The following is a 72,089-nucleotide window of genomic DNA, read 5'->3' as shown; positions in this document are numbered from 1 at the left end:
AAAAAAGAGAGGGGAGAATGGCACGAATATCGTAGCAGAATTTCGGTATGTACGTCAGAATATGTGTGGAGGCAAAATAGAACATAAAGGTGCACATTTTGTAAATTTTGACACATATATTACACGGGAAGATAGCCTTGCATAGTAAAGTAATTGAAAACTGTAAATAATTAGTACCCATCAATCAAATTGGGTACGGTATGTGGTACATATATAAACCGAAAGCCTGCAATAGTTAAAATTGGGTGGTGCAGAAATAAGTAATCCAGTAGATTATTACCATGATGCTTTGCGACCAAACATATGAAACAGCTTTTTGGATAAAAATACTGACCGAAAACTATGACGGACTCACCGAATTGAACAGATAACTACGGAAATTAATGAGTTATAGTATCGAAATACAATTTAAAGAATAATATATAAAAACGTGAGTATGTTGCTCTATCATACACGATCATACATTTTTTTGATGTAAGGTAGGGGTATGAAAAGATCATGTAAATACATAAAGTATGTGGGTTGTAGCATCCAAACACGATATAAGGATTAGTATGAAAATATGGAATGCAATTCTTCGTCAAATATGATTATATATGGTTTGAAAATGATAGAGTATAGTTCTGTCGGATAGCCAAGATGAATATGTAATTATATGAATATGAATTATCATATAAATATGATCATACATAACATGAATACTTAACACAGATTTTATCAAAGTGTATGAAGTTCACAGTCTATATGTAAATAGTTCAGAATTGAGTTATCTTCCGTAATTAAAAAGAGTCCATCCAGCTCTGTGAGAATGCTAGCAGAGTGAGACAACTCAGAAGACAGGGCAGATGAGTAGAAAAGCCAAGAACAAACGAAATACCTGAGGTATACACCGAGTCATCTATTCTTGGAACATGTTACTCGAAGCAGTGATGACCGCACCTTCAATTGACTCATTCAAAAAGAAAACTAGACATTCACAGAAGCCCAGTAGAAAAAGAAAAACACAGGCTGTTGGCCTTCTGTCCTTACTACACAAGTCTGAAAACCGAATCTAAGAGCTACTTGCATATTTGAAATGACTTATACTGTTTCTCAAAAGTATTAGAAGTTGTCAACACTTCAGAGAGAGCATATTGAAACTGAATATGTGTACGAATACGTCGCTATTCAGCATCTTCAAAAACTGTCGTTTAATTTTAGAACTTTGTTTAGCTTCATTGTTTGGATATCATCAGGTGCGTAGTCTTAGCGCGACTTTTCAAAACTCTGGGAAATCCGGAAAATGAAGCTGGGTACCATCAGGCGTAAACATATATCATTTTCAATGGCTGTTACCTTTTCCTTTCTTGCTGCTATTTCCAATATTATTGGATTTGTTTCACCCTTCTGGATTGTTTCGAAATCAGAGTCAAATCTCGGTTTTCAAAGGCTTGGTTTGTGGGAAGTTTGCTTTGAGCAGTTTATCTTCCCAGAAGACTATGTATCTAAAGCGTATCAAGGATGTTGGTATATATATTATCCAGAATACAAATATATCAGATTTTGGTTAAATCCACGTAAGTGCTTTCACATATATATTGACCGTAAAGTTCAAATGGTTTATTATTTAACTATTGCATGGTGTGTTACATCACTTTTGATAAAAAAACTAAATAGCTTGCATGTTTTGAACCGGATAATATTGAAACTATTTATTCCACGAATTCCGTTTTCTGGAAAGTAATTCAAAATCTAACAACCCCACGTTTTTGCTTAAAAGGTACACATTTAATTTAGATTAGGATGTTTAACTGTAAAGAAGCTACAGATTATCGACAAAGCAACATTAAAACCCAAGCAAAATTTCGCAATAAATAATGACTGACATATATGTTTGACAAAGTCTAAACAATGGATAGCCTTACAAAATTCATTTACATATTAAAGTTTCCTGACCATCTCAAAAATTAAGTTGAAAATGTTGAAGTTACGTCCGTAATTATCTCACAGGCCTAATTGAATCGCTTGTTTTCAAAGTACTTAACCAGTCGTTTCAATTTATCTTAGAGTATGATAAATTCAATGTTTTAATTTATATTCCACCGATGTTCCTTAAGTTTTCAGTGGCCCCGAGTTCGGGCGTATGTTCAGTAGAAATGGCGTTGATATGTTTAAAATTTGCTATCTTATTGTTTAGTGGTTAGACTTATGTAAGCCTGCTTCATGAAATTTGTACTTACAAACTATTTATGTATTTATCTGAACACATGAAAATTGGTACAAAGGGGCACCGAATATATATGCATCACACAAGTCACTTGATTGGTGAATAGGCTGTAATACTTCACGGATGCTCAAACCGAGGCAGGTGTTTTCCTTAGGGGGCCACACCCGAGCCTTTGACCTAAAGGTCTGATCCACAAGACAGTGGAACAACGTCAGCAGATGTAGTCCCATGGTAGCCGGTCACCGACAATTGGTTCATACGCCATTTGTTCCCTCAGGATCCTGTAGTCCATGTGCACCATTGGTTTGGAATCAGGGTTTTCCAACTCCTCCAGGTGAACTTTCCATATCCACCAACCCGGTTAAAGCGCCGAACATTCGCTTTTCGTCCTCTGAATTTCGTAAGCAACAGTAATACTGCGAGATGATGAGTAGGACTTTCTTGGCAGTGGCTGTATACGCGTGGCCATGTGATAGTATTTCGAGAAGGAGAGTTGACTCTTCCCACCCTCGGCCATACCAGGGCATTTGGAGGCAACATAAAAAACAATATTATCAAATTTGTTGCTAAATATGTGTGTCTTACCTGCCCTTTTAGTTAATAAGGCCTGGTGATACTGTTGCTATACCGAATAACTAATCAGAGAGATATAGAATATCAGATTAGACTTGGTTCACATTACTTGTTTTTAATTGTTTGTAGGAAACTGAGTGTCACTTTGCTTTTGTTGTTTGAAATGTTAAATGACACTCGTAATTTAAAGTACAATCGGTTGTCGACACGCATTTTTACACAGGTGATCTTTATTCTAATGCATTCAGTCTCTGAGGCCATAACGTACGTCAATTCGTTTCGGAGTTGGGTACTTTAGCATTAAACTATGCAATTTGTAACGAGCCCCTTGTAAAAGTAATTTATAAGCATTGTTTGTATGCTAAGCAATGTTGAATTGAATATTATTGTAAAGTAAAATCACAAAATAATGCCTGCTTTTGGTTATTTAATTATTTTACATAATTCCTTACAAAAGACCTTAGATCCAGCATGGAAAGTTATGCAATCAATTGTTTAGCCGATATTATTGAACTAATACATTTTATTTTATTTTAGCATGGTTCTATCTTGTTCAGATATTATCAATCATAAGTTTAATATGCAATTTAGCTGGATTGTTAATGATAATTCTTGTCTTATGTGAAGTTTATGGAACTAAAGAAAGAAAGCCACATTTTGTTGTAATGGGATTACAATCTGTTGCTCGTAAGTATTTTTGCAATTACATTATATCATATAAGCTTATAATTCTCCACTTTATTACACGCCGACTGTATTGAAGAAGATATTTATTGGATCACAGATCTGAGTCACACTAGCCTACATTTTAGTTTCGACAATCATATTTTGAGATTCGCTATGTCGCGAACTGACATAAGCTGAGGGGTCATTGACCACATTACCTGCAGACCACCCTTCTATAATCAATTAGTCTAGATCCTCAACTCTTGTCAAGCTGTTGTGTAAAGTGGTCGTCACTCAATGTCACCGGTGAGTTGCTGTCTCGCTTCTGGCTTGATTGCATTCGCTCATTACAAATCTCTCACTAGAATTTCGTCGTTTAGTAAAACATAACGGTGTTTGACCAACTTTCCAGACAGATGGTTAGCTATCCGGACTTGTAATAGATATTTTTCATATCACCCGCATTTTGCATAATAATATACATGCTGTTCAGGCTGATAACATACTCTTGGTGTGAATTGAGTTGACCTGTGGTAAATTAGCCACTGGATAAGTATCTAATAGAGTCAATGTCAACTGTAAACGAAAGAGTACCGTTCCATTTTTCATCCTGGTAAACCAGGTGTCTCACTGGTGTCCAGGAAAAATCTGAACTTATTTCATATTTTGAGAAAGCCATCTTAGAGGTAGTCATGAGCAAGCCAGTAATCATTAAGTACCTAGATTGAAGAACGGGGATGAGCATTCCTAAATTGTCTGAAATGAAAACAAAAGAGCTGTCCAGTGTTGTGTAGTTTCCAATATTTCTCCTGGTTTTGTCAATTTGTGATAAAATTCATTTTCAAAGTATACAGTTGCTCAATCTAACTGAAGTGATACAGCCATAAACAAAAATACATCAAATAAATAAAATAGTTTACATGTATATATAAATGTCTATTGCTAGATCCAGTTAGGATCGTTGCATATTCTGAGATACAATATTAGGTAACATAAATTTGGGTTGAAGAAACCTACGAGGGAGCATACTAAGGCATGGCTTCAATTCGTGAGGTCAATGGTTGTCATTCTGACCAATGTTGGCGGGTGCAAACATCTTGAATGGGTTTGTTGCAGTACTCCGATCAGTGGTTGTGGATGCTGCATGACATGGGGCAAAATAGACCATTGTGGAGCAGTAATAGTCTTAAATCTTGTTTAATACCATTGCTGATTTTTAATCTTCGATTATATTTGTCTCCTCAGAACCGTATATTTCATGCTAAGATTTCCATTGCTTTCGATGTTATCTCTCATCTTATCCTGATTGTCTTGTTGATTTGTTATAACTTTGTTGAAATGAGATGTAATAACCTAAAGTGATGCACTCTAATGGTAATGCTGTATTGACTTTCATACTGTAGGGGGCAACTGATGTTATATCACTTAAAACGATACTGATAATTCAAAATTACTTTTATATATACATGAAGGTGTTCTAAAATTCTATTCAATTGATCGGCCACAATTCTTGTTATAATAAATATTGTATATATCTCATACTAACTAATTTTCGAACAATTTATTTGAAACACTTCCCGTTTTAAACGGTCTCAGGGGATTGCTCTCGGAAGAAATAATTTGGTGAACAAACCTTTTGGTTTAAATCCGAAATTGATTGATGAGATCAATAATAATTATTGACTTCAGTGATTGAGAAATGTACTACGCTTGCCTAACCCTTCACACACTACGACGTGTAGATGTGATTCAGAAGTTTTGAGTGGCGTAAAGAAGATACGGTACTAGGTTATAAGGTTATTGGCTGTTCAACTGAAATACATCAACTGATACAGACGTTTATGTTTAAATACGCGTGATAACCGTATTTAATGTTCGAACCAGTTTAATTTTCTCTGTATTTCCTTCTAAATCTTCAGTTTAATATCATTATCAACTTCGTATTCACCGGTCTTATTACTTTTTTCAGATCCAAATTTGTCAAATTTAGTTTCTTATTGTATTTGACACCACTTCTTTCTCCTTATGCTTTTTACCTAGTTAAATTTTTTCACTGTGTTACTGTAAGATATGGTAATTTGAAACAATATATATTTGTCTTAAGTTCTATATTATACATGATTAACCAACTAACTGAATGATGGATATTCTGACCTATTAGAATGGTTTCCAACGTAGAGAAAAAATCAACTCTTTAAATAATTTTAATTCAGAACATAAGGGCTTTTGCCTAAGTTCCACTTGACTCCATTTATATATTTTCTGTAGACATGTTGATTGACTTATGTCAAAGTGTCTTTTTTTTCTTTTGGATTCTCAACTAGTTGCTTGTTTTGTTGTCGTTATAATACTCATGGGAGTTATGAGTAAAGATCGCGAATGGCTACCAAGACCCGATTTAAATATGCTATCCTGGAGTTTTGCATTCGCAGTACTAGCTGGATTTTTCACAATATTTTGTATTTTTGGATTAGTGACACATTATTTGTCAGTAGAAAGCAAACGTTTCATGCAAGACCCATTATTAAGACAAAAATTTCTAGGAACTAATCCGTATTATACGTCACAAAGGAACATTTCGTATTATGATGGTAAAGCAGCAGCTACTGAGTCAAAAATTGGAGGTGCCGGAACAGTGCCTTCACTTTTTACAACAATACCTTCTACTTTTGTTAGCTATCAACCTGGATCACAAATTGGTCCCACTAGTACATTAATGGCACCTGGAAAGTCAAGTATTTTAAGTCGTGGTACAATCGCTCCAGGTGCCGTAGGAGGTACTGTAGCTGGAACATCGGGAGCTACAGTATCGGCTAAACTTAGAGAATCACTAGAGGCTCAACGAATTGCTGTTTTAGAAGCGAATTTACGGGCTGCAGAAAGTGAATTATTTCAAAATGCAGAGAATGCTCATGGTCCCACTTCAACACAATCATTGTATAATCCAAATATAAGATCAGAATCAAGATATGAAGGCACAATGACAAGACAAGCAGAACGTTTAGGTTCTACCACACATTTGCAATCAAATGTTGCTATGGATTCGGCTGTATAGTTAAATATTCATTTTACTACGTTGTTAGATTCATTTTTCAACTTTATTTGTGGTTGTTTGTAGTTCTAAAGTAAATTTATTTTATCTCGAGCTGGTTTTGGTTTTCAACGGGGTTTTTAGCCTTTTTTATGGTCTCACAGTCGAATCAGTTATCATTGAAGTTAAGCGCTTATCATCAATCGCCTCAATTACGTAAAACTGTAGTTTTCTGCTTTTACTTGATAAAGTAAATTTCAAGAATTGAGATTATGTAGAACGTAACTAATTAAATGACGTTGATGCTACCTTGACGTGGTGGTCGGGCTTGCCTATCGTGATGAACCAATCGAGCTATACTGGCTGGAACAATCGTTCTTCAAGGTCCTACCATGCCACACAGGTCGGTTGAAGAGCGGTAAGACTAAAAGCAGCAAACCTAAGGTCCAAAGGCGAAGTCGTACTGCCGACTGTACAGAGGTGTGACGGCAGTAAGGTGTTTTCTTCAAACAACCAGCATAACAGCGATGCTGCCTTCCCACAAGGAGGAGTGGGGTTAGAAAAGGTGGACCCTAAAAATGCACACCTCGCCTTATCCCACGGATTTCCGTCTCCAGCGGTAAGGTCCCAACAAGTACGGAGCTAACACAAAAACTACCCACGAAAAGGTCATGTGTGACCGACCTCAAGCAGTTGTCCCTTGAGCACTGCGGTCACGCTCCCAGGTCGTTAAGACCAATACTAATCCAACTTCATTTTCAGGTCCCTCAAGAAATACCCTTCCACGGTGTGGGCAGCCGGGAAGTGACACTAGCCCTCATACCCGTAATTGCACATGAAACCAAGTTGGTCACTTTAAAATCCTTCCTACACCTAATAACTCTCTTATCTCCACGGCCAACCCTTCTCATGTCCTTTTATCACCTCGCACCGCTAGGGCAAACGATTCGAGTACACCGAACGTTATTCCTGGTCTTCTGAATCCACGCTTTAAACTACATGTAGGAACTTTTAACGTCCGAACATTGTGCCAAATAGAACAACAGGCCTCCTTAACTAGGACTTTCGAATCTCGCACCATCGATGTGTGCTGCGTCTCCGAAACGCACATACAAGACCAGAGTAGCGTCATTCATTTGACCTCACCATATCAAAATGAAGAACCATCTCGATACACGCTTGGTGTATCTGGAAGCCCTGATGCTGCTCCCCGTGGCCTCGCTGGACTAGGTATAGCATTAAGTCCTAGGGCAGAACTAGCTCTTTCAGACTGGATCCCAGTAGACAGTCTTTTGTGCGCTGTCCGACTAAACGGATAAGTAAGGACTGGGAAAGATAGGGAAACTCGTTGTTGCTTCTTGATCGTCTCTGTCTACTCTCCCACTGTCTGCAGCTCAGACGATATAAAAGATGAGTTCTACAAGAAACTTTCCGACCTTCTCCGAAAAGCCATGCGTTCTGATGTAGTAATAGTGGCCGGTGACTCTAATTCTCAAGTAGGTAAACTAAGAGAAAGGGAAAGACACCTGGATTGATCTTATGGTGGTGTGGCTAAAAAAACAGATAATGGCGACCATCTGTTGCAGTTAAGCTCAGATAACCGCCTAATTCTTTCAAATACTAATTTTAAGCATAAGGAAAAACATCTTTTGACATGGCGACCCCCGAATTCGTCCCAACGTTGGACCCAATTAGACCACATCGTTATCAGCCACCGATGGAGGGACTCGATAGAAGACTGTCGCTCATTCTGGAGCACATGTTTAGATTCAGATCATTCTCTAGTGCGAGCACGTGCCTGTCTGCGTCTTACTGGACGTAGGAAAGGCACTGCAGGTAGGCCTCTAAGGGTTCTACTTAATGATAGGCAAGCTATGAATATATTTCAGAAACAGCTGGAAAAACAGTCAGGCAGACGTGTAAGTTGTGCCCACCCCGAGGCAGCGTGGAATGACATCCGAAAAGCTGTGGAAACAGCAGTGATATCCGCTAGTAAGGTAAACCATGAGGTTAGGAAGAAACAATGGATCTCGGCAGCATCTATCGCACTGATGGATGCTCGAAAACTCACCCCACCTGGCTCTGAACATAACGAAGAGCGGAGTCAGCTTAAGCGCAGGCTAATAAGCAGCCTACACAATGATCGTGAACAGTGGCGGGTAGCGAAAGCAAGAGAGATGGAAAAGGCAGCGGCAATAGGTAACAGCAGACAGCTATTCAGACTTGTTAAAGAAACCGGTATTAGGAACCCAAATATCAGTGAAACTGTCTCGGAAAAAGATGAACATATCATTCATTCTCAATCCGGGAGATTGGATTGATGGGCAGAACACTTTAGGGATCAGTTCAACTGGCCTTCAGCCACACTTCAGCTACCCACGATCCCCAGTCGTCCTGAATGGCAAATTGATGTAAGTCCTCCAACTCTGTACGAGGTTGAAAAAGTGATGTGTGGGCGAGAATGACAGTGATTAATTGTCTCGATGAGTCAGACATTAGATAGGATGACATGTGTTATGTGTTATATATATTCCCCTATGCTTATTATGTATTAACTGTACCTTGTTGATGGACACTTATTGATTGACTGTTTCTTGTGTCGGATTTTGGTGTGGAAATATATTGACGCTATAGTCATGCTAATCTTGTGTTCTTGATCTGAGTTGTGTTGAAGTCCTGTAGAATAGACGCTGGGTGGGAATATAGTGTAGATATTCGTCTAAGGTAAATTAACGTCCACATACGTGTAAGAAGTGAAAGGACTGTTATAACAAGAACCGCCAGCGCTATAACAAGCATCCTCTTATTGTTTATAACAAAAGCTATAGGAAATCTGAAGCGAGGGAGAGCAGCAGGCCCTGACGGGTTTACTTCTGAGATTTTTAAGGATGATGGTCCAGTACTAGCAGCGAGATTGACTGAGGTCTTAGGTAGAATCTGGGAACTGGATGTAATTCCATATGACTGGTCCCAATCACTGATTGTGCCAGTCTATAAGAAAGGACAAAAGTCCTCCTGTGACAATCACAGAGGGATCAGTTTGACTAATATAGTGTCTAAAATATTAGCTTCAATAATACTTGGACGCCTAACCAAAGCTCGTGAAGAGCAGACTAGAGAAAACCAGGCTGGTTTTCGACCTGAACGTGGTTGTATAGGCCAATATTCACTCTACGTCAGGTCCTAGAACATAGACACACATTCAGACGTCCCACAATCGTAGTATTTCGCGACATTGAGGCGCCATTTGACTCCGTTGATCATGAGGTTCTGTGGCAGTGTTTGTCACTGAAAGGAGTACCAAAGAAGTACATTAATCTTATAAAGGCTTGTAGGGTCGGTGAAATGTCACTGAATATCGAACAGATCATCGATCCCTGTCAAGGTCAAGGATAATCAACGCGCATCAATCAATTATATGCCATGGACTGGCCCACGCGGCAGTGGTTGTTCTTTCACTTCTGTATTTTCGTGGTTGTACCTTAACTAATATATTCTTGTAATAACGTCCTTTGTGTTGTACAGTCTCCATAGCGTCCATGATCCTTTGATGCGTCGATGGTTCAATCCACGTAAGGGCTGGTCGCGAGGTGTGACTTCAGCGTTAGTTGGTTCGTCACCATTCTCGTCTAACTATAGTAGGCCCCCAATCATTTCGACATAGACCACCAACAAAGATGATCTTACAGGCTCTTTACTGGAACACAACTGGTCGAGTTAGAGCCTATGGCGAACTGTCATCAAAATTGGTTGCCTCAAGTGGTGTTCTTCAGAGATTTCTACTGTCGCTATTCTTGTTTAACTTTGTCGTTGACATGCTTTTAGAGATAACACTTTCATCATCCCGATTCAGAGGGGTTGAACTTCTACCATGAGATTCACTTGTTGACTTAGAATACGCCGACGACATAGTTCTATTTGGTGAAGACGCTAACAAAATGCAGAGTCTTCTGACCACTATAAACAACAATGCAGGCATGTTCGGGATGCGATTCTCCCCCTCGAAGTGCAAAATGTTACTTCAGGATTGGGTTGCATCAGCACCTAAACTAATGAAAGGGAGTGAAGTAATTGAGTGTGTTGACCGCTTCACTTATCTTGGGAGTCTCATCAGCCCTTGTGGTCTTGTGCGTGACGAAATCTCAGCATGGATACAGAAGGCTCGTCTTGCTTTCGCCAACTTGCGTCATTTATGGCGTAGGTGAGATATCCATCTACTAACCAAAGGACGAGTTTACTGCGCAGTAGTTCATTTCGTCCTACTTTATGGCAGTGAAACATGGCCGATAAGAGTAGAGGATATTCGTAGACTACTAGTATTCGATCATAGGTGTCTTCGAAGCATTGCACGTATATCCTGGGACCACCGGGTAAGTAATGCAGTTGTTAGGAAACGGGTATTAGGTAAGGATGGCGAATCGATTGATGAAGTAGTGAAACTTCATCAGTTGAGATGGCTGGGACATGTGTTACGTATGCCCGACCACCGACTGCCCCGACGTGCAATGTTTCATGGTGTAGGAGTAGGTTGGAAGAAAGCTAGGGGTGGCCAAACCAAAACGCGGCACAAATCCATGAAGTCACTGACAAGTGGACTGAGCCATGTTGGCAGGTGTAGACTATCTGGTTGGGATTCGCGAGATGATAGTCACCGATGGTTAGAGACCTTGAATGACATGGCTCAAAATCGTTTGTCTTGGCAAAGGTGCATCTACTCTTTGTGTTCTGCCAAATTCTAATCTTCTGAATTCCTTATGTCCCTATCCTTTTCTCTTTCCGAATTTATTTCACTGTATTATACTCCTTCAATATCATCTTTCAACCCTAATCTTTCCATAACTCTTATACTCTTACTACTTCTACCACTATGGAATTTGAATCGACAACTTCATCTCTATGCTGATGTGGTATGGCAACTCGAACTGATGTACATACATACGAAGTTCTACGTTGTGACTGACTGACTGAAATGACGTTAAAAAGACAGTTTAGAATCAATTGCATTTTATTTCCACTGTTATTAAAGTTAGTAAATTAAGTTGTTTATTCCCAATAAGTAAAGTAGCCACGATATGAAAACTATAGATTTATCAGTTTATTTAAGCTCTTTAATTGTTTTTTATATAAAAGCAGGCTATTTTCTTTACGAAGACTGGTTCATTCAAAACGTTCAATTTGTATTGGGTTCTTTATCAGATTATAAACGCACTCGCGCTCATAGTTGTTACGAAATTTGCGTGAAAACTACTGGAATAGTCGACAGACTGACGTTATGAGACGAGCTGAGAACCAAATTAATGAGAATTCTAGTATTTTCAAGCACTTGTACGCTACGAGTCACTTGCCATTATTTGGTGTATCGGTAATGACATGGTTTAAAGTTCAGGTTAAGAACGTTATGAGGAGATTAGTTATTATTAAATTATATCTTGGTTAGTATCTGCGTCAGTGGAAGTAAGCTTCCCACATAGTGTTTCTTTCATAGCTTTTCATCCCCAATGATTTTATCCCAAATATGCATACCATCTTGGGAGCTCTCCATAAGAATAATGCTATATGGAATTACTTTCTAAAATCCACACCAAAAGTCTAGTGTTGCTGTCCTGATCCTGATTAGCTAGTGTGTGTATTGAGAGTTCAAAGATGTTTTACTATCACAGAAAAAGGCTGAAATCTAAATACCATACTTTGTTGGTCAAATATTCCCTCTGTAGTGTGTGCTACTGATATCGATGGATATAAGTAGTATGTATCATCAATCAAAGGTGAGATGCCTGGAGGCAGAAAGTTAAGAAGATCGAAGAGAAGAGAACAAGAATAGAGAATGTTTGATGTGGAAACGAAATAACAATGAAGTCTGAGATAATTGATTGATATTTTGCAAATGAAGTACTTACTGTATGGTTCTCAGATTTGACTAAGATGTTCTGTAATTTTGTGTTAAAATACATTTGATTGTTCCCACTTGTGTTTTCATTCACTACACCTCTGCAGTATAAGCGGAGATTATAAGGGATTTATATTCAAAGTTCTTTATTTGTAGGGTCCCCTAACTTTAACAACAGAAGTGTTTGGACGGCCACATTTTCTTATTAGCGCAAGTAGGTTTTATTTCTCAAACGTGTTTCTGGGTGACTGATCAAACAAACGGAAAATCATTAATCATACTAATGGTATTTAGCCTAAAGTTATACAGGACGAATTGTTAAGAAAATAATTTTCGGAGTCCAGTGAACCTTCCCAGTTTTTAATTGCTTAAGCTGTTTCAAAAGATCCTTTGACTTCAGTTGCGGGGAGAACAGCGAAAACCTATCGAAGTTCAAGTATATAAGGATATCATTTGGCCCTTTTACTATTCTAAAAATTTATGAAAAATTTTCTCACTTAGATCGCGTGTTTCTCTCCATTTACAATCATTCAACTGAATGAATCTGGACTGAAATTATTCCAAGTTCTCACATGGGCACTTCAGCCAGCTGATGATTAAGTTAAGTGGTCAAACAGTTTGCAGAACTCGCTAGACTGTTCTTTTTTGATAGGGCTAATTTACCTCATCAACGACATGTCAAGTTTTATTATCCAGAATATTTTCCTTAATATTAAAGACCATAACAGAGTACATTGACAGATTCTCTAATATGGCATCATGGCACAATCGTTTTGTTATTGAAATACCAAAAAGACTGAGATAATAATTTGCCTTTAGGAACTGAACCTGTGATCCTAAACAAACAAATATCAGAAGATGGAGTCAGTGAATGTGTGCATGAATGCATATTAAATAATTAAAATGGCCAACTACATATAAAGTATTCATTCGATATGTTATGTTTATGAGTTATTTATTTGTTAACAAATAATTAATTATTTAGAAATATTTTACAAGTTGCCTGTAAAAATTATGAAGTTGGTATCAACGTTGGTTTTAACGTATATTCCAGCTAATGACCTGTTTTTTATACATCAATAACACGTCTGCTTTAACTTTATTTCCATTAGTACAGGATGAGTGAATAAATTTTACTAAGTTCTTTCTAATGGAGATACGTCGGGTCATCGAAAGAATTATCTATGGCTTTTAAACATGTCATGAGAACAGTAGTTGACTGTGCTTTATTGCACTAAATTAAATATAAAATTAACAAAAAATGAGATGACACTCTCCCAACAACAGTAATTTCTCAGATCCTTTGGAGCTAAATCCAGGCAATACAAATGGAGAAACTACTTCAGAATGCAAATATGCTTAATGCACTCGGATTTAGAAATTAAACTCAAGGGGAATTTGATCATTCCCACAGTCATTTGTAGCTAGGCTAACATTGCAATTGAACTGATGGTATCTGGAGTTGACATTTAGCATTTTGCTTTCCACTATACGAAGACAAACCTTTTGTGTCATATAACCATTAACCGTGGTTTATATTTTGGAACAAGTGAAATGTTCGTCTTTACATAAATACAAACGTTAACTTCTGCTAAAATTTTTGTAGCTGACTAAGTGTGACATGACTAAGTTATATATTTTTATTTGGTATGATGATAAAATAATTTGTAATTCCAGATGAAAATATTTTAAGACAATGAATTAAGCAAAGGATTAATAATTAGGGATTAGACAGTTAAACAGTGGTCAGTTTGTTGACTCAACGTGCTTTACTGACTTCCCAACCGCTTATTATCACCCCACGCTGCTTCTGTACTAAAGCTAGAACAGAGAATGGCCGCAGTATATGAGTAAATGTCTTACTTCAAAGTTAATGTATGAGTAGAAAACTAAGTGTACTGATTTGTTTAAATAGTGGTTCTTTATTGAGGAATGGAAATAAATTGGCTAGAAACCTCAACTCGTGATGTATATGTGGCGCTTAGCGCATCCGTAAGCCTGGAAAATGGCTTCCAGCAATAATAACATAAAGAATAATTATGACATACGATAGTGCAGACGACAGCTAGTAGCTGTGTCTGATCTTGATAACATTTTGTAGGGTCGGTGAAATGTCACTGAATTCTGTCACTGCCGTCAAATTTTAGTCGAAACTATGTACATTTATGACTCGTAAGTCAACATACTCCGTGAAAACGTATTTCATGTACACGAGCAATCATAGTCTACGTATTAATGAGACACTTCGTCGTACTTGATGTCACTTAACGCTTGATAATAAGCTCTTTTACGAAATGATTACGTTATCTAAACCTAAACTTTAGTTACATCGGTGGTTACCATTTAAATTAATGTTTACTATGAGCTTTGTTTTTGCTGTTATCTCACACGGTAAATTATGGCTCGATTTCCTTATTGCACGAAAGTCACTTCAATTTCGTCTTCCGTTTATTCACATGCAATACGGGTTTGGAAAATATCTAAACGACCTCTGAAATTCTCCACGAACCCCACGATAGTCTTCGTATATGTTTGCTTTTACACATCCAATTGCTACATTAGCAATGCCCAAACGAAGGTTCAGTATAATTTTCAGTATACGAAAGGATGTTACTTCGATGTGACGTTACAATACATCCGAACTATTGTAGTTATTCAGCTTCGAAGTCGTATTTTTTTATCTTATGAAGTATTGTTTCCGCGTGGCTCCTATCTAGCAGATGATTTCGGTACATCAATCGGCTGTTCAACTACTCGACGATCTAAAGCCTGTCCAGTTCAATTGGTGGTTTGACGACACTCATTCACGCGAATCTTCAGTTTACGCAGTCGGGCGCATCTCCTGCAAACTGACAACGATATTGTCGTCTCTACCCCAACACTGACAGCATTTTTCACCGATATCATTGACATGAGTCCAGAGTGACACTCTTGGTTTCTTATGTTCTTTTCGACATTTTTCGGTTCACTCATCAAACACATGTGTAGCACCCACCGTTTATCATTTAGAGATTTCATCGTGCCACCTTTCGCTCTCGACCTGTATTTCTTCGACCCTTATTGATTTTCACAGCAGTTATCAGTTTTTCCAAACTGACTGCAAGTTGATCAGAAGCTTCGCACAAGGAAACCACGACTTATCTTCACGGTTATACTTCTGTACTTACAGTTAGTCTGTTAAATATAGATATGACTAGAAATTGACGCTTACGAACAGTTGAACCGATGAAAGTGCAAACATTGACATCGATAGATAGTACGCTTATCGTACTATCACTGTGACATCACTACTCTTGTGGCAAATTTAACTTTTCTCATCTGAGGAACTCAACCACTTGTCAGAGCTATCTTTTTCAACGCGACTTGATAAAACTCCAAAATGTTTCTTTTTCTATTATTTCTATGGTTGATCGCTTAACATTCAACCAACGTCCTTGTTACATGTTATTACTCGTAGTTTCCCGATCAGTTTCTGCAGCCTCCTTTCCATTTCTCTTACAGCTCGGCAATACCCGGAGGATTCATATTAATCGTCTGGCAACCTCCGGCGCGCGACTACTCCCAACATGTTTGGTATCGATTTAAACGGCCGTTGAATCTGGTGGGGTAGTATTGTAGGGTCGGTGAAATGTCACTGAATATCGATCCCTGTCAAGGTCAATGATAGTCAACGCGCACCAGTCAATCGTACGCCATGGACTTGCCCACGCGGCAGTGGTTGTACCTTAACTAATATATTCTTGTAATAACGTCCTTTGTGTTGTACAGTCTCCATAGCCCCTTGTTACGTCGATGGGGGCAATCCACGTAAGGTGCTGGTCGCGAGGTGAGACTTCAGCGTTAGTTGGTTCGCCACACCGCCCCCGTCTAACTCGAGTAGGCCTCAAATCATTTCGACATAGAACATCAACATTGATGTTCTACAATTTTATCAACAAGCAAAACGGAAACTGAGAGCAATCAAATATGGAAGCTATTGCGTTTAAAGGAAGATTTAGTGATCAAACAAAGTTGAGAATAGCTGATACAGGGGTTGAGAGAGAGTAATTATAATGGTAATTACAATAAATGTCATGAGTATATATAAATATTTTAGGATATTACACGACAAACTTGCGCTACAATATACTCGTAGTTGTTGGGACTACACTGCTTACTGAATACTGATAAGTGGTATAAAACAATACACAAAAACGGATAGATAGGTCAGTCAGCGACAACGTAGGACCAGGCACATATATGCATCGGTCCAAGTTGCCATACCTCGTTAGCACAAGATGAACACCGGATCCATAGAAGTAATTATTTTAGTGGTGGTAGTATATAAAGAAAGGTTGTATATAAGGATAGGGAGAGAACATGAACGTTAACAACCTTGACACATTATCTTTTAGAAATTTCTAGAAACAAACTCATTACAGTAACAACACAAGTAATTATCCTATCAAAACTTGGCATTTAATCCTTCGTTTTTCGAGTTGTTTACGAAGATCTTCTATTTAATACTATTAGAATATAACGTTTTCTTTCTGCTTCTCTTGAGACTTCATTGAAAGAAATTCGTAGACTACCAAGAGCTGATTCCAGATTGCATAAATAAATCTCAGAAATTATCGCAAACTATGTCAATTATCTTAAAGGCTGTGCCACCAACACGAGCTTGTTACTTCTGGTACGTAAAATTAGATTGTAGTGATACTTAACCATGAGCCGACTTCACTTGATATTTGGTTATCATGACTCGTTTAAGATAATTGTCTCTTTTTGTTACTTCCACCTAAATCTTTTTACAGCCAAAATTTTGATTCAGAGTAGGTGTCTGGACGTAGCACATGAATATAATTTTTTCATAAAGCACTATACATGTAGGCTTACTACTACTGTACGTTCAATCTTATACCTAATCCCATAATTACTTTTTACTCATTTAAATATTAAAAATTGGATTCTAAACAAATTTAAACTATGATGAAACAGCAGTCCCATGTTTCTGGCTTTTCAATGCTCCTCCAGCTAATATCCATCTATGATTAATACGTACGCCAAATAGATTTGATAAATTAGCATTGGATAAGGTAGTCTAGGTAAGAGACAATGAACTTTTATCTTAATAGATACTAACTTCTTATACTTTTAAATATATCCGTGTGCTAATTTGTGGTGTTTGAATGAACCAATGATTCTCTTGTATTGATGACTGCTTGATTTCGAATTCCAAATACAATACATTCGTTCGTGCTCATCTAATACTTCTTGAATTAATAACGTTATTGCTGGAATTACTAGTTTATACTATAATTCAAATACTTAAAATTATTATATTGGCGTCGCGATGGAGCCTACGATAGAACAGTTGGACACTCATTCAACTCCTGAAGCTTTTGAGGATTATTTTGAAAGGTTTGAGATATGGAGCATGATCAAGAAAGGTATGAAGGGTGATAAAATTGTGGCACATTTTCTCACATTCATCGATAAAGAAGCTTATAGTTTACTAAAAACTTTGGTATGTCATGAAAAGCCTATCTTACTCTCTTATACAACTCACAAGGAACTACTATTAAATCATGTAAAGTGTACCAGTTTTGAATGTCGTGAGAGAGCGAAATTTCATTAGATGACTCGTCAGGAATAACCAAAAGGTTAGGGAATTCATCCTTGAATTGCAAAGACAAGCTGCCAAATGCAATTTTGATGATCAACTTCATGTGCAGCTGAGAGATCGAATAATTGCAGGAATTAACATACCAGGTCTGGAAAAGGAGCTGTTAAGAATGCCGAACTGTTCCTTTTAAGATGCTAGAACTGTATGCATTCATGTGCATTTCGTAATGCTAAATGTTTTAAATGTGGCAAGATAGAACACATTCAGTCAGTATGCAAAACTACCGTTCACTTTGCTTCAAGTATTACTAAGTCTTGTGACTTAGATTCCAATAATCCGGCTGTTCCTAATGATTATTTGGCTTTATCCACCACTTCGAAAGATAATGTTCATATTCAAAAGCGATTACATACATCCTTTGGTTCATTTCTTGACTTTATTGTGGATACAGGTAGCATGAAGTCCATTATTTCATTCAAGAACTTGAAATCTTTAGATCCTAATGTTGTGGTACGACCAACTGAAGTCTCAATATTGGGGATTACTGGACACAGACTGCCCATACGAGGATGATGTGAATCGCTAATAAGAGATGATAATTGTTCATATATACCTTGCGAAATTTTTGGTTGGTGAAACAGGACTGTCAATACTGGGTTTAAAAAATCTGAAAAGTCGTAAAGTGGAATTGTCTTCACTAGTTTCTACAGAGAATTCTATTACTTTACTTAAAGATTTGGTAGTCGCGTGTGCTAAGTGTAGTGGAGGTATGAAAATACAGCCTACAAAACTTCAAGTCTTTCTTAAAAGTTGAATAATTCCTTATGGTCTTCGAGAAGCAGTACATAAGTCACTGAACGATTTGTGTGCGAAAGGTATAATTGAACCGATTCAGTCCTCAGCATGGGGTACTCCTATTGTTACGCCATTGAAGTCGGATGGCAAGACCCCCAAGAATATGTTGTGATTACAGATTGACACTGAACTCCCGTTTGTTGAAGCAAACATGCACGATGATGGAGGCTGAAGATATTCTAAATCGACTTCATGGTTCTAAAGTGTTCTCGATAGTCGACTTAAAAGATGCTTATCTTCAAATCCCTTTAGATCAATCTTCATCTATCTTGACAACAATTAACACTCCTTTTGGTCTGCTCATATACAACTTTCTTCCATTTGGTCTTAGTTGTTCTCCAACCATATTTCAGTAAGTTATGAATAAGTAGTCAGCGATATTGAAGTTTATCAAGCTGATCTCATTGTTCATGGTGCTGATAAAGTAGTTCATGACCAAAGAATCATTGCTTTATTGAGTCGTTTAATTCAGTAGAATATTACAGTAAATCCGAACAAGTGTTCATTTTGTGTATCTAGTTTTAAATGCCTTGGATACCTAGTTGACGGTAATGGCTTTAGACCAGATATGAAACGACTGGCCCCACTGACAAATGCACCGTCTCCAAAAATATCACAGAATTACGTTCACTAGTGGGTGCTCTTCAGTACTATTCCCGTTTAATTCCTAATTTTTCTTGTCGTGCCAGCTGTTTAATATTTTGACATCCAATTCATTCAAATGGGGTGAATCATGCCTACGAAGTCTGTTAACGTTTCTTCAAAGTGATGCTGTTCTTCGAACTTACTCACCCAGTGTGCCCTTGTACCAGATATTGGCAAGGACTGGCATCACATTCAAATATCGATCTCGGCCTACGAGTTATGGTGATAAGGGTGACTGTATTCATACCGGTCTCAGATTTCGAGGCCGATCCAATATACCAGGGCGCCCACGTGTCCTGGTAGGGTTGAGAGTGGGGAGGACCTGTCCGCTCTCTCATGAAATGCTCCCACACGGCCACGCGTATACAGTCTCTGTCAGGAAAGTCCTAGTCACTACCTTCTTGTGGCGGGAGTGTTGTTTACGAAAGTGAGAGGACAGAAAGCGAATGTCCGGCGCTTTAACCGGGTTGGTGGACACGGAAAGTCCACGTAGAAGAGTTGGAAAACCCTGATTCCAAACCGATGGTGCACATAGGCTCCAGTACCCTAAAGAAACAAATGGCGTATGAATCAATCGTTGGTCACCGGCTACCATGGGACTGCATCTCCTCACGATGCTCTACTGCTTGTGGATCAGACCTCTAGGTCAAAGGCTCCGGGTGTGGCCCCCTAAGAAAACCACCTGTTTCAATTTGAGCATCTGGGCTGTATCACAGCCCTCACACAAATCAAATGAGATTTGTGCGGTGCATATGTATTCGGTGCCCTTTTGTACCAATATTTATGTGTTCAAATAAATAAATAAGATAGCATATCGCCCATAAGTAAAAACACGAAAAGAACGAAAATAGAACTTGATTAACGATTAATAACGAACGTGCAAGAGGCGCATGGACAGGAAAGAGCAAACTAGCAACAGGATGAATAAATCCAATACAATAAAATGAATGAGCAGCGTATTACATTAAAAGGCTACTCATACCACAATGTTTTTTGAAAAAGATTGAAAAGTTTGGAAGACTGACAAGTTGAAGAGTGCTAGTTCCACACACAAGCATGCTTAACACATAGACATGAGTAAAATTTACAAACTAACCACTGTGAAATGACAAAAGCTTTTGTGCTTTCATCAGTTGTTGCATGAGAAATAGCAAATACTTTCAAAAAGTTCAAGTGACTTGAAAAGGCACATTAACAGAGGAAACTATGAAAAAAGGTATGGGGAGAAAATTGTAACGAAGATAAAATGTTTATTCAGACGATGACGTATAGAACAAATTAGATCTAGTTAATACACTTAGATGGGAAAACGCAGTTACGGGTAGATAAGTAATGAGTTCAAAGGTGATTATTCTTAAAAAGTGACAGATCTTTATAGAAATGGAGATACAACAGTTGCTTATGAGTAAACCTGAAGTGGTTGTCCTTTTATTTTTTAAAAATCTTGGTACTAGATGAAAAGACTGGAATCGGTTAAAATGAAGTACTGCTATTTGAGCGTGAACAAACTAGTGAACCACATAAGATATACATGCTAATCACAGGTTTGAGATATCATAAAGTTGTATAAACATGTGTAACGTATTCTTATATACGAAATGAACGAGATGAGACTGGATATTGGTAATAACGTTTGCAGACAACACTGTTGATATAAGACTATATATATATATATATATATAACTTCAGGAAAGTAACAAAAGAAACAATATTCGAACAACAACAAGAAATGAAGACATAAGAATGTAATACACAAGGTTTTTTCGTTAACTCAACTTAAAGAGGTACACACAAACATCCAGTAAAAATGTGCAAGGAACTCTATTCCTGGTATACTACTTGCACCGACTGCTGTCTGGCAGAATAATTACCACCAGCACTACGCAATTTCTGACTACCGAGAGATGAATCGACGTTGTTGAATTGACAATTGGTATCCCATTGGTCGGAATTTTGAGGACGATCTTGATGTGAGCGACGTGGGGGGCGTGATTTACTGTTACGACTAAAAAACAAATAATGGTACCTTTGAGGTCGTACCTCATATGAGTCATAATAAGAAGGCCCCATTCAAAGTACTACTGTAGAAGACAAAGAAACAATTAACTGTGTATTCATACTAACATACTCGGCTGACGGAATGAGAAAATCGCCATCTAACCCCTAGAAAGCTAACATAAACTTGAAGAGTGGAAGTGCAGTAAGGCCTGATATACTGACCTGGGATGCCCTGAAAAATACTGGCTCGAGATAGCGTCAGCTTAGTGGTTTTATCAGCCTTTACAATAATAGAGTGGTTTATACCCAAGTACCTAGCGAACGAGTTTCTTTAAATAGTATATATCTTGGGGATCTTAACAACACTGCTGTGTTGTCAAGAAATTTAGACATGAATACAAAACCTGTTTAGCTTTTCCCAACTGTCCGTGGATATAAGATGGCAGTATCCTATGATTGTCGGTGCTCAATTGCGGAACCTTAGAAGTATCAATAACGTATTGTGACATGACTGAGTAAATGCTACGGTTGACTGGAGTGTTGAAGCGATCGATGAAACGGAACCTCTAAATGTCATAGCACAACCAAGGGTAGAGAGTCCTCGCTTTCTCTTGAATTGCTTTCATATGGCTACGCATTTATAACCACTGACAGAGGACTACAATTTACTGTCTTCTTGCAGTAGGGGTGCGTTTTACGGAAGTGGAATGATGAAAGACCAATATCCAGGGACCGAACCGGGTTAACTGGTACAGGCGGAAGTTGAAAAACCCTGATTCCAAACCAGTGATGCACATCGGTCCTAGGATGTGAAAATAAAGTGCATGAACAGAGATTGGTCACCGGCTTAAATGGCACTGAATTTTCTAACGTTACTCCACTGTGGATTAGATCCTTAAGTCAAGGGCTCGGGTGACCAGTAGGGACTCGTTGATTGCAGAACAAATGATGATGAGTCTCCAGACCACAACCTAGTTCTGACCGTCAACGATTTCCTTGACAATCATCGCTGATGAGCTACCAGGAACTCTACCTCTGCAACCCAGTCGTCGACCCAGATTAACCATATCGTGACCAGCTACTGTTGGCATGGTTATACTGGAGTACTTAGCTAGACTCTGATCAAACATTCGTTTACACTAATCTTATCTTACGTTTCAGCGACCGAAAAGTTCATCGTCCTAGACAGATTGGCGTGAGCGAATTGACTGCAGATTTCGTTGCAACTAAATATCAGACGGAGCCAGGTTCAAGCCTAGCATTCAAGCAGCCGAAAAGCATAGATGAACACCGACCGCGCCTGCATGACACTGAAAATTAAAGGTCGCGTCTCACGTGACTTTTCAAAATGTAGTGCGCTTATAAGCAATGCTTCTCTGAAGGTCCCCTACAGCTGCATGGGAACTTCCAGCGAGTCATGGAGGTTATATTGTCTTACTATGTGATAATACACATACTACGCAAATCGCGTCTAGTCTGTTGGCAATAAATGTTCATAGGTATGACATGCACTTTGCACCATATAAGTGCAAAGTATTTCTACGATTGGCAGCAGCCTGTGCATGCACTCACTTTTAGTGGAGAGCTGTTAAAAGTGGTAGACAAGTTCGTGTATCTGGGTAGTTGTGTGAGTGATGGAGGTGGCGTGAATGATGAGACCTACCTAAATATGTTGGAAGTCAGAACGACTTATGCTAATCTGGACCATCTTCGACGACAGCATGATGATAGTCTGGGTGCAAATGGTCGGATCTACAACGCTTTGGAGGGAGTAGCACTCTAGACTGCTCGTACGGTTTTCGTGTGTCACTGTTCCAATAGATAATTCGCTGCTCTCTGATTGGAGGTCTTATCACGTCATACATTACCTGGGCATCTACTCGGCTACAAGCCATAACACACCAATAACTTCCACACAGTGCACTACTTTTCCACGCTGGGACGAGGTAAGAAAAGTGAACAGGTAGTCAGTTTATGACCTCGTGGTTTGAAAGAAAACTGTATGAGACTACCCAATTATTAGTCCATTACGATTAAATGGACAGCGTCTCAGAGACAGTTCAACTCAGTGGCTTTTAACTTGACTCAGAACAACTGTCCTGTTGAGATTTCCTTTTATAATATAAAAGTGATAGGCACTTCTTTAACCGAAAGAATTCTTTCTGGCTGTATACTTTTTAACTAAACTTCTACTCGCACAACATACTACTCTCGTTAGTTTATTTTTTTGGTTATATTCACCCTTTTTCCTTTATCTGTTTATTGTCACATGTTTTATTTATGTGACACATCTACTTTAGCACCAGTCTATGCTCAAATATATAAAAATACTGCGTTATAAAAGACTGACCTTAGACATAGAAACAATATAATCCTTGTTTTACGCCCACACGGGTGCCGTAAATAATTACCCTCGAAGAGTTTGAACCCAAAATAGAAATGGGTAACATGTGTTTCCCGTATCTCAGACTAATATTTTTTTTATTACGATTTGTGATCTCTCTGTTTTTGTTTAATTGCTTCATAGAATTTTATTTTTGTCAGTAGATCTCACCCATAACACATGTAAGCTTAATTAGTAATTGTAAACTGTTTGCGAATAAAGAAATTTTCTACCATTTTTATACTGATTATTAAACATGATATAACTGGTTTTCAAAATTGTCAAGCCACCTACCGACTATGTACATATTTATTCAGTCTTGAACGCATATTGTCAACTGAACAACCCCCGCCGTCTTCAGAAGACGCATCACCACAAGGGAAATTGTTTTCGTTGTTAGGATTAAGGGTATCCTCACTTTCGTCCCCACGTTCTCTATCAGAATAAAATCCATTTGGAGCTGGAGAATGACGTCCTATCCTGTTATGTTTTCCAGCGTTTGCCCGTTCCGATGATAAACCGTCAGGTAAGTTGTCAGACTCTAAGACATCCGAATCATTCGAGCCTCGACGACGGTCAGCGACATCTCCATTGTTGTTAATGTGGTTATTCCAATTAGGATCGCGACCAGAACCTCCCATTCGCCGACTTCCTCTTCCACTTTGACGTGGGATTCTTCCACCAGAACTGCGGTGACCGTATGCTTCGCGAGGCTGTAATTCAATTAACAAAAGAGATAAACAATTCTGTCAAACTATGTGATTATACTTAATTCATTTGATGTTCATCAAAATTGGATTACATTAATTATTTCATATAAACATAACTGTTTAGCATTCAATGACAAAATTCTCGGGAAAATTTTCTGGTGAAATATATATTACTGAAGGAGAATAATGATTTGAACAAAAGACCCAATTGTGAGTCGGCATAGATTAATCATGAGCTCTACTGACGCATGCCTACTATATATATTACACATGGTCTACAGGTTGAAGTGATTTTAAACACGGATCTCATTACAAGAAAGATTTAGGACCGTTAACGATTTGTTAGCAAATTTTATTAACAGAATAAAAAACCTAATTATTTCAAGCTTGAATTCTGAAGCCTTTTCTTAGTGAAACTTTAAACATACTCTACAGCATCACGATGGACTGGATATTTCCTGTAGACCGCTACTACCAGGAAGGCACACAAAAATTTATCAGAGGTAAACCACACAGCCACCACAAACGCTCTGCCATTAAGTGGTAACAAGTTCAAATAGCTTGAAGTTCTCAGCAAATACATATGAATGCGTACAATATACAACGATTGTCTGGAAGATGACTTAGAATTATACACAAAATATGTCACAACAAATACCGTAAAAACAATAGCCGGGAGTAAACTCAAGGTATATCAATATTTGACTCCAGTTGTGAACACAAGACAATGTAGATCAAATAACATAACTCTCACATCTCGAATAATAGTTCTTAACATGCATTCAAATTTTTTAACCCTCGACAATGAATAATGACAAGTAGCTTGCTGGATGTAAAGATAGACCTTTATGAGATGGTGAAGAATATTTGTAGCTCAGGTGGGTTATTTTGATGGAGTTTTGTTCTCTGAGTTGGATGGTTTGGCCGTGGAGCTTTCATCGTCCTTCTGAATGACATCATCAGCACGAACTTCGGGTAGAAGTGAAGTGTTTGAATTTCTCCACATGGGATTCACAGCTTGTCCTGTGCACCTCGATGTTGATTGGTTCTTGTTGACCTTAAATCCGTCATTGTTTATTTCTTTGTTTTGGTTGTGTCTCCCATTGGTTTGATTTTTGTTCCCATGTCTCTGCATACATTTCCTGATTGGTTGATAAATTGGATTGATTTCAATGTGCTTGTTTATTGCTGATTGACCTGAGTGCCAAGCTTCTAAAAATTCTCTGGTGTTTTTGGAATAGCCTCTGTCCAAAACCAAAAAATTGGGTTCATTATGTAGACGACACATTTGTCATCGTCAAAAAGGATGGGCTAGAAAACATCTACAGGCTGATCACCAACGTCTTCAATGACATCAAGTTCATCATGGAACAAGAGTCGAACAACAAGCTATCATTCTTAGATATATTAATCATCAGAGTCGACACAGGTAAACTGGAGACTCAAGTGTACAGGAAGCCGACCAACACTGATCAAATTATCAACTACAATAGCAACAACCCAAGAGCTCACAAAGTCAACTGTGTACAAACTTTGTTCAAAAGGGCAAGGACACAATGCAACACAATTACAGCACGGAAAAATGAAGAAAAATACCTGAAAACCATCCTCCAAAAGAACGGCTATCCAATCAATTTCATCAAAATATACCAGCCACACCGATCACCAGAAACGAAGTCAAGTATAGAAATCAACAAAAGGATCACCATACCATACATAAAAGGTATATCGGAAACGACAAAGAGACTGCTGAAAGCCTTTGGAATAGGTGTTGTCCACAAACCAACAAAATCCCTCCATTCAATCTTATGCAAACCAAAGGATGAAATGACAAAAGAAAACAAACCAAACATCAGCTACAAAATAAATTGTCCCAACTGCGACAAACACTACATCGAACAAAGCGGACGCCCTCTTCATCTTCGCCTGCATGAACATCAATTAGCAATCAAACGCCACGACATGTCTTCACTCATATCAATACACGTGGACAACTACGGACACGTATTTGACTGGAAAAATGTGGAGATTTTGGACAGAGGCTATTCCAAAAACACCAGAGAATTTTTAGAAGCTTGGCACTCAGGTCAATCAGCAATAAACAAGCACATTGAAATCAATCCAATTTATCAACCAATCAGGAAATGTATGCAGAGACATGGGAACAAAAATCAAACCAATGGGAGACACAACCAAAACAAAGAAATAAACAATGACGGATTTAAGGTCAACAAGAACCAATCAACATCGAGGTGCACAGGACAAGCTGTGAATCCCATGTGGAGAAATTCAAACACTTCACTTCTACCCGAAGTTCGTGCTGATGATGTCATTCAGAAGGACGATGAAAGCTCCACGGCCAAACCATCCAACTCAGAGAACAAAACTCCATCAAAATAGACCTTTATGTTGACGTAGTCAGACGAGCCGAACTGTGATCGACTGGAGAAAGGTCAGTTTTTGTTATCAGCTCATTCTGACAAAATGAACCAGTAAATCAACGCAAATTTATGAATGGTATAGATGTGACTAATAGAGTTTTGATATCCTTCTAACATTTAACCGGAATGGTAATTGAGTCAGTCAAACGGTGTGTTCATTTAATTTTTACTCATTCAGTTCAATCGAGTTCTAAATTATTACATATTATGCGATTAACTGCGTATTACGTCACAAATAAAATAGCTCGAGAAAACCAGTGAACAGATAATTAATTGCATACCATACGTTTTGCGCCTCGATAAGGGATTGGATTTCCAATATTTTCATCATCTGTATAATGTCCATGATTGACAACATCACTAACAGGAGGATGTAACAGACCACTACGACCTGGTCTGCGTCCGCGACCACCACGTCCATAATTCCCAACACCACCGCGGTCACCCCAACGTCCGACTACCGTACCACGAGGTGGGTAGTCTGGACCAGAGTCCACTCCACCATGAGATAAACTACGCATTAACTCCAGCTTTTCGCTCTTATTAATGATGCAATAAAAAGAAAAAAATCTGCTAACTAAAGAGCATAGACTGTAATGAGATAATTATAAAGTAAAAAGTGTATTACATCATAATTCCAATGAAAAGAAAATAATATCTAAATGGCTTAATAAGAAAGTGTAAATTTGAAACCTAGTTCCAACTAGGCTCGGATTGATGAATAACTGTCAGGTAAAAGTGAAGAGACTCGCAAACCCCAGTCGATATCAGAACAAAGCGATTGGGGTAATAACGGTTCTAAAATTCATCATATATACAAATGTACAAATTTACCTAAACAAATATTACCACCCAGTTATTCAACCAACAATTGATACCAAAATATTCAATCTAAATTACAATGAATAGCAAAGTGGTAAGAAATATATGAAAATTACCGAAAACACCAAAAAGTAAGTGTTATTCTATCCTTTCTGGATAGATCAAGTAAGATTCCGTTTGAGCGGCTGTTCTATAACACAAAGTGTTTCAATTTCTGGGAAAGTGCTCCAATTTACAACCGAAATACACGATCCCAGTCAAAATCAAACCGCACAATCAAAAAGCGAGCAGTCAATATGGCAGCCGCCATAATAATATCAATTAAAACAAATTGTATACAGTTCAAGAAGAATACAGAAATCCAATGAAAGCAACAGAAGAAACAGAGAAAACTATCATGAAATGAAACACCACAATACAAAATGGCATCAAAAAATACTAACAATAATGTACAAACAACAAAAACACTGAGAAGAAGCTATGGATGTATGCATGGAGGGATTTTCACACACGAAACGTTCAAATGGATTCTACAGAAATATCAAGTGCATAAAATAAATTTTTTTGGTGCTTATCGTTTAGAGAAACAGAGAAGCAATTTAGACAAATTCTTTAGTGAACAATTCCGCACCAATTGCAAACATGGTCCCATTCCCGGACTATGGAGGGCTGTTCATGGGGTCAGTAATCTCATCAAGTAGAAAAAAACTCGCGAAAGAGAGATCAATCAGAAAAACTATTTAAACTCTGCCTTAAGAGTTGATGGATTCACCGGGCGGCCTGCTTAAACATCTGGGCTACCTGTTTCCCGTCATCTATATATTTCAACAAGTTATCTAATATTGTTTGTTTTAATACATAATTATGGTTATTAAGCACACAATCTATCCCGGTGCGTTTCTGAAAACTGTACAACCTTTCGCTGTAAAAGTTACAAAAGGCCTAATCAGAGATGTCGTGTTTGCTGGGAACATGCAGCCAAAAGAATATACATTATTCATATGTCGATTGACTGAACTGCTGACATCCAACTGGCGATCACTGAATGTTTATCATCAGGAGCAACGAAGAAATAAGAAACGTAAACATGTTGAAATACTTTATGCTGAGAATTCGATTTTCGATTTTGTACCAAATAATATAATATTGAATAAAGCTAATAATAATAATAATTATTATTATTATTATTATTATTTAGAAGAGTTATGACGTTTCATGGTGAAAGCCAAAATTATTCCACAGTCACGAGGCCGATACCCATTCTAATAACCACAGCAAAATCTGTCGTTTGTACATGGGTTGTCCGGAGGATGTGGAAGGATCAGACAAGCAGAGATGGAAATCATAAACAACCTGGGGGTGCTCAGAGTAATTTAAACCCATCGGACCCAAGCTATACGGTAAAAAGTTAGCTTCATGAGAGGTGCTGTTATACACTGATCATGAAGAAGGAAATGTTTCCCACAAACGAGGAGATGCAGTAACTCGCTAAAAAAACGCTAACCAAAAAAATTATTGAAACCTCGACTTCTTTCCTGTAACATACACGACATCCAGGGGACATTACAAGTCAAATGACTTTAAGGTTATGAAGCTATTTACCTTTAATGGATGCTATATAACTGCAAGAGAAAAAGGAACATAACTGGGAATCTTAATCATTTATGAGAGAAATTCATACATCATAACATCTGAATAGTTAGCAGAACTAGTTCGCACTTGGACACTAAATTCGCTGCTTTTAGTAATACAGCTTCAGAACGACTCAGATTCGTCTTTCAAAAACATGCTAAATTTTGAACCTTTCGTTATTCTTCATTTAATACCCCTTCGCTTCCAAATATAACTAATACCTTGACGTGGTGGTCACACTTGGATATCTTGATGACCGAAATCGAGCTATATTCGGTGAGATACTTGTTTCTTGGTGCTCTACCGTGTCAAGCAGATTGGGTGGACAGTAGTTGTAATTCAAGGTCCACGGCGGAAGTTGTACTGCCAACTGCATAGAGGTGTAGTGACAGTTTTGCGTCTAAGACAAACAGAGTATGTACCGATATAGTCTTTTCATAACGGAGTTATAAAAAATTGATCCAAAAGTAGCATAACCTGACTAGCTCGACGGATTTTCGTCGCCAAATAAAGGTTTGCAAAGCACGGATTTAAAACATCTGAAAATACTCACAAGTAGGCTGTGTGTGACCGGACCTAAGCAGTTGAACCCTGTGATCAGTCACAGATAATCAAGATCGCCTCTTTTCAGGTCTCTCAAAAGTGTCCTTGAATGGAGTAAACATCCATGAAACGACAACTGGCGTCTTTTATGCCTCTAGCACTAGTCGATATCATTTGGCTTCCCTTTTCAGGTCCATTGATTTTTTGCCCATGTGTTGTTGTCAAACAAAGGTTTGAGCAGATGCACTTTTGTGTTGATTTTCAACTTAGTACGCCATTTTATTTTACACTGAAGTATAAGTCAATCATTAGTAGCCGAATGAAGTCATTTGAGAGCAAACAGAAATGACCCGAAGGACAACTTCTACTCTTATCTTTCTGCTCAAGTAGTCAGTTTGTTTGCAGGGGTTAGCGCGTAACACGTCGTGTATCAATATCAGATCTCGGATATCGCCCATCATAACAAATTTACACAAAGAAAAACAAACTTTTGAAATGTACACTGCCACAAATACTACGAAGAACCTTGCTAACCTCCATTTTTTCAAGATCGTAGAAGTAATCCATTTGGAAGTTGATCAACAAACGAGCTTTTTCGATAGAGTCCCTTGTGCCAGCTAGTATGAATCCACCGTATTCCTCATCTGTATGTGGTTGCGAGGATGTCTGAGCACTTCCAGCCTATAAAATTTGACAAGATTAAAATTGCCTAAGGACAGATCAATAATTTTAACCTCAGAAAAAAAACACTTGTAAACTTTGGACTAAAGAAATTAAATTTTAATGTATAAACATAAGAGGAAAATTTTTAACTCAAAGTAATATTAATAAAAATTTATTTAGTAATGAGTGTGTAATGATGAGAATCGAAGGACGCTAAACAAATTACTATTTTCTAGTTTTATTCACATTCCAGTCTGTATCCAACTATTGTCAACATTGGTAATTAGCGAGCACGGTTACTATCACATATTCGGCATGCAATAATACCCAAATTAATCAACCAGCCTCTAACTACATGATCAACTAAAGCATTCTAAAAATCTAGTATCTGTGCATGGACAGGAAGCGAAACTCAACTGGAAATATCTAATGATAGTAGCTAGGAAGATATATTTGAGTTGTTAGTGTTTAATGATTATCTTTATTTTAAGAAATTATGAGTTTCTATTTCGATAATCTATATCCACGTTAAAAACGAGATTGTTCACCCAAATAATTACGGAAAATATGCAGTAGACCATTTGGAAAAAAAGAGTAAATGTTTACTAATTTTTAATTAAAATTTCATTTGAAAGTGATTAGAAAAACAGTAAGCTTCCACATCATGTGTCCTTGTAGAAAGGAATGAACGAAAATGATGGTTCAATCAAAGATATTAATATAAGTGACAATTTTCATTTATGGATAATGGAACATTTATTTAAAAATCAATTATTAATTTAGTTAATTCAACTCAGTGACCAAGTAAATGTTCATATTTTGCGTTTTTGATAAAAACAAATGAACTATCTAGTTCCTCAAACTAAAGTACATAGAATAGTTTTTTAAATAACGATGAATACATTATTTGTGAAAATTTTATTTGAAATAATCTCAGCTATTGAAATTTAAATAATTCCAACGTTTCATCCAGCAAACTTCTCTGGACTTCTTCTGAAGAAGTAATATTAAAGTAGTCTAAACAAGTTTGTTGGGAGAAACGTTGAAATTATTTCTATTTCAATCGTTGAGATTATTTTAAATGTAATTTCCATATATAATGTCTTCTTTATACTCGGTGCCCAATTTCTTTCAAACTATTAGTTCTAATATTGACGAATACTGGTGTAAATGATTAATACGTTTGAGAAAGTAACCAATAGAATGAAACAATCAAAGTTCGTAACCCCGAAGAAAAACTGATACGAAACTGAGGAGTGATCAAGGTATAAATAATATGATTATTGTTCCAGGCACTGAATTATATGTTGAGAATGCAATCAGTTGTTGTTTTAAAGGTATTCTGTTCATCCAACGACTTTCTAAGATATTTACAGATGTGACATCACTTCTACTTTTTAGAACAATGCTAATCATCACATAAACTTTATGAGTGAAAGACCATATAAAAATTATTATCATTATCTAAAATCAAATGACCAGGTTTGATGGGCATTGTAGATCAACGTATAAGTTCTCTTAAAAGTTGACCAGATAGTCAGTCCACTGGAGAAGCTAAAGATATATTGAGCCGCTCACACATGAAAAACTGTAAAAAGAACCTAGAATACTCAGTTTGCCAAATTAATAGGTTTACGTATATAAACGTACTGTGATTGCATTGATATATACACGGAATGTTAGGTTGACAAAAAGAAAGATAGATATGTAATCATTACCTTCAAAAAGACTCGTCGCATTGTGCTTGCTAAAGGACGCCCTGGATGGGAATACTTGATAACATCAGTTTGGTTATTATCATCGCTGAGAGATACAGGGCCTTCGATATGATCATCGAAATGAATGTGAACAACACCAGATTTACGAATAATGGACATAATATTTGAGGTTCTTTTCCCGATCAAACGGCCTACATAACGACGTGGAACACCTAAATACAGCTCAGAGTATTCCAGTTTAGCTCGAGCTTGTTTTGCAGCTTCCGGAGTCTAGAAATTTAAACCATTAATAACCATAAAATAATAACATTTTAATTAGAGTTCATTTCCAGCAATAAAAATAAACCAATTAAGTGTTAGTCACTTTACTCTATAAAACTAAAACATAACATAGATGTTAATTTTGCCAACCAGACAAAACAGAATGCTTCTATTTTTCAGACATACAAAAGACACAACTTTTACACTAAGAGCTGTATCATCAGTGAAAAAACTAGGAGTTAATATTTACATGAGAAAAGTAAATGTTCGCTAACCAATTATCTGACAAAAGGAAATTTATTAAAAATAAATACTGAGACGAAAGAAACCTGAAGATAGCCATTTTTAATAAATACTTGCAAAGCATATCCAATCTGTTTTTGAATGTATTACTTAAGTACATTCGCTTGAACCTCGAGAATGGATAGTCAAGTAACCATTGTTTTCTGTTCAATGGTACTCAACCTTTTACTACACACTACGCCAAATAGTTGCATATTTAATGAGTTAACAGAAACATGAAACGATATACAGCGAAATATCGTATATTTCGTTTTTTTATAGATGAATGGTGGTTGACTAATATTTCAAAACAAATATTTTCGTATCCATAGAATATACCAGATACTTGGAATATACGTTGAATCATTTACATTACACGTAATGGTGCACGAATTCTAGGAACAACGATTAGTCTTCAAAATTATTTTATATCCCTGTTGATGAACTTTTCAGCAGACCACTTACCCCCTCTACTCAAATTATTATTGTACAATCAACCGGATATTATGTTCTAATTTTATGATAAATTCGTTCATATAGTTTAACAATACCTGTATAATAATTATGTGGACTAAGTAAAGTTACATAATTAGGTTTAAGAGTATTCCGCAGTCAATAGGTTTGGACGCTATTTAAATTACCATCTCTTCATATGGGTTTGCCGAACGGGACTCGAACTTTGTGGAGCATTTCGGCCCAGTGTGGTAGCTCAGTGGTTAAGATAATCAACTCTTAACCAGCAGGTTGTGTGCGTGAGCCCCCGAACGCCTTGTTACGGTTGAAGGTGAGAAGAATCCATTCTCCCTCGAAATGCTCTCATATAGTCACATGCATATGACCATTAGCAGGGAAGTCTTACTCACTGTCTTCTCGCGGTGAGGGTTTTGTTTACGAAGTCGAGAGGACAAAAGGCGAACGCTTCACGCTTCAATCAAGCTATCGGGTTCTGGGAATTCACCTAGGGAAGTTGGAAAATCTTGATTCCAAACCAATAGTGCACGGGGACTCCTGAACCCTAAGGAAACAAATGGTCGTGAACCTATTATTAGTCACCGGTTATCATGGGACTGTCTCCTAACGTTGCTCTACTGCCTTTTGGACCAGACCTATAGGTCAAAGGCTAGGGGAGTGGCCCCCTAACAGAATCACCTGCTCCGATCTGGTAACCTGGTCAGTATTTCGGCCAAGACACAAACTAACTGATTTTTTTGTGTGGCGCATATACGTTTAGTGCTCCCTTTTATAAATGTTCATGTATTTAAATAATAATAAGGTTGTGTCTATGAAATCCGTTTCATGCACATTAGTCTTGGCGATCTTAAAATATGCTAACCTTTTTGCTTACAATTTTGGGCTCGCACATCCTTCAGACCATAAATTACCTGTTTTACATTTATTTCAGTTAATTGATTATATCTATCAATTATACTTACGCGCCATCGTGAAATTTTCACAACCTTCGCGAGTCTAATTACTGAGAAACTGAAGAATAACCATTATAGTGATTAAAAAATTTTCCTATGCATAGAAAAAAACAAGGGGGATTACCATAGAATTTATAAATTCAGTATAATGGACTAACTCCGCCTGTAGCTCTTCTAGAGTTACTGCCGGTCCCAAGCTCAGGTGAAGGAGGAGGGTTGGCCATGGGATTAGCGACCCCATCCCTTAGGAAAACTAACTCGCTAAAAAAACGCTAACCAGAAAAAATAATTCAAACCATTTAAACTCTGCCCTGGGAGTTGAAGGAATAATTATGACGCCTCAAAATGAAAGCCGAAATTTTTCGGAAGTCACGAGGCCAATGCACCTTCTAACAACCAGAGCAATACTCTTTATAGGTACATAGAACGTCCGGACAATGTGGGAGACAGGGAAGACCAGTCAAATAGCATCGGAAATGATGAGATACAACTTGGCAGTACTCGGAATCAGCGAAACCCATTGGACACGAGCTGGACAACAAAGGCTAGGTACGGGAGAGATGCATCCCATCAGGCTCTGAACATGACGAAGAGCATAAAGAAATTAGATCTAGGTTAACTAAAAGTCTAAGGAACGATCGTGAGCAGTGATGGGCAACGAAAGCAAAAGAGATGGAAAAGGCAGCGGCTGTAGGCAACACCAGGCAACTATTCAGACTAATAAAAGAAACCGGAATTAAGAAGTCAAGTGTAAGTGAGACAATCTCCGAAAAAGACGGAACCCTTATCTGCTCTCAACCTAAACGTTTAGAACGATGGGCGGAACACTTTAAGGAGCAGTTCAGCTGGCCTTCAGCTACTGCACAACTACCCACTATTCCCAGAAAACCTGAATGGAACATTGAAGTAGCCCCCCGACCCTACTTGAAGTTCAAAAGGCTATAAGTAATCTGAAACGAGGAAGAGCAGCTGGTCCAGATGGATTGGCTCCAAAGGTCTTTAAATATGGTGGTCCAATTTTAGCGATTAGGTTGACTAATATTCTGGCTGAAATCTGGGAGACGGATGTAATCCCATCTGACTGGTCACAATCTCATTGTCCCAATATATAAGAAGGGGCCAAAATCATCCTGTGATAACCATAGAGGGATTAGTCTGACTAACATAGCATCTAAAATACTAGCCTCAATAATTATCGGTCGCCTAACTAAGACTCGTGAACTGCAAACACGAGAAAATCAGGCTGGCTTCAGACCTGGTCGTGGCTGCATCGACCACATATTCACCATTCGTCAAGTTTTAGAGCACAGACATGTTTATCGGCGTCCGACAATGATAGTTTTTCTTGACTTGAAAGCAGCATTTGACTGTAGACCGAGAGGTTCTGTGGCAGTGTCTGTCATTAAAAGGTGTACCTGAGAAGTACATAAACCTTGTGAAAGCTCTTTACTCGAACACTACCAGTCGAGTGAGAGCTTATGGCGAACTGTCATATGATTTTACAACCTCAAGTGGTGTCCGTCAAGGCTGTCCACTATCCCCATTTTTGTTTAACTTCATTATAGACCTGTTGCTGGAAATAACACTCTCTTCGACTGAATTTTCAGGAATTGATCTCCTGCCAGGGGCTCCACTAAGCGACTTAGAATACGCAGATGACATAGTCCTGTTTGGTGAAGATGCTGACAAAATGCAGAGTCTTCTGTTAGAACTGAGTAATAATGCCAGGATGTTTGGGATGCGTTTCTCCCCATCCAAATGTAAATTGTTACTCCAGGACTGGCCTGTGTCAACACCTGAACTGACGATAGGGAGTGAAGTAGTCGAACGCGTGGACAACTTCACTTATCTTGGAAGTCTGATCAGTCCTAATGGGTTGGTGTCTGACGAAATCTCAGCACGGATTCAAAAAGCTCGTTTGGCTTTTGCCAACTTACGTCACCTATGGCGAAGACGAGATGTCCGTCTATGAATAAAGGGACGAGTATACTGCGCAGCAGTTCGCTCTGTTCTACTTTACGGCTGTGAAACATGGCCATTAAGAGTAGAAGATATTCGTAGGTTACTAGTATTTGACCACAGATGCCTTAGAAATATTGCTCGCATCTGCTGGGATAACCGGGTAAGTAATAGTGAGGTTAGACGCAGGGTATTAGGGAATGATGGTAAATCAGTTGATGAGGTGATGTATCTTCATCGACTGAGATGGTTGGGCCATGTGTTACGTATGCCTGAACACCGATTACCACGACGCGCTATGATGACTTGTATTGGGGATGGTTGGAAGAGAGTTAGGGGCCGCCAAACCAAAACATGGCATCAGTGTTTGAAGTCACTAACTTCTAGTCTGAGCCATGTTGGCAGATGCAGACTACTTGGTTGGGGTCCGCGTGACTATCGTAACCAATGGTTGGAGACTCTAGGTGACATGGCTCAGAATCGATCACAATGGCGTAGGTGTATACACTCTTTATCTTCCCTTAAACCTTGAGATTAAGATTGCTTCATATCTCTCTTCCTTCCTGTACTATATCCTTATATACAACCTATAATTTATATACTACTACCAACACTAAATTAACTACCATGAATCCGGTATTGATCTTGTTGTGCTAACGAGGTATGGCAACTTGGACCGATGCATATATGTGCCTGGTCCTACGTTGTAGCTGACTGACTGGGAGAGATGCTTTTGTACTCCGGTCACGAAGGGGAAAATGCTCCACACACTTAGGGAATTGCCAAGATGAAACTGAAGCTAAAGAAGAATCGGACAAACAACATTACAAAGGTTCAATACAGACTTCCTTTGAGATACTGACAAGCTCAATGAATTCAAGATAACTCTAAACAACAGGTTCCAAGCTTTACAGGATCTACTGAAAGAACACACTGCGATGGAGGATAACTGGAAAGGGACAAAAGAAGCACTAACTTCAACGTGTCAAGAGGTTCTGGGTCCTAAGAAACATCATCACAAGGAATGAATCTCTTTGGGAACCCTGGACAAGATTCAAGAAAGGAAGAACAAGAAACTAGCAATTACAAACAGTCGAACACGTGCGGAGAAAGTCAAAGAACAAGCAGACTACGCAGAAGCAAACAGGGAAGTGAAGAAAAGCATTAAAGCCGACAAGCAGAAATACATGGGAGAATTAGCAACGACAGCGGAAAAAGCTGCAAGAGAAGGGAATATGAAACAACTATTCGATACAACGAAGAAATTGGCATGAATATACAGCAAACCGGAGAGACCAGTCAAGGACAAAGAAGGAAAGACAATCACTGAGATTCAAGAACAGAGGAAAAGATGGGCAGAATACTTCGAGGAACTGCTGAATAGACCAGCCCCATTGAATCCACCGGAAATCAAAACAGCACACACTGACCTTCCCATAGATGTCACTCCACCAACGATCGAAGAAGTCAAGACGGCCATCAGAAAAATCAAAAGTGGGAAGGCGGCAGGACATGACAATATACCAGCTGAAGCACTGAAGTCAGACATTGAAATAACTGCAAACATGCTTCACCTTCTATTCAAGAAGATTTGGGAAGAGGAACAAGTGCCAATGGACTAGAAAGAAGGATATCTCATCAAGATGTAGAAACATTCACGTACCTGGGAAGCATCATTGATAAACAAGGAGGATCGGATGAAGAGGTAAAGGCGAGGATTGGCAAAGCAAGGTCAGCATTTCTACAGTTGAAGAACATATGGAACTCAAAACAACTCTCAACTAATTTCAAAGTGAGAATCTTCAATACGAACGTCAAGATAGTCGGAGCTGAAACGTGGAGAACTACTACGTTCATCGTCAAGAAAGTACAAGTATTTATAAACAGTTGTCTACGCAAAATACTCAACATTCACTGGCCGGATACTATCAGCAACAGCGTTTTATGGGAGAGGACAAACCAGCTTCTAGATGAAGAGGAAATTGGAAGTGGATCGGACATACATTAGGGAAATCACCAAACTGCATCACGAAGCAAGCCCTAACTTGGAATCTGGAAGGAAAGCGGAAAAGAGGAAGGCCAAAGAACACATTACGCCAGGAAATAGAAGCAGATATGAAAAGGATGAATAGCAACTGGAAAGAACTGGAAAGGAAGGCTCAGGACAGAGTTGGATGGAGAATGCTGGTGAGCGGCCTATGCTCCTCGACGAGAGGTAACAGGCGTAAGTACAATGGACTACAGATGATAAATGAGCTGAATGACCGTCAACAATTATGGATAAATATGAACAGCTGCTAGTACCTATTTAAAATTTTACTAGTCACCACGTACAACCTGGTACGTATGCACATCGACTAAAGTTGCCACACCCCATTAGAACAGAAAGACGACATTATCATGGCAAATCCCAGAATAGTAGAGGTAGTAACAGAATCAGTGGTAATTGAAAAGATTAGACATCAAAGATTTGATAAGTATGAATTAGTGGAATAAAAATCATGAAGACTTCAGCTTATAATTTGGGTAATCGCAAAGGATGGATGCACCTGTGCTGTTGTCATTCAAAGTCTTCAACCATTGGTTACAATAACTACGCGGACCCCAATTAGGTAGTCTGCACCTACCTACATGACTTAACCCAGTTGCCGATAACTTTATGGAATGATGCCACGTTTTGGTTTGGTCGCCCTTCACTTCCTTCCAATCTATTCCTACACCATGCAACATTTCCCATCGAGGTAGTAGGTGGTTTGATAAACGCAATACAAGCCCCAACTACATCAATTGAAGATTTACTAACTCAACAATCGAGTTCCCATCCTTAACTAGTATCTTATTCCTAACCCAGGGATTGCTTACTCCGTGAAAAAGTTTTACACATTTTTTTAGTATTCATAAGGCAAATGATTATAAGACGGGGATTTTGTGAATTCTCTACTCTAGCCAGACATAGGAAATCAAGTAGAGCAAGAATCATAATTTTTATCAAATATTTAAAAGTGGAATTAAAAGATTGTTGAGTTTAAAGCACATTGTCGCTCATAGGATGGACTATAGTCAAACTGGATAGTTATGACTTTATTTATTGGAGAGTAAACAACGTACAATATTGACACGACATTTGGTAATTTCATTCTCCTGATGATTATTTGCATTTAAGCACGTTACTTTGTTGTAAGAAACTATTTCTCTTAGTCATGCCGGTATATGTTGTCATACCTCATTAGCACAACGAGATAAAATTGTCCGGGTGAATCCCAGAGTAGTACAGGTAGTAAAAGTATTAATCGAAATGGAAAAGGTTAGGCATCGAAGATACAATTCCAGACGAAAATATCAATTAGTGAAATAAGAGTTCTTAAGGAAATTGGAAATTTATGATCTAAGGAGCGACAAAAAATGAGCGCACTTGAGTCATTATGAACGATTTTGAGTCATGTTACCCATTCTCTAACCATTCGTTACAATAATTGCGTGCACCTCAACCAGATAGTGCACCCACCCACATGGCTCAGTTCAACAGTTAGTGTCTTCATGGATTGATGTCATGTCTTGGTTTGGCCGCCCTAGCTTTCGTCCAACCTATTCCTACACCATACATCATCGCACGTCGAGGAAGTCAGAGGATGGGCATATGTAATATGTGTTCCAATTGTCTCAGTCGATAAATATTCATCATATCTTCAGTTGATTTGCCATCGTTACCTAGTACTCTGCGTCTAACATCAGAATCCCCAACTCAATTGTACTAAAGCACACGAAGACACCTATGACCGAATAATAGTAACCTACGAATATCCTCTACTCATAATGGCCATCCTTCGCAGACTTAAAGTAGGATGTACAGAACCACTACGCAGTCAACTCATCCCTTAGTTGTAGATGGATATCTCACCTACGCCTCAAGCGACGTAAATTGACATTAGCTAACAGTGTTTTCTGAATTCATGTCGAGATTTCGTCAAACACCAACCCACCAGGGCTTATCAGACTAGGTCTTGCTTTTTATCTCAAGTTATACAGAGACTTATGTTAATAATTCGATCTTGAGTAGCCATCATTCGGCCACATAGTATCATTGGATACCATCCATTGATCAGAATATTTTCATTTTAACAGCTGAAAATTCGTCCATCAAACCACGAAGATACCAACTCATGAGTCAACTTGAAGTGACCCCGAGGATGCCCTACGTTTTCAATAATTTCTCGTAGGACTTAATATTGTCGTTCGATATAAAAAATAAGGGGAGTGGTGAGATGGTTTAAATTAAATACGCAAGGTCACTATGTGAACAAAAGGAAAATACGGATGCGTGCATGAAAATGACAGTAGACTTAGTAATGTGATTTCTCATACAGACGGATGAGCTACCAAGTAAAGTACATGACACTAATCATACGAAAACTCATCCCTTGTTTACAGAAAACACTGGATCATCATTCTGGAAAAAGTTATACCTTGGCTTCTATAACAAACATCGCAGCTTCACCATAATCTCCAGAATTATCGATAGGGTCATTGTTTCTTGCACTGTATTCGGACGGTTCCCACGACTCGATACGGATTACATCGGGAATCTCTCTTGCAGCACGAATATTTACACCACGAGCACCTATAGCTAAACCCATGAGATGTTGAGGAACAAAAAACTTCTCAACAAATAGACTAGGATCACTGTTCCAGTCACTGCAGTTCTTTGACCCACCTGGTCGTGATACATCTGGTCCTCGGTTGACCTGAAAAATATTTGCGGTAAGATCATAAAAATAAAGTTTTTTTTCAAGAATATAATGTATTTTTTGAATAATTCTATCAACCTAATAAACTTATCTAAAACGCAAATGCGCTATTTAGCATACAACAGATCTCATACAAAATGGTCAACGTTTGTATGGAAGTTACGACATCAAGTCTGTGAAGGCTTTTGATTTTCTGACATACATGTAGTCGATAAAACTCCGCCTGTAGCTCTTCTAGAGTTACTACCGGTCCCAAGCCCAGGTAAAGAGAGTTATGCGTGGGGTCGGCAACCAGATCCTGTGGAAAACAATCTTCCTAAAAAGAACACCAACCACATAAAACTCTGCTATGGGAGATGAAGGAACAATTATGACGCCTTATAGAGAAACCCGAGATTCTTCGGAAGTCACGATGCACACGCCCCTCCTAACAACCAGACCAGAAATTTGTATAGGTACATGGAACGTTCGGAAAATGTGAGAGACGGGGAGAACCAGTCAAATAGCAACGGAAATGAGAAGATACAACTTGGCGGTTCTCGGAATCAGTGAAACCCATTGAACCCAAGCTGGATAGCAAGGGCTAGATACGGAAGATGCTGCTGTACTCCGTTCATGAAGAGTAAAATGCCCCACGAACTCAGGGATTTACTCTGATGCTGTTCAAAGAAGCACAAAATGTACTAATGGAATGGGAATCTTATGGATCGAAAATCACCAAAGCATCATTCAAAACAATGGAGGGGATCACAATGAATACTATCCAACGTTATGCACCCACCAATGATAGCGATGACGACGAGGTCGCAATCGATCACATAGAAGTGTCCAGGAAAGCACCTGACAATCCTGATAAGAGATCTAAACGCCAAGGTTGGAATGAACAAAAACGATAATCATGGGACAACATGGACTGGTAGAGAGAAACGAAAATGGTGAGAGATTCGCAAACCCATATGCATTCAACAAAATGGTTATAGAAGGCACAATATTCCCCCACAAACTCATAAACAAAGCTACGTGGGTCTCACCGGATCACGCTACATAGAACCATACCGGGAGTATGAAACAACTATATGACACAATGGATAAACTAGAAGGGAAATATATTAAACAAGAGAGACCAGTCAGGGACAAACAAGGCAAACCAATCACTGAGATTTAAGAACAGCAGAACAGGTGGGTAGACCACTACGAAGAACTCCTGAATATAGACCAGCCCTACTGGACATCGAAGCAGCATACATAGATTTTCCTATAGCTGTCACTTCACCAACGATCGAAGAAATCAGCATGAAGATCAGACAGATCAAGAGTGGGAAAGCAGAAGGACCAGACAACATAGCAGCTGAAGCACTGAAGTCAGATATAGAGGTAACAATGAAGATGTTCCACATCCTATTCAGAAAGATTTCGGAGAAACAAGTGCCGATAGACTGTAGAGAAGAACAGTTTATCAAGATGCCAAAGAAAGACTTTAGCAAGTGTGAGGAATCATACTGTCAGTACGAGGAAAACTTTCTCTCAACCATCTCAGTCGATGAAGACTGACAACTTCATCAAATGATTTACCGTCATTCTATGATACACTGCATCTAACTTGACTATTACTTACTCGGTGATCTCAGCCGACACAAATAATATTTCTAAGATATCTGTGATCAGATACTAGTAACTGACGAGTATCTTCTACTTTTAATAGCCACGTTACGCAGCCGTAAAGTAGGAGAGAACGAACTGCCGCGCAGTATACTTGTTCCTTAATTAATGGACGGATATCTCGCCTTCGCCATAGGTGACGTGAGTTGTCAGAATTCGAACGAGTCTCCTGAATCCATGCTGAGATTTCGTCAGACACCAACCCATCGTCGACGCGTTCGACTACTTTACTCCTTATTCTTAGTTCAGGTGTTGACGCAAGTCAGTCTTGAAGCAACAATTTGCATTAAGAGGGGAAGAAATGCATTGAAGAGTAGACGGACGACTACATAACAAAATAACCTTGCCAAAATTAACCTATTTTAGATTATTTCGACCACACAATGGCCCTGATATGGTCGAGGGTGGGGAGAGTTCGCTTTTTCTCTCAAAATACTCTCACATGGCCACGCGTATACAGCCACTGCCAGGGAAGTCCTACTCACTGCCTTTTCGTGTAGGAGGTTGTTGTCTACAAGATTGAGAGGACGAAATTGATAAGCTTGCCTGAATCTACAGTGCTGTTTTTGTAACACTTCAAATCACAATAGATTACACGTCCTCATGAAGAGAGATAAAACCTGTCCGTTATTTACAGTTAGTCACATGGCGGATATGAAATCAATACAATGCAATATATTAATCCACGGATTATCCTTCGAGTCACACACTTGTTTGTTACAGAAAGTGGGATTATCTGATAGCACAAGTCTTGTTAGGTTAACGGATATACCATTGAATGGATGAAATCAAAGTAACCCGAACAATTGACTAACAATCTCATATTGAAAATAACATTACCTCAAGACTGTAAACATTCATGTCTTCTGAGGCATGTTGCAACCCTGCATTGATTTTTATTTAATCAAATGGAAGTGGGAGATCTGTCAACTAAAGAGGAAGTGTATGAATATTTAGCTGAAACCATTGTCTTGCGTGAAGATTTTCAGTATACTGAATGTAGTATTAACAGTGCGCAGGCAAACTGGTTACATGATGATAGAAATAACTTGCACACCCAAAACCCCGCGCACAACAATAACCTGGATTACAAATGCAATTCCAGAGAGCTAAGATGAGTGAAACTATTAAACTAACGGCGTTGAAAGTGGTACCTTTTTTAATTGGAAACCATTTTATCAGGCGTTGACATCGTAAAAAGTACTTCGAATTCTTATAAGACATCTACAAACTAAATTATGTCTCTGTTGCGTACGGTATGGAGAATTTCGCACCATTAGTAAGCTTCCATTGGTATAATAAAATCCCCGAGGTTAGGAAGCCCTGATAAGTGAAATTCAATAGATCCTCAACAGAAACAATGGACTGTATCTTACGGTGTGAGATGAATAAACACTTACCTCAAGATTTCGAATAGTTTGCCGAAGACTTCGAGTTAGGGCCCATTTTTGGCGCAACATCCTTAAATGAGTATCTTCCAACAAGGCAACATTCTTTGCTGTTACAGGGTCTGTCGTTAACACGACCAAACAGGAAGACTCATTGTCGTAGTACAGGCTTACAGGGCCACCACAATGGCGCAAAAAGTCATGGTGGACAGAAGGATCAGAAGCACTAAAAACAGAAAATTAATAATGAGCTCTGCGGCAAAGACTGATAAACTGTAAGAAAAACAGAATAGTTGATTTGAGAATGGAGTAGGAATGATACAATCACCTTAGTTATCCATTTGCATCCTGGTGACATAACATTGTTTGGGTTTGATTTTGTAGGGATCGAAGTATATAAACGATTTGAAAAGTTACTCCCCAGGTAAGAAAAGCTGTCAGATAAGCGGATCTCAAGTTTTGAAACTAGGGAGTATTATATTTTGACGACGGCGATCGTATAGAGTAGTGTGTCGTTATAATGCAACTTATAATGTAAGAGAAAACAAAACAAGACCCCTAAAGTAGCTAGCCCCGGGATGTTTTCGTACGGTTGAAGGTGAGAAGAATCCATTCTCCCTCGAAATGCTCTCATATAGTCACATGCATATGACCATTAGCAGGGAAGTCTTACTCACTGTCTTCTCGCGGTGAGGGTTTTGTTTACGAAGTCGAGAGGACAAAAGGCGAACGCTTCACGCTTCAATCAAGCTATCGGGTTCTGGAAATTCACCTAGGGAAGTTGGAAAATCTTGATTCCAAACCAATAGTGCACGGGGGCTCCTGAACCCTAAGGAAACAAATGGTCGTGAACCTATTATTAGTCACCGGTTATCATGGGACTGTCTCCTAACGTTGCTCTACTGCCTTTTGGACCAGACCTATAGGTCAAAGGCTAGGGGAGTGGCCCCCTAACAGAATCACCTGCTCCGATCTGGTAACCTGGTCAGTATTTCAACCAAAACAAAAATCAAATAAAATGTGGTGTAAAAATATCTGATACCCCTTTGACCATTGTTTATAAATAAAAAGTGGCCAAGATATAATCGGATTCAAGGATATCGTGAACTGAGCTGATAGTAACTCAAAACGTTTTTTCGGTGATTTCAGTAAAGAAACTCCCCAAGGACGCTACGAGAAGTAATGATTATAATCCCGTCTAGGAATTTTATTTCCAAGAAATTATTATGAAAAGTTTCACATAACATAGCTATCTAGCCAATACAATCAATCTACTAATGGCCACGCCACTAAATTTTGTAGGCAAAACTAGTGGACCTGCGTCACTTTTTTCAATATTAATGAAGTTAAATACTTTGTCTTTACCTGGTTACCTTATATCAAGATCCCAGCGGACACATCTTAGCGATCAAAAGTTGTTACGAATTGGAGTTTTGAGAGATAGCACGTGATAACCAGATTGAGTGCAGCTAACTTATAAATTTTAATAACCTGATTTGTGAGTTCTTTTCATTACAAAATGGTATGGAGTAAGATTCAACGTTTTCATAAAAAAGGCAAGTGCAGCAATCAAATGCAAAAAAAAGACAGAAAAACAACAGAACTGTCCTCTACCTCCATTGCTCAAAATAGACTTACAAATCTGCCAATTCTTTTGGAATTTCGATACGATGCCGGTGGATGATATCAGGTGACAGACACGGGCAATCATCACTGGGCTGACGTAGGGACTTACGACTTACGATCTCGGTGACGGTAGAAAGCTGTGTACAAAGTGAAATCTCTGAGGGCGTTGCATCGGCCGGTGGGGTTACATTTAACTTCACCACCGCGACATCATCTCGAATCTTGACAACGCGGCAAGGCCACCAAGATGGAATAGGGAGATAATTTAGCTGATCATCCAGTATGAGTTCGACTTCCGGTTTACTATTAGTTTCATCTCCCCAACGACCAGGCAGTGTAATTGTATTACTAGAGGAACTTGGAGTCTGATCAGTCGCGATAGAAAATAGGGCTTCCCCGCTTTGTCCAGGATGAACATCCCTAGAAATGCAAAAAAGAAACATACTCGACTTCCGAAAAAGCTTTTAGGACAAAGGACTATTTATTTTATTTCGTACTAGTTTAAGGTCATGTAGAACTTCTTGGATCAGCCGTTTACGCAGTTGTCTCAGTAAGCAGATAAATAAATACTAATACGCGATGGTATTTAAAACTAAAATGAACTTTGAGTACCATAAAATACATACACAAATTTTTACCTCAAACACGATTGTTTAGTAAGTCCACTATAAATCTCGACTACAGACTACGTAGAACTTATTACCTACATTCCAGTTTTTAAAATAAGACACAGAATTAGGCTGACAGTGGACAGATATCAATTGAGAAGTGTGAAAAACAACTAGCTGTTTAGGAATAGACCGGGTGATGATGTCTAATTTTAAATATGCTTACCTACTAGGAGTATCCTGTTTTCAAAAAAATTGAGTAGCCAGGTCTCCAGATCTTCATGCCATATCTTTGTTACTAGAACAAGCATTGCTCCCAAATGCCCTGGTACGGCCGAGGGTCGAGAGGGCCCCCCTCTCGAAATGCTCTCACACGGCCACGCGTATACAGCCTCCGTCAGGGAAGTCCTACTCATTGCCTTCTCGTGACAAGGATGTTGTTTACGAAATTGAGAGGACGAAAAGCGAATGTCCGGTGCCTTCACCGCGTTGGTGGACACGGAAAGTCCACCTAGGGGAGTTGGAAAACCCTGATTCCAAACCTATAGTCCACATGGGCTTCAGTATGCTAAGGGAACAAATGGCGTATGAACCAATTGTCGGTGACCGGCTGCCATGGGACTGCATCTTCTCACGATGCTCCACTGTCTTGTGGGTTACACCTTTAGATCAAAGGCTCGGGTTGTAGCCCCCTAAGAAAACCACCTGCTTCGGTTTGGGCACCTGGTCAGTCAGTCAGCTACAACGTAGGACCAGGCACATATATGCATCGGTCCAAGTTGCCATACCTCGTTAGCACAACAAGATGAACACCGGATTCATAGAAGTAATTAATTTAGTGGTGGTAGGATATAAAGAAAGGTTGTATATAAGAATATAGTATAGGAAGGAAAAATGTTATGAAGCAACTTTAATCTCAAGGTTTAAGGGAAGATAAAGAGTGTATACACCTACGCCATTGAGATCGATTTTAAGCCATGTCACCTAGAGTCTCCAACCATTGGTTACGATAGTCACGCGGACCCCAACCAAGTAGTCTGCACCTACCAACATGGCTCAGACTAGAAGTTAGTGACCTCAAGCATTGATGCCACGTTTTGGTTTGGCGGCCCCTAACTCTTTCCAACAATCGACGCGTTCCACTACTTCGCTCCCTATCCTTAGTTCAGGTGTTGACATAGGCCAGTCCTGGAGTAACAATTTACATTTGGATGGGGAGAAACGCATCCCAAACATCCTGGCATTATTACTCAGTTCTAACAGAAGACTCTGCATTTTGTCAGCATCTTCACCAAACAGGACTATGTCATCTGCGTATTCTAAGTCGCTTAGTGGAGCCCCTGGCAGGAGATCAATTCCTGAAAATTCAGTCGAAGAGAGTGTTATTTCCAGCAACAGGTCTATAATGAAGTTAAACAAAAATGGGGATAGTGGACAGCCTTGACGGACACCACTTGAGGTTGTAAAATCATATGACAGTTCGCCATAAGCTCTCACTCGACTGGTAGTGTTCGAGTAAAGAGCTTTCACAAGGTTTATGTACTTCTCAGGTACACCTTTTAATGACAGACACTGCCACAGAACCTCTCGGTCTACAGTCAAATGCTGCTTTCAAGTCAAGAAAAACTATCATTGTCGGACGCCGATAAACATGTCTGTGCTCTAAAACTTGACGAATGGTGAATATGTGGTCGATGCAGCCACGACCAGGTCTGAAGCCAGCCTGATTTTCTCGTGTTTGCAGTTCACGAGTCTTAGTTAGGCGACCGATAATTATTGAGGCTAGTATTTTAGATGCTATGTTAGTCAGACTAATCCCTCTATGGTTATCACAGGATGATTTTGGCCCCTTCTTATATATTGGGACAATGAGATTGTGACCAGTCAGATGGGATTACATCCGTCTCCCAGATTTCAGCCAGAATATTAGTCAACCTAATCGCTAAAATTGGACCACCATATTTAAAGACCTTTGGAGCCAATCCATCTGGACCAGCTGCTCTTCCTCGTTTCAGATTACTTATAGCCTTTTGAACTTCAAGTAGGGTCTGGGGGCTACTTCAATGTTCCATTCAGGTTTTCTGGGAATAGTGGGTAGTTGTGCAGTAGCTGAAGGCCAGCTGAACTGCTCCTTAAAGTGTTCCGCCCATCGTTCTAAACGTTTAGGTTGAGAGCAGATAAGGGTTCCGTCTTTTTCGGAGATTGTCTCACTTACACTTGACTTCTTAATTCCGGTTTCTTTTATTAGTCTGAATAGTTGCCTGGTGTTGCCTACAGCCGCTGCCTTTTCCATCTCTTTTGCTTTCGTTGCCCATCACTGCTCACGATCGTTCCTTAGACTTTTAGTTAACCTAGATCTAATTTCTTTATGCTCTTCGTCATGTTCAGAGCCTGATGGGATGAGTTTACGCGAATCCATCAGTGAAATAGACTTGGAAGAAATCCATTGGTTTTTCGGAACCCTATGGTTTAAATAACTAATAGATGTTACTGCTGTTTCAACAGCTGTTCGTATGTCTTTCCAAGCAGCATCTGGGTCAGTCTCGTTTACAGAACTGCCTAGATGTGAACTCAGTTGTTTCTGGAATTCGCATTTGGCTTTCTCGTCCTCCAGTTCAATCCTAATGGGTCTTCTTAGTGTAGTTTTCCTGCGTCCAGTGAGGCGCAGACAAATGCGTGCTCGTACTAAAGCGCGATCAGAGTCTAAACAGGTATTCCAGTACGAACGACAATTTTCTATCGAGCCTCTCAAACGATGACTGATGGCAATATGGTCTATTTGAGTCCATCGTTGGTTTGTAGCAGGTGGTCGCCATGTTAGACAATGTCTCTCCATATGCTTAAAATTAGTGCTTGCTAAAATTAAACGATTGTCTGAGCATAGTTGCAACAGATGACCACTATTATCTGTTCGCTGAGCCGGAATACTAAAATACCCACCTAAATGTCTTACTGTTTGATTTAAGCTGCCTAATTGTGCATTAGTCACTCGCTACGACTACTATGTCTGAGTGTTTGGCTTTTTGAAGAAGCTCAGAGAGCTTTCTGTAAAAGTCATCTTTCACTTCATTCGGACTGCAGTCAGTTGGAGCGTAGGCAGAAACGACGTGTGTCCCTATCCTTCCGAGTTCTTATGGAGCTATTTAGCCGGACAGCACACAGGCGACTGTTAACGGGGATCCATTCTAATAGTGCTTGTTCTGCCCTTGTACTAAGTGCTAAGCCTACACCTGCAAGTCATCGAGAACTAATCATAGGGTCGCCAGATACACGGAGAGTATATTTCGTAGGCTGTCCATTTTGGCGAGGTGAGGTCAAGTGAATGACCACACTGGGATCCTGTATGCGTGTTTCGGAGACACAGCATACATCGATGGTATGAGATTCTAGGGTCTTAGCCAAGAAGGCCTGTTGACCGATTTGGCATAGGGTACGTACGTTGGAGGCTCCAATGTGTAGTTTGGAGCGAGGTTTTAGTAGAATTGGAAGTGTTTCGCGCACTAGAACCGTTGGCCATGGTGACACTTGAGGAGGAAACCGAAAGAGGAAGTTTAGTACTGAAAGTCGAGGTATAAGGAATATTAGGAATCTAAGAAGGAGATTGATTATGAATACAGTAATCTTGAGTGCTACTATAGGTATGAAGGCAGTTATCACTCCCCGGTTGCCCACACCGTGGAAGGGTTCTTCTAGAGGTACCTGAAAATGAAGTTGGATTAGAAGTGATCTTAATGACCTGAGAGCGTGACCGCAGTGTTTAAGGGACAACTGCTTGAGGTCGGTCACACATGACCTTTTCGTGGGTAGTTTTTGTGTTAGCTTCGTACTTGTTGGGACCTTACCGCTGGAGACGGAAATCCGTGGGTTAAGGCGAGGTGTGCATTTTTAGGGTTGACCTTTTCTAACCCCACCCCTCCTTGTGGGAAGGCAGCATCGCTGTTGTGTTGGTTGTCTGAAGGTAACACCTTACACATCTGTGCAGTCAGCAGTACGACTTCACCTTCGGTTTGCTGCTTTTAGTCTTACCGCTCTTCACCCGCCCTGTCTGGCATGGTAGGACCTTGAGGAACGATTGTTCCAGCCAGTATAGCTTGATTGGTTTATCACGATAGGCAAGCCCCACCACCACGTCAATGTCGCAGCAACGGCCGGTCACTGGCTACCATGGGACTACATCTCTTCACGATGCTCCACTGCCTTGTGGATCAGACCTTTAGGTCGAAGGTTGCGGGTGTGACCCCTTAAGAAAATCACCTGTTTCAGTCTGGGCACCCGGGCAGTAATATAGCCCTCACACTTAAACGAAAGTACGTGATCTCTATTCACTAGTGGGGGAAAGTGACGAATAGCGACAACATCTTCACAGTGGTGTGCGAAGACAAGGTCCGGAAATGATGGGTCATAGTCCAAGTCAATATGTCGGTTTTACGATACATTGTACAAGTGCACACTAAATAATTGTTGGTAATAGGTCGCTATCAAACCCCCCACCTGAAGCTGTGAGCTCTATCCGGTTGATATCTGGTGCGTTGAAGTATCCAATGATGAGACAACATTCTGCCTTACTTCAAGAACAGACATGTCTGAAAATAGTCGTCAGCAAGACAACACAGACTACGATATATTCCTCCTATAGTCACTAACCCGTTTCTAGACATAATTGTACATGCTACCTCACATGTACCACTAACATGCGCCTCCGAATGATCGGTTGTACGCGAAAGTTATCCCTAACACATAACATGCCTCCTCTCTCGCGACTTATAACTTTATCACTTCTGATACAGATGTAACCTGCAATGATAAGAGAACAGTCCATATATACAGTGAGCCAAGTTTCTGTGACGATTATATCGGGAGTTAATTCATCCACCATCAAGCTTAGCTCGGACATTTTACTTCGAAGACTGCGGGAATTCATGTAGCACACATTCAAGGTGTTTTGGGAACCGTACGATCTACCCATACAGGTTTTGGAAGCATCGGCTTTCAAGACCAGACTACCCGAAAACGCTTAATCATAAGGTTCGTTTCGCCATTTAGCTTTCGAGTTCTTAATTCTGTAAGAGCTTTTTTCCACTTGATTCGATTCTTAAGCGGCCAATCTGGTCGAATACGGATGTTTGAATCACGAGTTTTGTGTGCGTTATTCAATGTTACGTCTCTTCCTTCAAAATTCCCGAGTACTAACTCCAAGACCCCTCTTTGTTGAGTCTCGCCTCCAACCCATTTACCGAGTCTTATTACTTTCGTGATATGTACCCCTGAAACCTCTTCAGGCAGTACATTTCTGATGACAGATTTTACTAACAGCAGACCGTGTGCGTGTCTTTTAGCAGGGTTATTGCCTTTCGACTCCTTTAGATTACAAATAATTAAACTAGGACCGTGTTTAACTTCTTTAAAAGTCGTGTTCACGGCTTTCAATCGTGATGTTAGATCCTGCCTGTTAACTGCTGGCATCTTACCGTTAGCTTTCCTTGTAACATTGTCGTGAGTCGAGAATGACTTACGGCAACGTTTGATGAGGCCAAAATTTCCCCATCCACGACAGGGCTAAATATTGTCTTACTTTCGGACTTTTCAACTAAACGGGTGCTTTCTTTGGCTATTTTTTGTTCTCTCTTAGGTTTTCGCGTTATCCATTTCCCATCAGTCGCAGCGTCCAAATTAGAACTGCTCGGGACGATAATGGTTCTAGCCGGATCATCAGCTGCTGCTATAGCAACTTAGCTACCAATATCTAATAGTGTATCACCCACTAATCGTTTCGGAGTAGAAGCTTTATTTCGTGTTGCACAGTTGGGTGTCTGGCAGGTGCCGTGACAGCACTTACGACACTGACACATTCTTCGTCATCAGTACCAATGTTACCGGTACAGCCATCGTCAATCTTTTTGTTAGCTAATACCAGAAGGCTAATTGCTTCCTGAATGAGCAATGCTTTGTTCGAACAACAAAACATACAGAGCCTATGACAGGTTTTGAGAACCTTTTTTAGGCAGTGGGACTTAAGCGGGTGAATATTTTATGGAACCACTTCTTATATTCATCACATTGCATCCCTTCTAGAGAGAATGAGCAATATGGCTGCCCACACTTGTGAGCAGAGCTGACTATCTTAAAAACTAACTAAAATGGTAGACAAAATGGGTGTGTAAGACAAATCTCAAACCTTGATCAAATAAATCAGGCCTAAGTCGACCAAGAATGATTTGGTGCTGTAAATACACAAAAGAACGATGAAAACACACAAGTACAATATTAAGTTAACTGAAATAAACTCAATTAAAGTGTGAACAGGAGTTCTGATGTGTAATTTACTATCAAAACAGTGAATTTGACTCAAAGACAAACAATACCACTGTCCTTTTTAAATAGAGATACTAATACTGCTTGAAAACTAACCTTTCAGAAGTTGGGGGTAGTCGCACATTTTTGATCGGAACCTGTTCCTCTTCATTCCTAAAGAGAGGAATGGAAAACAAATGACTTAAACTGACTTTTCCGGGTAGAAGACAATCACATTTTCGTCAACTACGTTGCGCAGGACAGCCTAAAAATGTTATAGATGTGTAAAAACACTACTCACTTTTATGTATTGATTTAAACGTCCCTTTACTTCTATCCCAATCATTTTAGGAATGAATGCACAGACCCCAAAAGTAGTTCCTCCTTCAAATTATACCGAGGCTATCTATGAAAACAAATAGTGCACTCAGTTGCAATTTCAATATACAATGTATCAGTTTCAGTTTGGAGAGGACAGGAGGCTTGATGACCTGTGTTAGTCCTGGCAATGGTGATCTCTCAGTTGATCCAACTTTCTTTTGCAAGAGTCGACGGATGGAGCCTCAACCACGTGCTGAGGTAATGGATTCCACTCGTTGATGATTCGATGGGAAAGTCAAATGGTTCAAATGGTTGTGAACGGAATAGAAGAAGCTTTCGCTTAACGGGCTTCCGTGTCTAGTAGCAGTGGATCACCAATACCTCCAGGCAAGGGCCTAGGTATATTAACGATAATAGAGAAAAAAAGAATTTGGTAAATCATAATAAGATGTTATCCTTAGTCCTTAAGAATAAGTCAAGTTTCCTCTTAAAGGACTCCTGGAAAGTCGCTTGGACTAGCTCAGTTGGCAGCGAATTCCAGCATTTGACAACTCTTACAGAGTAGAAGTTGTGTCCGCAGTCTGTTCTGCTATGTTGGGTCTCCAATTTCTGGGTGTTACCTCTTAGGTTAGTGTTGTGACTAAGAAGATGTTTAAGGGGATGACCAGAAGTGTTAAGTATACTGTAAGTCATAAGAAGGCCACCTCTAAGACGCCTGTACTCCAACGGGTAAAGGTTAAGTGTTTGGAGGCGCTCTTCATAAGGTTTGAATTTGAGTCCCCGAAATGATTTCGTGGCTCGACGTTGGATACGTTCCAGAGTGTCCTTATCCTTTTGGAGGGAGGGAGAAAATACTATGTTTCCGTACTCTAAATGGGGAAGAATAAAACTGCTGAAGATTATGTGGAAGGTTCTACCGTCAAACTGGCCTAAAATGCGCTTCAATGTTACCAGTGCATGGCTTGCTTGAAAGGCGTTTTTGTCACAGTTAGCGTACGACTTCAGGTCGTAGGGTACCAACACTCCTAAATCTTTTTCGACTTGAGAAACTTCTAGAGAGGAGTTTCCTAAGTTGTAACTATAGTCTGCAGCATGTCGCAGATGGACTACTTTACACTTTGAAGTGTTGAAGGTAAGTCCGTTGTCGTCTGCCCAACTTTGAAGTCGAGTCAGATCCTCCTGAAGTGCTAGTATATCTTTTTGGTCACGTATCTCTCTCCAAAGTTTCACATCATCAGTAAAAGGCAATAAGTCAGATGAAACCTGTTGTGGAAGATCTTTAATGTAAATCAAGAAGAGAAGAGGTCCTAGTTTTGAGCCCTGGGGGACCCCACTAGGACATTACATAGCCTGAGAGAGAATGAAGTTAACCCTGACCTTAAAATGTCGGTTTTCTAGATATGAAGCGAGCCATTCAATCAGAGGGGGTTTTATACCCAATCGTCCAAGCTTCTTGATAAGACATGCGTGGTTAACCCTATCAAAAGCTTTTGAGAAATCCAGGTAAATGACGTCAACCTTCCCCTTGCGATCAAGGATGGTTGTCCATCTGTCCACCACAGTCAGCAGGTTCGTCATGCAAGAATGACCCTTTCTGAAGCCGTGCTGTTGGGGTGAGAAGAACTTTAAGAATAATAATCGTGTATACCGTCGTATATTAGAGACTCCATAATTTTAGAAGGCATGGAGAGAAGGGCTACTGGTCGGTAGCTTGAGGGTTCACTGTGTCGACCTCATTTGAAAATTGGTGTGATGTGCTCCAGATTCCAAATTTCCGGCAGTTTGCCTCGGCTTAGCGAGTGTGAAAACATCACGCTAAGTGGTGACGCCAGAATTGAAGCTGCTCCCCTCAGTATAGCAGAATGAACTGTATTCGGACCAGGAGAAGTGCCTTTTCTTTTGTGCTGCAGTTTACGGATCACCAGGTCAGCACTCGAGTCCACTTCGGAAAGTCTTGTGCAGGTGGAGCTTTCGTCAGCATAGTCGATTTGGGTCGGCTGGAATGTCTGAGAGTATCGTTCAGCCAAAAGATTCGCGGCATCACCATCGTTATTGATCGGACCATTGGGACCTAGCAGTTGGGTTAGCGACCCCATCCCGTAGAAAAGCTAACTCGCTAAAGAAACGCTAACCAGAAAAAATAATTCAAACCATTTAAACTCTGCCCTGGGAGTTGAAGGAATAATTATGACGCCTCAAAATGAAAGCCGAAATTTTTCGGAAGTCACGAGGCCAATGCACCTTCTAACAACCAGAGCAATACTCTTTATAGGTACATAGAACGTCCGGACAATGTGGGAGACAGGGAAGACCAGTCAAATAGCATCGGAAATGAGGAGATACAACTTGGCAGTACTCGGAATCAGCGAAACCCATTGGACACGAGCTGGACAACAAAGGCTAGGTACGGGAGAGATGCTGCTGTACTCCGGTCACGAAGGGGAAAATGCTCCACACACTCAGGGAGTTGCTCTAATACTGTCCAAAGAAGCACGAAATGCACTTGTGGGATGGGAATCTCATGGACCCAGGATAATCAAAGCATCATTCAGAACAAAGAAGCAAGGGATCACAATGAACGTTATCCAATGTTATGCACCCACCAATGATAGCAACGACGATGATAAAGATCAGTTCTATGAAAGGCTGCAATCAATTATAGCGAAGTGCTCACAAAAGGACCTCACCATTCTGATGGGAGATCTAAATGCTAAAGTTGGAGTGGACAACACAGGATATGAAGATATAATTGGACGACATGGACTAGGAGAGAGAAATGAAAATGGGGAGAGACTTGCATACCTATGTGCATTCAACAAATTGGTTATAGGCGGCACAAATTTTTCCACACAAGCGCATACACAAAGCTACATGGATCTCACCGGACCAAACCACAGAGAACCAGATAGATCACATCTGTATCAACAAAAAATTCCGAAGATCAATGGAAGATGTGAGAACCCGGAGAGGAGCTGACATAGCTTCAGATCACCACCTGGTTGTGGCCAAGATGAGACTGAAGCTAAAGAAACACTGGACAACTGGACAAACAGCGCTACAAAGGTTCAATACAGCCTTCCTTCGAGATATTGACAAGCTCCATGAATTCATGATAACTCTCAACAACAGGTTTCAAGCTCTACAGGATCTACTGAAAGAACAACAAACTACTTTGGAGGACAACTGGAAAGTGATAAAAGAAGCACTAACTTCAACGTGTCAGAAGGTTCTTGGTCCTATGAAGCATCATCACAAGGAATGGATCTCTATGGGAACCCTGGACAAAATTCAAGAAAGGAAGAATAAGAAACTAGCAATTAACAACAGCCGAACACGAGCAGAGAAAGTCAAAGCACAATCACACTTGATGGCGAAACTCTGGAAGATGTAGAAACATTCACGTACCTGGGAAGCATCATTGGTAAACAAGGAGGATCGGATGAAGAGGTAGAGGCGAGGATTGGCAAAGCAAGGTCAGCATTTCTACAGTTGAAGAACATATGGAACTCAAAACAACTCTCAACTAATTTCAAAGTGAGAATCTTCAATACGAACGTCAAGATAGTCGGAGCTGAAACGTGGAGAACTACTACGTTCATCGTCAAGAAAGTACAAGTATTTATAAACAGTTGTCTACGCAAAATACTCAACATTCACTGGCCGGATACTATCAGCAACAGCGTTTTATGGGAGAGGACAAACCAGCTTCCAGCTGAAGAGGAAATTAGGAAAAGACGTTGGAAGTGGATCGGACATACATTAAGGAAATCACCAATGTGCATCACGAAGCAAGCCCTAACTTGGAATCTGGAAGGAAAGCGGAAAAGAGGAAGGCCAAAGAACACATTACGCCAGGAAATAGAAGCAGATATGAAAAGGATGAATAGCAACTGGAAAGAACTGGAAAGGAAGGCTCAGGACAGAGTTGGATGGAGAATGCTGGTGAGCGGCCTATGCTCCTCGACGAGAGGTAACAGGCGTAAGTAAGTAAGTAAGTTAGGAAACTCCAGTTTTGCTTTGTCCAGGAGAAGCTGCGTAACGGAATAAGCTTTTCGGATTGGAGACAAATTTGTCGATAAGCTTGGTCTGGTACTGAAGTCTGTCTTCTCTTATTACCTTTGTGCATATGTTCCTTATATGTTTGTATTGTCTGTACGCGCCATTGTTATCAGTTCGTTTATGTTCAGCTCAACAGTGCTTTTTGCGGCTTAGCAAACGAAGAGTGCGGCTCTTGATGATTGGAGGTTGTTTGTAACTTTTTGGGACCATTTGAGGAACTGAATGCTCAGTGGCACATGAGAGCGTGTGCAGTAATAAATCCTAATGAGCATCCACTTCAAGTTGAGGGTGAGCATCCCAATCCACCTGTTGTAGATAGTCATGTAAAGCTATTACATTCAACCATCGATAGTCAGCTGACAAGTAATTTGACCGGGGCTTGTGAAATTTTTCGGAGTGTCCTCGTGAATTTTCTGTTTTGGAAGACGAGAAAAATGATAGTATATCAGGTGCAAATTTATCACTAAGCAATTTGAAAACTTTAATCAAGTCTCCTCTAGTTCTTCGATATGACAACGGGAATAGGTCTAGCTTGGCCAGTCGAGCACCATACGAGAGCCTCACTATTCTAGGAATCAGCTTAGTTACTGTTCTCTGAACTTTCTCTAAAAGCTCACTGTCCCTTTTTAAGCAGGTGCTAGCTGCTTGTATGCAGTACTCAAGCTTAGGACGTACGAACTCTGTATACAAAATTAAAAACATTTTAGCGTCGATATGACTAAAAGCCCTACGTATTGACCATAAAGTTCTAAAACCTTTGGCGGCTATTGCGCGGCAGTGTGCAGTAGTCTTAAAGTCTTGGCTAACGATGAATCTTAAGTCATCGTGTATCTGGACAACAGGTAGCTCAGTGTTATTCATTGTGTATGTAACTGTACCTTCATGATCGATATGCATCACAATACACTTGGAAGTATTTATCGGCAACTGCCAGATTTGTGACCATTCAGATAATTTCTCCAGGTCATTTTGTAGTTCCAAGCTATCACCCTTATTTCGTATCGCCCTCCATAACTTGACATAGTCAGCAATATAGCGAGATTGGTGATGATAGTAGATGAGGAAGGTCATTCACATACAAAAGGAATAATACTGGACCCCAAACTGTACCTTGGGGCAGTTCACTAGGCACCAGCTCCTTCCGAATAACCCTTCCTAAGACTTTAACAACCACACTAGTTAGGCTAACGAGTAGGTAATTCTCAGGTTTATGTTTCGTACCTGTTTTGAAGACAGGACTTACTATGGCTTTCCTCCGGTCTTTTTTTGTAAACGACTTTGGTTACGGATAGATTAAAGCATATACTTCAGTAACATAAATCTATACCACACTTTTCCTCTCTTACAGAGGATGCGGACCTCCCTACTGAACCATGATGGAGAGTTTCTCAGCCCTCTTGGTGTAGTCCAAGCGGTGTGGGGTGCCGTAACTTTTAAGTATAAATTTCGAAAGACGACCCAAGCCGTTTCGACTGAGGACTCTGGGTCTATTGCCCAATCTACTAATGATTCTGAGTGCACGACAACTTGTGTGTTTGTTTTCCAGACGTTAGGTCTGGATTGAGCTGACCCGTGCTCGTGATTGACAGTTATATGGATGTCGGAAGTTAAAACTATATGATCACTTTTACTTAGGGGCGAGATGTAATCGAGGTTCGCAACGTCATCCTCATTGTAAGTCAATATAAGACCTAGCAAGGATGATACAGAGTCCGAGTCGTACATAGTAGCTTCTTTTACATGCTGCACTAAGGCACATGTGGTAACTGTATCAACTAGTTCCTGCTCGAAGGAATTATCTGACGGTTCAGTTCGCAGATTTTCCCACTCTAACATGGGTGCATTAAAGTCCACTAGGATTAGGCATCGATCACTTTGTGACCAAGTATTGAGACTACTTAGCAGGACCTCATTTACCTCACAGTTTGGACTGCGATAGGGCAAACCAGTCAGCAGCTCTCGTCCCTTGCATTTCAAGCAACAACTAACTAATTCACACTTCACACTCTCATGGGATACACTGTCCATAATGGCATATGGGATAGCATTCCTAATGAATAGAGCTACTCCCCCTCCTTTACGCTCTTGTATTCTATCGGCCCTTACTAATATAAAACACTCGAGATCAACTTCCCTACTATCTATAGACTGTGTCAGCCGAGTTTCCGTGACTGAGATTACACGCGGCTTTGAAGAGTCAATCTGCATTTGTTCAACCACCTCTTTTTGAATTAATCAGATGAATTGATTATATCCATAACCTCAAGTAAGCAGGTATAAAAGTTTTACTAAATCAACTTTAAATGAAATTGCCTAAAGTATTTCGACTACTGTTAAGGAGAAAATTTCACTCCTGTAAAATAACCACTCAGTTCTTCCTTGGCTTGATATTAGTACTGTGGAAGCCTACGACAGATATCACTGGTGTCGAAATCCATTAAAAATCTGTTTCAAAGTAATGTGTACTCTAAGAAACGTAATGCTAGTATATTCACACAATTTAAACCTGAGATCACAAATTGTCTTTGTGGTTCATTTTAGGATACACTATAAAATGTTGTCAAAATCTGTCACTTAAGGATAGCGTGAAAGATAGGCTAAAAAAGAACTCAGACTAAGATTAGATATCGAGGCCACTTTGAGTGCGACACGAATTCATGTAAATGATCTTCGGATCTGTTACGTATATTCTCGGAGCCTACTCAACAGGTGGTCGGATCTAGGTGTATAGATTGACTGTACTAAATCGAATGTGACCCCCGTCACGGAAACTTGGCTGACTCTGTAGATACTTGAACTTGAATTTGAAAATCTCGCAGGCGGAACTCGGAAACGTGAAGGATGAGAAGAGATTTATACATTAGAAATACTCCCCCTACCGTTATTGATGACATTTCCCACGAAAGTGGAACGTGAAAATTACTCAGTTATCTCATAAAATGCAAGTGTCATGAGCTGCTGACTGCTTTGGTTTATCGCAATCCAAACTGTTAGGTGAATTAGGTCTTACTGAAAGAACTGAACAGCAGGCCTTTTGCGGATGATATATGATCCTGGAAGACTTTAATTCAAACTGTGAGGTGAATGAGGTGTTACTAGATGAATTCAATACTTGGTCTTCAAGTGATCGATATTTGGAGATTTTAATACTCTCACGGTAGGCTAGAAAAATCTGAGGACCATGATGTCTAAAAATTCTTCCCAGCAGAAGCTAGCTGACGTGGCTATTATATAAACCTTAGTGAAAAACACCTGAAAGAAGCTACTAGGTATGACCTGAACTCTGAATCATATTTACTAGATCATATGTTGACGCATCATGAGGATGAAGTAACAAACGTCAGTCATAATCAACCCCTCGACACTACGCCAGTCTGTCATAATACCCAATGCACTTATACTAGTACATGAACCAAAAGGATAAAGGGAACGGAAGTATCCCAGAACTATGTGAACAAAGTGGTACTAGATCATAAGTAAATGATTACGATAAGGCTTAGGTATTCTCTAGTCACTTCGGCAATGCATGTAACGAAAATAACATGTTGGAATTCCCTCCAAAGCACTTCATTAGGCATTATCGTCACTTCTTTTTTTAACTCGGCCTTGTATTATAAACTTTATTCAGGTCTCTAATAACCACACTTTATATTTCTAAATCTTCCTTGTTGGAGCTTTTGTTATTTTATCTTTGTTAAAGATTTACATTTTTTATTTCTTAGATTTACTGTTGCATGTTGTCAAACCATTGCCAATAAGTTTGTGTTTGATCAAACTCAAGATCAAGCCATGGTTCAATGTATGACTAGGCCATCGACTGTCCGCCTGGGAAGGTTGCTGGAGTTTTTGCATATAGATATCTGATCCCGTCTTCTTTGGAATACTTTTATTAATTCCTAGATACTGAACATGTCGTGCCGTTGGATCCTCACTGTAATCCCCAAAGACCAACACCAGATAACCTCGAAAATAGACACTCAGCATGTATCGCAAAGAGGTTAACACTATTAGACGCGCTAACATTCACAGAAAATTGGATTGGAATAAGGACAAAACAAATATTGGTGCAGGATAATATGAATTCATTATATTTCGTGTTTTCTCGTCACCCGCTTGCAACCAAATGTGTATTAGAATTTTAGCATTGAGATATTAAATTGTGTGAAACAATTGACAGATGTGATAGTAAAGGGTTGTAGTGACAAAAGGTTATCAATGACAACCATATATGTATATGTGCAAGAAAAGGTCAGAGGTTATTAGATGTTAGAATCAAGGGAACATAAAGGGTGGGTGGTGTAATAATTGAGTGAAGTTCAGAGACAGAGAAGAGAAATTTTGGGATAATTCTAGAGGTAATAAAGGATTCATGGAATTTGTTATAACGTGTTTAAGTGCCAAATTTTATATCGATTGCCTGCGTGCCCTATTAATATATGAACGTGCTGATTCCCGCCAGTGAGAGAGGAGCGAATTATCGATTGGAGCTTTGATACACAAAAGCCGTACGAGCAGTATTGATTACTTGTCACTCCTCCTTTCTGCCTAGCCCAGCCAGTTAAGTCCAGAACACCAATAGCAGCCTCGGCAATAAGACTCATTATTCACAAACATACTGGGTTTATATACAAACCAAACAGACCACATCGTACCAAAAAATAGAAAATAAAATCTGTACAATAATTTGCCAAATGTGGCTGTTAATAGGGGGAAAGTAATCAATAAACTGATGATAACTCAAGAATCATATGATAATAGGTCAAAGGTCAAAATAAAGCTAATGATACAACAATTATACAATAGGAAATATACATATTGCATTGTTCCATAAATAGTCCTCAAAAGTTATCATTCATAATTCACCAGGGGATATAACAGAATTAAAAACAAGTAAGATGGATTGAGTAATAATTGAATAGAATTTTAAAAGTTCACATAACTTAAGAGAATCAAGTGAGCGGAAATGTGTGAGTGAAAGGGTGGTTTAAGAACTGGGTAATGGAAGAGGAATATAATACAAAACCAAATATTAACCAAAATAAAACTAATGACCAAGAAAAAAGAACACAAATTATTTGGATTACCAGGGTAGTAATAAGTTTATTAATGTTTCTTTTTGAATACATAGATCCGGTTTAGGTTTTTCATCGCGATTGCCTCAGCAAATCGGAGAGCAGCCGTACTTCTTCGTCTGCTAATAATTTTAAAAGCATGAGAGATTTCAATGGTATGCACGGTGTAAAGTAAATGCCGAGTTATCTCACTGTTGAGAGCCCTGGTCCCCCGCAGCCTCATTTTCTTTGGAACATGCTCAGAAATGCGAACACGTACTCTTCTCTAGGTTCTTCCAATTAATTTACTTCGGCATGTACATGTAAATTGGTAAAAGCAGTTGGAGCTACTGAGGAAAGAGGACTTGTCGATTTTAGTTTGTCTGAGTGAGCAGTTCGTTTCCCACACCATCGTCAGTTTTGCTGGTGAGTAGGTCACTTTCAATGCGAACTTAATTCTGTGATTAATTATTCCAGTAATTTCATCTCCTTTGAAGTGTAAGTATAAGAAACAAGTTTCCTTTTTCACACTGTCATGCTTTAGCTGAGGGTTGGTGTTTGCATATTTATGGATGAATTTCGTCGGATATGCATTTTTACGTAGGCACTTAGTGACTAGAGCAATTTCTTCTTCCAGAAATTCATTTGAGATTTCACGTGCGTGGTCAAAAAGGGTTCGTACAATACCCTTTTTGTAACTCATTGGATAGAAACTGTAATAATTGAGATATAATCTACTCCAGGTGTTTTTGCGATGAATGTGTCTTTGCAATGTACTGGCAGATGTTAGTCTGATTCCGATATCTACGAAGTGGAATTTACCTTCAACTTCATGTTCCTTAGTAAATTCTATATCCTTGTGTGCTTCATTAAACAAACTGAGTAGGTTCATGGAGTGCTTGTGATTGTTGCAAACAAGAAATGTGTCCTCAATGTATCTACAGTAGAGTGTGGTACCATCGATTGAGTGCTTAAGCTTCTTCTGTTCAAGGTTTCCCACAAATGTGTAGGCCAGAATTAGGCCCAAAGGGCTGCCTATGGCTACTCCACGAGTTTGACGGTACAATACATTGTTGAATTTAAATTGTATGTTCTTTGTACGCAAAAACAGGAGCTGTTTAAATTCATGGATTGGTAAGGGTAGAAGTTCAGAATACTCACATATAATCACCGCCTTTCCATCCGAGGGGATACTTGTGAATAGCGATGAGACGTCAAATGAGACCATGAATTTATCAGAAAAATTTATATTATCAAGTTTTTGTACAAATTCAAAACTATCTTTCAGACTTTTGGGTGCTAGTTTCTTGCGGATTGGTTCCAAGCACCTTGTCAGTCAGCGGGTGAGTTTATGAAAGGGTGACTGGGTCAAAGATATTATTGGTGTTATCGGAATATCGGTTTTGTTTATTTTGGGTAGGCCGCATAGGTATGATAATTGTGATCCTTTTGGTTTGAGTTCGTTTTGGTATGACCTTGCACTGTAGTCCATCGTATGAGTTCTGGATAATGTTCACAATCTTCTTAGGAACTCCATAATGTTCTCCTGTCCACGCTGTCAAACGCCTTCTCATATTCAATGAAGTTGACGTATAGTGATGAGTTCAACTCAACTGATTGTTCAACGATGATCCGTAGTGTCACAATTTGGTCTGTGCACGACCGATCCTTACGGAATCCAGCCTGTTGACCTCGAAGTTGGGCGTCTACTGCGTCTTTCATCCGGTTCTGCAACACTCTTAAAAACTTTTCCTCGTACTGACAACAAATGGATGCCTCTGCAGCTTTCACATTTGCTCAGATCTTTCTTTGGTATCTTGATGAGGTATCCTTCTTTCCAGTCTGTTGGCATTTGTTTCTCTAACCAAATCCTCTTAAATAGAAGGTGAAGCATGTTTGCAGTTACTTCAATGTCTGACTTCAGTGCTTCATCCGGTATACTTTCAGGTTCTGCCGCCTTCCCACATACTGCAATAGTATAATAACTAGAGTATCAGATAGTTGTTGGTCAAACAAACTTTTGAAATCAAAACTCCAGAGACTACTATTACAATTAACACCATGTAGGAATATATATTTGAATAGGGATTTATAATATAATCAGCAGCTCTGATTCGTTAACGGTACAAACTGATGCTATTTCAGAAGCACCTTATACAATAAGTATGAATATAAACAATTTGTCCGTTGCAAATGAGAACATTGAGTCTGTACAATTGTGATCAATTTCGTTATTAAGATGGCTCCAATAATAAACCTAATCCTAAGATTCTAGACTTCTCATGATGTAGCTGCCTAATCTGTAAGATCCTGCGTTTCAGTCAGTCATTCACAACGTAGGACTTCGTACATACGTACATCAGTTCGAGTTGCCATACCACATTAACACAGAGATGCAGTTGTCGATTCAAATCCCATAGTGGTAGAAGTAGTAAGATTATAAGAATTTGAAGATGTTATTCAAGGAGTATAATACGGTGAAATAAATTTGAAAAGAGAGAAAGGATAGGGACATGAGGAATTCAAAAGATTAGAATTTGGCAGAACACAAAGAGTAGATGCACCTTCGCCATTGCAAACAATTTTGAGCCATGTCATTCAAGATCTCTATCGATTAATATCATCTCGCGGATCCCAACCAGCTAATCTACACCTACGAACATGGCTCGATCCACTCGTCAGTGACTTCATGGATTTGTGCCATGTTTTGGTCTGGCCGCCCCTAGCTTTCTTCCAACCTACTCCTACAACGTAAAACAGCACGGCGGAGTAGTCGGTGTTTGTGCGTACGTACCACGTGTCCCAGCCATCTCAACCGATCAACTTCCATTACTTCATCAAACGACTTGCCATACTACCCTATTACCCGTTTCCTAACAACTGCATTACTTACCCGGTGGTCCCAGGATATACGAGCAATGCTTCGAAGACACCTATGATCGAATACTAGTAGCCTACGAATATCATCTACTCTTATCGGCCATGTTTCACAGCCATAAAATAGGACGGAATGAACTACTGCGCAGTAAACTCGTCCTTTGGTTGGTAGACGGATATCTCGCCTACGCCATAAATGACGCAAGTTGGCGAAAGCTAGACGAGCCTTCTGTATCCATGCTGAGATTTCGTCACGCACAAGACCACAAGAGCTGATGAGACTCTAAGATAAGTGAAGCGGTCAACACACTCAATTACTTCACTCCCTTTCATTAGTTTAGATGCTGATGCAACCCAATCCTGAAGTAACATTTTGCACTTCGAGGGGGAGAATCGCATCCCGAACATGCCTGCATTGTTGTTTATAGTGGTCAGAAGACTCTGCATCTTGTTAGCGTCTTCACCAAATAGAACTATGTCGTCGGCGTATTCTAAGTCAACAAGTGAATCTCATGGTAGAAGTTCAACCCCTCTGAATCGGGATGATGAAAGTGTTATCTCCAAAAGCATGTCAACGACAAAGTTAAACAAGAATGGGGAGAGTAGACAGCCCTGACAAACACCACTTGAGGTAACCAATTCTGATGACAGTTCGCCATAGGCTCTAACTCGACCAGTTGTGTTCCAGTAGAGAGCCTTTATAAGATTAATGTACTGTAAGATCCAAACCTAAATTCCAATAGGTCTGGATGTGGTCGAATAACCGTTAGATAGCTTTAGACACTCGTGTCTCAGTTCAAATCAAAACAAGGTATATATTTGACACGGTTCCGTAATTCGTTATATATACAAATGTACAAATTTACCTAAACGAATATTATCACCCAGTTATTCAACCAACAATTGATACCAAAATATTCAATCTAAATTACGATAAATAGCAAGGTGATAAGAAATATATGAAAAATTACCAAAAACACCAAAGAATAAGCGTTATTCTATCCTTTCTGGATAGATCAAGGGAGATTCCGTTTGAGCGGTTATTTTATAACACCAAGTGTTTCAATTTCTGGAAAAGTGCTCCAAATACAACCAAAAATGCACGATCCCAGTCAAGTTCAAACCGCACAATCAAAAAGCGAGCAGCCAATATGGCAGATACCAGAATAATAGCAATTAAAACAAACTATATACAGCTCAGTAAAGAACATGGAGACTCAATAAAAAACGATAGTAAAACCAAGAAAATTGAACGTTACAGTCTTAATTAGCATAATAAATGTTAACAGCATATACAAATAAAGAAAACGTAAGGAAGAAATCACAAGTGTATGCATGGAGGGATTTTCACTTGCAAAATGGATCCAACACCGGCCCCCAAAATCCCTCCATACTGCACAAGCTATTCTGATGTCTTTTTTGCCATGGTTCACCTAATCGCTTTCCTGGGGATCGTGGGTAACTGAAGTGTGGCTGAAGGCCAGTTGAACTGATCCCTAAAGTGTTCTGCCCATCAATCCAATCTCCCGGATTGAGAATGAATGATATGTTCATCTTTTTCCGAGACAGTTTCACTGATATTTGGGTTCCTAATACCGGTTTCTTTAACAAGTCTGAATAGCTGTCTGCTGTTACCTATTGCCGCTGCCTTTTCCATCTCTCTTGCTTTCGCTACCCGCCACTGTTCACGATCATTGTGTAGGCTGCTTATTAGCCTGCGCTTAAGCTGACTCCGCTCTTCGTTATGTTCAGAGCCAGGTGGGGTGAGTTTTCGAGCATCCATCAGTGCGATAGATGCTGCCGAGATCCATTGTTTCTTCCTAACCTCATGGTTTACCTTACTAGCGGATATCACTGCTGTTTCCACAGCTTTTCGGATGTCATTCCACGCTGCCTCGGGGTGGGCACAACTTACACGTCTGCCTGACTGTTTTTCCAGCTGTTTCTGAAATATATTCATAGCTTGCCTATCATTAAGTAGAACCCTTAGAGGCCTACCTGCAGTGCCTTTCCTACGTCCAGTAAGACGCAGACAGGCACGTGCTCGCACTAGAGAATGATCTGAATCTAAACATGTGCTCCAGAATGAGCGACAGTCTTCTATCGAGTCCCTCCATCGGTGGCTGATAACGATGTGGTCTAATTGGGTCCAACGTTGGGACGAATTCGGGGGTCGCCATGTCAAAAGATGTTTTTCCTTATGCTTAAAATTAGTATTTGAAAGAATTAGGCGGTTATCTGAGCTTAACTGCAACAGATGGTCGCCATTATCTGTTTTTTTAGCCACACCACCATAAGATCAATCCAGGTGTCTTTCCCTTTCTCTTAGTTTACCTACTTGAGAATTAGAGTCACCGGCCACTATTACTACATCAGAACGCATGGCTTTTCGGAGAAGGTCGGAAAGTTTCTTGTAGAACTCATCTTTTATATCGTCTGAGCTGCAGACAGTGGGAGAGTAGACAGAGACGATCAAGAAGCAACAACGAGTTTCCCTATCTTTCCCAGTCCTTACTTATCCGTTTAGTCGGACAGCGCACAAAAGACTGTCTACTGGGATCCAGTCTGAAAGAGCTAGTTCTGCCCTAGGACTTAATGCTATACCTAGTCCAGCGAGGCCACGGGGAGCAGCATCAGGGTTTCCAGATACACCAAGCGTGTATCGAGATGGTTCTTCATTTTGATATGGTGAGGTCAAATGAATGACGCTACTCTGGTCTTGTATGTGCGTTTCGGAGACGCAGCACACATCGATGGTGCGAGATTCGAAAGTCCTAGTTAAGGAGGCCTGTTGTTCTATTTGGCACAATGTTCGGACGTTAAAAGTTCCTACATGTAGTTTAAAGCGTGGATTCAGAAGACCAGGAATAACGTTCGGTGTACTCGAATCGTTTGCCCTAGCGGTGCGAGGTGATAAAAGGACATGAGAAGGGTTGGCCGTGGAGATAAGAGAGTTATTAGGTGTAGGAAGGATTTTAAAGTGACCAACTTGGTTTCATGTGCAATTACGGGTATGAGGGCTAGTGTCACTTCCCGGCTGCCCACACCGTGGAAGGGTATTTCTTGAGGTACCTGAAAATGAAGTTGGATTAGTATTGGTCTTAACGACCTGGGAGCGTGACCGCAGTGTTCAAGGGACAACTGCTTGAGGTCGGTCACACATGACCTTTTCGTGGGTAGTTTTTGTGTTAGCTTCGTACTTGTTGGGACCTTACCGCTGGAGACGGAAATCCGTGGGTTAAGGCGAGGTGTGCATTTTTAGGGTTGACCTTTTCTAACCCCACCCCTCCTTGTGGGAAGGCAGCATCGCTGTTGTGTTGGTTGTCTGAAGGTAACACCTTACACATCTGTGCAGTCAGCAGTACGACTTCACCTTCGGTTTGCTGCTTTTAGTCTTACCGCTCTTCACCCGCCCTGTCTGGCATGGTAGGACCTTGAGGAACGATTGTTCCAGCCAGTATAGCTCGATTGGTTCATCACGATAGGCAAGCCCGACCACCACATCAAGGTAGCAGCAACGCTCATATATTTCCTCACATATAATTCCTTGATAAAGCTTGGACCAGATTGCCAGGCGAAACGTTGGATTTACTACAAATTCATTCACTGAAATTTTACGAATATATTATTCCTAATTAATGTCTTACATCAAGTCGGCGCTCAAATACTGTGAAACTATTCGGTCTATTTTAGACGAAAGTTCTTATATATTATTCTGCTCATATATTTATTTGTCCCCAAAAGCTAAAACAAAATTTTTCTCTTTTTATTTGCTAACATGCTCGCTGATATGGATGTATTAAAATCTTTTTGGATAAAAACAAACGAAATTTAAATTCTCCGAAAATAGACTTTACTATGTCGCATATGTATGAGTTCAGTTTCCTTCTTTTCATCCACTTTGTTTCTACGCTCGTACGAGTGTGGTCCGATATACACCTACACATCCACTTTTTCCTTTCCAGGTTGGCTGAGAAAGATAAGAAAAGAAGGACGAAGTTCATGATGAACCGGAATTTCAATTGTACCTTGTTTTTTTATTACTACATCGCACAACATGGCCTCTTATAGTAGGGAAAGACGACCAGACGCTGCTGAACATAGCAAGCTATCAGAAGAGTGTTTACTAACGACAAACTCGTTGGGTATAAGTTTCTGGCTGGTCACGTTTTAGGGTCATCACTACCCAACTAGAGGGTGGTAGAATGACCAGTAGCGGTAAATAAATCCCCCAAATCAATAGCTTCGTAAGTCTTCGACATTGGATACTGACTATATTAGTCTTAACGGACTCACCTAGCTGATGTCGCTCGGTCATGCATCCGCACTAGATCACGAGTGGGAATGCCGTACTCAACATCCCCTGCAATCACTAGCCAGTCTATATCATTCGATCCTCGATATATTGATAGCCTATCAAACATATCTTCGAACCCCCCTTGATTCTGACTTTTGATTTCACTAGATGGGTAAGATTCATAGTAGGTGTTACTAGTTAAAGCGTTGTCAAACTCCAAACACTTGTGGCATCTTGATTGGTGAGTCCGACGTGATCTGATACACTAACTTGCGAACTGCGAGTCTGTTTCGTTTTGGAATTTTATAAATCATTGCTTTATTTTAATTTTTATTTATTTTGATATTTTTTTGTTTTTGGATGCTTTTTGCTTTTTCATTACTGCTTTTCATATTTGTCATGACGGGATGGGTACCTAAAGTACTCAAGTTAAAGACTATGACTCCACCTTCATTTCAACCAATACCCTTTTGGCCAGACAACATCGAGACCTGGTTCTGCTACGCAGAAACCGACTCCCATGAGCTCGGCGTGAACGACACACGTGCACAATTTTTCGCAGTAGTAGAGGCACTACCTCGCGAACTTTTGTTCATTAGTGATGTTTCGGAACCTTATGAAACCCTTAAACGATATAATCTTAGACGTGGAGACCTAACCGATACATAAAGGTGAGATCAACGCCTTAATAATATTGACCTGTAACACGATTCAGGGACAGATATGTTGTCAATAATGAGAGATGTGATTGGCCAAAGAACTGTAGTGGATGTCGAGTCGTGGACGGACTATGATCACCACTACTATTCGATTACGCGTCCAAAAACGACTTGGTTCCCTTGATAGCCCGTAAATCAGAAGGCTTTACTAGTCCAGATCAAGTATATTTATTGGCGATCTCGTGGTATCGAAATAATACCGAGACGTGCCAAAGAGTACAAGCGAATAAGCAGTGCGTGAGCAAGCTCGAACCAAACAAGGCGGATAGCGGAACAAGAAGTGAAACTGATACAGTTAAACAAATACAGTAAAACAATCTCTGGTACAATTGGTTACAATAATAATAATTGTTTCCGTTATTCCAATCGTGTTCTTATCGAGACTGGCCGGTCACTACAGGAGCCCCCCGCTAGAAAGGGTTTACACTTTCGATACGTAGCGGTTTCGTTCGTGGGACTGATCGCGAAACGTGCAATTGTAGGACGAAGGCGTTGGCAGAACAGGAAGTGATCGTTGATCCTCGAGTTGCCACCAAAAGTCTTTGACGTAGAACGGTACCAGAAGGAACGTACTGTGTTGATTGTTTGGATTAGCATGCTACACCAGAGTGGTTTGTATCCAGAATCTGAAGGTTGCGTTCGTAGAGGTCCGGACCAGAAACGCTGCAGACGTAGGACGAAACCAGATTGAGCCAAGGAACCAGATGCGACCAGGATAACCATGTTCGGGACCAAATGTATATCATACGTATTTGGAGTCAGAGAGATCGACTGAGTGCGTTGACTATAGCGTGGGTGATCAGGCCAGCTTTCGCCAAGATTGACTAAAGTCGACGATACCAGAACAGCGATGGTCAGAGGCGTAGGCTCGGGGTAAACAAAAAAATGAAAGAAAAAGAGAAAAGTGTAGCTTTCGTGTAGTATAGGGGTAGATTCCTATACTGTATCCGTAGTTGGTTATGAGGTTAGTCGAGAAAGCGTACGGGTAAGCGTACTCGGCCACCGGAACGTGAGACGGTAGTCTCGTTCGAACCTCGTGAGCCTGCAATCTCATCCGCAGTCAAGGGCAGTGTGGTCTGCAGGTCTGGACGTGAGACGGAAGTCTCGTCCGTAGACGGGGCAGATGACACGTGCTGTTGACTGGGACGTGAGAATGAGGTCTCAGGTGCATCTAGCGTGGGATCCGAAGTAGATGTAGAAATCCCGCTAGAAGCTCTGATGGGTCTAACATTGGGTCTCGGCTTATCAGGTATAGCATTGTCATCGACGTGTGCTGGCTTGAGACGATCAATGCTGACTGTTTCGATGCGGCCACGTCGATCAACCTTGAAGGTCTTTTCGTGACGGGAAATCACGTGAAAAGGTCCTTCGTAAGGCTGTTGTAGAGGTTTGCGTACCGAATCTACTCGTATGAAAACATGTGAACAGGTAGATAACTCTCGAGGGAGAGCGACCTGTCGATGTTGTATACGAGGTGACACCGGAGTCAGTGTTCGCATGAATGCAGACAGTCGTTGGACGTAGTCTGATTCGCCGAACTTAGTGCTGCTCCGTGGTGTGAAAAATTCCCCAGGCAGACGCAATGTCGTGCCGTAAACAAGTTCAGCGGCGGAACATTGAATATCTGCCTTTAGACTCGTTCTGATTCCCAGGAGGACGAGCGGTAGGGTTTCGTACCAATTGTTGTTTTCGTGTGCTCGAAGAGCACTTTTAAGTTGGCGATGAAACCGTTCAACTAAACCGTTTGATGCTGGATGGTAGGCGGTAGTGCGTATGCGTTCCGTACCAAGCAGCCGTGTTAGTGAGGAGAATAATGCGGACTCAAATTGTTGTCCTCGGTCAGTCGTGACAGTCGAGGGACAACCGTACATAGCTATCCATCGTTCTACGAAGCGGTGAGCGACTGTCTCCGCCGTAATAGACGTGATGGGAATAGCTTCGGGCCATCTTGTGAAACGATCAATGCATGTGAGTATGTGATCATACCCGTGCGATGGTGGTAATGGTCCTACAATGTCTATGTGAACGTGATCGAAGCGAGCATCAGGCGTAGCGAAAGTGCCAATAGGGGCAGCTACGTGCCTGTGCACTTTTGATCGTTGACATTGTAAACATTGTTTTACCCACATACGGACATCTTTATT

The 72,089-nt window shown here is 39.8% G+C and overlaps 3 protein-coding genes across 3 annotated transcripts; 2 read left to right on the top strand and 1 right to left on the bottom strand.

The window, feature by feature from the left end:
• Window positions 1-1,324: 1,324 nt before the first annotated feature.
• Smp_130910 (hypothetical protein) lies at window positions 1,325-6,500 on the top strand (the record flags this gene model as incomplete). Its single annotated transcript, XM_018792947.1, has 3 exons — window positions 1,325-1,556; window positions 3,317-3,466; window positions 5,770-6,500. 3 exons carry the CDS (start codon window positions 1,325-1,327, stop codon window positions 6,498-6,500), a joined length of 1,113 nt encoding a protein of 370 aa, XP_018647508.1.
• A 13,807-nt stretch (window positions 6,501-20,307) lies between these two features.
• On the bottom strand, window positions 20,308-52,967 carry Smp_016050 (fragile X related 2, frx2; the record flags this gene model as incomplete). Its single annotated transcript, XM_018792946.1, has 11 exons — window positions 20,308-21,473; window positions 24,144-24,562; window positions 27,282-27,539; window positions 30,532-30,678; window positions 32,379-32,648; window positions 40,768-41,046; window positions 44,109-44,322; window positions 45,735-46,142; window positions 52,739-52,795; window positions 52,834-52,886; window positions 52,923-52,967. The coding sequence occupies 11 exons, from the start codon at window positions 52,965-52,967 to the stop codon at window positions 21,290-21,292; spliced, it is 2,334 nt and encodes a 777-aa protein (XP_018647507.1). The 3' UTR covers window positions 20,308-21,289.
• Window positions 52,968-65,750: 12,783 nt separating this feature from the next.
• Window positions 65,751-66,238, top strand: Smp_178010 (hypothetical protein). Its single transcript, XM_018792945.1, has one exon. The coding sequence runs from the start codon at window positions 65,889-65,891 to the stop codon at window positions 66,198-66,200; it is 312 nt and encodes a 103-aa protein (XP_018647506.1). The 5' UTR covers window positions 65,751-65,888; the 3' UTR covers window positions 66,201-66,238.
• Window positions 66,239-72,089: the final 5,851 nt, after the last annotated feature.

The sequence above is a fragment of the Schistosoma mansoni genome, chromosome 1, assembly GCF_000237925.1.
Source record: "Schistosoma mansoni strain Puerto Rico chromosome 1, complete genome".
NCBI classification, from domain to species: domain Eukaryota; kingdom Metazoa; phylum Platyhelminthes; class Trematoda; order Strigeidida; family Schistosomatidae; genus Schistosoma; species Schistosoma mansoni.
The sequence above is the reverse complement of the archived record's forward strand: the minus strand, read 5'-3'. Positions and strand labels throughout refer to the sequence as shown.

Excerpts from the sequence above, each read along its gene's own strand:
- Smp_178010 (XM_018792945.1), top strand. The coding sequence starts at position 65,889 with ATGAAAAATTACCAAAAACACCAAAGAATAAGCGTTATTCTATCCTTT.